Source organism: Neoarius graeffei, chromosome 6, assembly GCF_027579695.1.
Source record: "Neoarius graeffei isolate fNeoGra1 chromosome 6, fNeoGra1.pri, whole genome shotgun sequence".
NCBI lineage: Eukaryota > Metazoa > Chordata > Actinopteri > Siluriformes > Ariidae > Neoarius > Neoarius graeffei.
Genome location: NC_083574.1, coordinates 88,543,731 through 88,615,819, shown reverse-complemented (window position 1 = coordinate 88,615,819; position 72,089 = coordinate 88,543,731). Strand labels below are relative to the sequence as shown.

General features: G+C 41.8%; 1 protein-coding gene across 1 annotated transcript; it reads right to left on the bottom strand.

The window, feature by feature from the left end:
- Positions 1 to 53,705: 53,705 nt before the first annotated feature.
- LOC132888340 (uncharacterized) lies at positions 53,706 to 54,824 on the bottom strand (the record flags this gene model as incomplete). The annotated part of the gene is made up of 1 exon (XM_060924396.1): positions 53,706 to 54,824. A coding segment is annotated over one exon (1,119 nt), but the record flags the coding sequence as incomplete, so codon positions are not given.
- Between the last annotated feature and the right edge of the window lie 17,265 nt (positions 54,825 to 72,089).

The following is a 72,089-nucleotide window of genomic DNA, read 5'->3' as shown; positions in this document are numbered from 1 at the left end:
CTATACAGCTAGGGTTATAGTGGGGGGCTAGTCCTCTGGTAACTGCAAGAGTTTGACTTCCCCACTCACATCTGTATTACAGCATGCCTTGCCAGATGGTCGTAGGTACCATTTTTATGATGGTCTTTGGTATGACCCAACCACGAGTAGAACTCGCAATCTCCTGATCAAGAGGCAGACACACTAACCACTAGGCCAACTCATGGTCATCGCTGAGTACAGTGTGTTTATTAAACCTGTCAATGTTTCAGCAGATGTCCTCCAAGGATTATTTCACATGCAGGACATTTTTTTTTGGGGGGGGGGGGGGGATATGTTACATTTATCAGCATAAAACTCACCAGCAGTAAATTTTGATATTTTACCGAGAAACTGAAAAGTCCTGTGTTGAAAAACTTCATGTTACAGCTTTAACTCTGATGTTACAAAGGACTGATACTGGAGACTCCTTCCATAAATCACAGAAGAGACAAAAGTGGTCCAAGGAAGGACAACCGGTGAAGTGGCGACAGAGTCATGGGTGTTGAAGGCTCATTGATTCGCATGGAGCGTGAAAGCTAGCTCATATGAGCCAATCCCACAGAAAAGATGTCAGCATTAACTTTTTCAGCAGTTTGTGCTACACGAATGCACGAAGGTTTATCTACCTTAGGATGTGTGGATCACTGTTTACTGCAGTAAGATTCATCGGGTGCTAGAGTACGCATCGCTGGTCTGGAGCGGCATCAAGCGCAGGATTGCTGTATGGCCATAATTGGCATCCTGAAGACAAGTCTAGCAAGTCTGGAGGAACAAAGAGATAAGGCAACAATAAATGAGCTTGAAAGAATTATAAAGGACCCTAACCATCCAAATGACGTGTTCCTTCCAAGAATGGTGGCCCACAAGTACACAACTAGGAACAAAAGTTGTCTTGCAATACCATTATCAGGAACTGAAAGACATAAGAAGTCTTTTATCTCAAGAGCATGTCGCTTCCTAAACAACCAGACATAGTCAAACTCTGTTATCTATTTTTTGGATATGTATTTCGACGACTTTGTTGATTTTTGTTGTAAATTCATCACATTTTTTTCAATATGAATGAATAAAGTTATTATTATTATTATTATTATTATTATTATTATTATTATTATTACAGTAGCTCTTCTGTGGGATTGGACCATATGGGCTAGCCTTTGTGCCCCATGTGAATCAATGAGGCTTCAACACTCATGACCCTGTTGTCGGTTCACCAGTTTTCCTTTGGATCCTTGGACCACTTTTGGTAGGTACTAACCACTGCATACCGGGAACACCCCACAAGATGTGTCATTTTGGAGATGCTCAGACCCAGTCATCTTGCCATCACAATTTGGCCCTTGTCAAATTTGCTCAGATCCTTACGGTTGCCCATTTTTCCTGCTTTCAACACAACAGCTTCAAGAACTGACTGTTCTCTTGCTGCCTAATATATCCCACCCCTTGACAGGTGCCACTGTAATGAGATAATCCATGTTAGTCACTTCTTCACCTGTCAGTGTTTTAACGTTATGACTGATGTTTGGTATTGGTGTAAATATTTAACAATTATTCCATGAAATCGAGTCGTACATGAGCTGATAGCTGATGAGTCGCATAGCAGCACCATGTACAATGAGACTGAGTGGAATAACTATTTTATTCTATCCACATTCACCGGATTTTCAGAAACACAGCATTTCTATTTTAATTTTTTGCAAATTCGATAAAAACTTCATATGTCAGACAAAATCATTTCCGCTTAGAATGTAAACAAACTGGTGAAATGACAGGAGCAATTTGTGAAAAATGTGATAATAATAATTCTTGAAAAATAAAAAAAAATACTTTCTTATCATCAAATAATTTCATTCCATATTTTGTTGCTTTTTTTATATTTTGTGGGGTTTTCTTCTTCTACTTCTATAGACCCTTCCCACATGATGTCATGACAAACGCTGCCACCATTTTGGACATGTACTACCAGTAGTCTACCACAGCCAACAACGAGGAACGACGGCAAAGCATCGAAAGGAATATAGCCATCAAAGAAAGTTTTTACTTTCAGCAAGACTTCCATCATGCCATTATATTGTTGTGCACCTGGATGTAGTAACCATCAACACACAAGGCAAGATTTATCATTTTATCGGATCCCGACAGATGCTGACCGACGGAGAAGATGGATGGTCTCTAAAATATTGGCAAAATGATGTTTATTGACATAGCAATCGTGTGTAACGGGAAGCATTTGCATATCCGAAGTGTTGTGTTTACATCAAAGATAAAATAAACCGATATGGCAACGACTGCTGCTGCCAGGTTGGGGACACAAACTAGTAGAAAGGAAGTGTGCCAACAGTGCCAACACACTTCCTTTGTGGTCGATTCTGCTTTAAGGTAAGATGCATTTAATTATTCATCTGCTGTGGGTTTGGAATCGGTAGCCTGACCGATTCGTTCATGTTTGTGGTGCCATTTGTTTGTTGACGCGTGTTGAAATGGAAGATTGGTTGTTGACATGATTTCCAGTGATGCTTTGGTGCTGCTGTGGATCAGATGTGTCGAGTAGCCTGACTGTTTTTTTTCTTGCGTGTGGTATCATTGTTGACGCGAGGTTGTTTTTTGAACATGCCAATGCGAACACGATTTCCCCTGATGAGTTATGACTTCAGACGCGATGCGTGTGTGGAGGTGTGGAGTCCGCGTGATATGTGCGTAAGATAGGCTTCTCATGTGTTTGGAGAGCCGCGCTCTGAGACAAGCGCAAGCACACACACACACCCCCCAAGGGAAAAAAAGGGACCCCCCGAAAATATCGGCATAGTTCGAACACTGGGTTGGAGAAAGTAATGGCAAATAGTGAGTGCACAAACCATAGAAGGTAAACTGTACACAGCGCCAGGGCAGTGTGATGGTATGTCTACTTTTAGATTGTGTTAGCTTATCAATGAACACACTCGTCACTCGACGAGTTTCACGTCTTTACGACGGATACTTAAATGTGTGTTAGGTATTATTGTTGCAGTCTAAGCAGTCATTGTAGCAGCTAGATGAGCGAGAACCGAAAGGGTCTGTGCCATAAACCATTATTTCTTCATGTCCAAAATGGCGGTCGCGTTTACGAAGGTCACGTGAGTGGGAAGGGTCAATAGGATTTTTTGGTGGTTGGCAAACCATCTTAAAGGTGCATTACTGCCACCAACTGGGCTGGAGTGTGGAACAGGAAATACTGGGGCAGGGAAAAAAAACCCAACAAAAAACAAAAAACTATATTATATTAGCTATTTCTCATCTCATCTCATTATCTGTAGCCGCTTTATCCTGTTCTACAGGGTCGCAGGCAAGCTGGAGCCTATCCCAGCTGACTACGGGTGAAAGGCGGGGTACACCCTGGACAAGTCGCCAGGTCATCACAGGGCTGACACATAGACACAGACAACCATTCACACTCACATTCACACCTACGCTCAATTTAGAGTCACCAGTTAACCTAACCTGCATGTCTTTGGACTGTGGGGGAAACCGGAGCACCCGGAGGAAACCCACGCGGACACGGGGAGAACATGCAAACTCTGCACAGAAAAGCCCTCGCCGGCCCCGGGGCTCGAACCCGGACCTTCTTGCTCTGAGACGACAGCGCTAACCACTACACCACCGTGCCGCCCATTAGCTATTTCTGCTTCCTTTAAATACTTGATAACAGTTTTGGGGGGTTTTGTTTTCAAGTAGTTTTTATTTCGACCTCGGTTGGTTCAGCAACACGCTCCACCATTTGGTTTTTCTCTCCTCATGGTATATGAGCTGATATCCTAGTAGTAGAGTAGCCAACTAGAGCATGTGATTGCTCATATCCAGTGAATGTGGATAGAATAACAACAGATATCACAATGAAACCCAGTGCTAGCTGATTGCTGAGATTCTTTTTTTTGCATGATAAAAGCTAAAATCAAGTCTTTGGATGATACTGGAATTAAAATGTGTGTTTCATGGTGACAGCGAGCGCAATCTTCAGGGAAATACTTTTACACAACACAGCAGAACAATTCTGCTGGAAAATCCTGTTTTCAAATATTTTTATCAAGTAAGGGACTGTCAAAAAATGTCACTGAGCACAAAATTAAACAGAAATCCGACAGTTATCAACAGTTGAAGGAATTCTTGTGTTATTTGCTTGTAATTCTGGACAGGAATGAAGGTGTATGTGTGAAGCCTTTCCCACAGTACCTACAGTGCGGCGATGAAATTTTGACAAGTTGCTGTTTGTACACTTCCGTGGAAAGGCGTGATTATTAAGGATGCGACTGAGATTTCAAGCTTGTCACTAAATAAATTGAGGAACAAAGCTATCACGCCCATGCGAGCAGAGAAGCATGAGTCATATTCTCTCTCGCGCTCGTATGAGTCACCTGTCTGCCATTACACGCTATTATAAAGCAGACAGGTAGCGTTGCTGCTTCGGAGCACCATGGTTCAACCTTTTTTCTCCTCCTCTCTCTCTCTCTCTCTCTCTCTCTCTTTTCTTTCTCGCTCCCACATCCTCTTTGCATTCTTCGGCTCTGCCCACGCACCTCTTAGCACTCTCCTCCTGTCCGTCTCTCACTCTGATTTCTCCTTTCACGCCGGCATCACGGGGCCCCTTGTTGTCCTGTGGAGAGATGCAAGCAGTGCACAGTGTGTTTATGTGTGTGTGGAGTGTGTGTGGAGTGTGTGTCCCGACACTACGTTCAGCAGATGGACTCAGTGGGAGCGAGCGCAGCTTTCTGGCAGGAGTGATGACTAAATGAGGAAACACAGAGTGTATGACTGAGACATTCCCTTAGACGTGCGAGATTGCAGTGTCTCTAGTGCACATTGGTGTAGGTTGACTTCCCAGTCCAAGAACACGAACGTCTGATTCGTTTTCGTCCTTATCTACGAGACTTGTATACCACTAAGTATAAATATACACCAGAATATTGAAGGATTAATCCTCTGGGAATGACTTTATTTTATAATCTTTCAATGGCGTCCTATACGGTGCTCTCAATACCAGCAGCTTTCCTACATCACCTACAATACCGTTCTTCCTGCTGATTGCGGGACCAGTCAGATTTAGCCTTTGCTTCATTGCTATCGAAAGAGAATGATGCAGTGGGGCTTTAGTCTGTCCAGCTCACTCATGTCCTCACATGTGTGCTTAGCTCAAAGACATCAGCTTCCAGAGAGTCATACTAACCATCAAGCGCCATCAAAGCCAATCACATCACATCTCCACTCAACCTGCATTGGATTTTTCATGAATATGATTGAAAAAAAAGAAGCTTGCTCCTTTCTTCACACAAGTTAACAGCTAACCGCTTAATGCGATTAACAAGGAAATTTTGAAATTACGGAGTTATGAAATGCCATCATTATAGAGTGGTGCTTGAAAGTTTGTGAACCGTTTAGAATTTTCTATATTTCTGCATAAATATGATCTAAAACATCATCAGATTTTCACACAAGTCCTAAAAGTAGATAAAGAGAACCCAGTTAAACAAATGAGACAAAAATATTATACTTGGTCATTTATTTATTGAGGAAAATGATCCAATATTACATATCTGTGAGTGGCGAAAGTATGTGAACCTTTGCTTTCAGTATCTGGTGTGACCCCCTTGTGCAGCAATAACTGCAACTAAACATTTCCGGTAACTGTTGATCAGTCCTGCACACCGGCTTGGAGGAATTTTAGCCCGTTCCTCCGTACAGAACAGCTTCAACTCTGGGATGTTGGTGGGTTTCCTCACATGAACAGCTCGCTTCAGGTCCTTCCACAACATTTCGATTGGATTAAGGTCAGGACTTTGACTTGGCCATTCCAAAACATTAACTTTATTCTTCTTTAACCATTCTTTGATAGAACGACTTGTGTGCTTAGGGTCGTTGTCTTGCTGCATGACCCACCTTCTCTTGAGATTCAGTTCATGGACAGATGTCCTGACATTTTCCTTTAGAATTCGCTGGTATAATTCAGAATTCATTGTTCCATCAATGATGGCAAGCCGTCCTGGCCCAGATGCAGCAAAACAAGCCCAAACCATGATACTACCAGCACCATGTTTCACAGATGGGATAAGGTTCTTATGCTGGAATGCAGTGTTTTCCTTTCTCGCTTCTCATTTAAACCAAAAAATTCTATTTTGGTCTCATCCGTTCACAAAACTGTTTTTCCAATAGCCTTCTGGCTTGTCCATGTGATCTTTAGCAAACTGCAGACGAGCAGCAATGTTCTTTTTGGAGAGCAGTGGCTTTCTCCTTGCAACCCTGCCATGCACACCATTGTTGTTCAGTGTTCTCCTGATGGTGGACTCATGAACATTAACATTAGCCAATGTGAGAGAGGCCTTCAGTTGCTTAGAAGTTACCCTGGGGTCCTTTGTGACCTCGCCGACTATTACACGCCTTGCTCTTGGAGTGATCTTTGTTGGTCGACCACTCCTGGGGAGGGTAACAATGGTCTTGAATTTCCTCCATTTGTACACAATCTGTCTGACTGTGGATTGGTGGAGTCCAAACTCTTTAGAGATGGTTTTGTAACTTTTTCCAGCCTGATGAGCATCAACAACGCTTTTTCTGAGGTCCTCAGAAATCTCCTTTGTTCGTGCCATGATACACTTCCACAAACATGTGCTGTGAAGATCAGACTTTGATAGATCCCTGTTCTTTAAATAAAACAGGGTGCCCACTCACACCTGATTGTCATCCCATTGATTGAAAACACCTGACTCTAATTTCACTTTCAAATTAACTGCTACTCCTAGAGGCTCACATACTCAATAAATAAATGACCAAGTATAATATTTTTGTTTCATTTGTTTAACTGGGTTCTCTTTATCTACTTTTAAGACTTGTGTGAAAATCGGATAATGTTTGTCATATTTATGCAGAAATATAGAAAATTCTAAATATTCACAAACTTTCAAGCACCTCTGTACAAAATGTTCTAGATGAAAAATATTAAGCAGACTTTTGCTTAAAAAACTTTTTGGGCCATTTCCCTGGGCATGACCATACTGGATTACCCAGATACATGGACGAAAACGAGGGTGGCGCTGCATGACGTAGGATTCCACACGACAGCATACCATGTCATGCATCAAATGGACGGAAGATAAGAAAAAAAATATATTTTTAAATAAACAGGCAATAAACTAGCCACTACTTTATTTTGATTCCTTTTCTAATACTGCATTGCCATAATTTTTGTGGGAAAATGCAAACAAATTGACAGAGAAGTCATGCCAGGCTTGTCATACTTGAGTCCAACTCATGCCCTAATTTTAAGGACTCGTGACTTGACTTGGACTCAGATTCATGCATTAACTGCATTCGGACTCGTAAATTGGGGACTCGGACTCAGATTTTTTTCTTTATATTTTGTAACATGCCATAATAATTTGCCATAAGATATTTATCCATCCATCTATGATCTGTAGCTGCTTATCCTGTACAGGATCGCAGGCAAGCTGGAGCCTATCCCAACTGACTATGGGTGAGAGGCGGGGTACACCCTGGACAAGTCGCCAGGTTAAGATATTTATATCTACATTGATTTTTATACTAATTTTGTGCAAGAGAATGCACATTCACCTATTCATACATCATGTTCAGGAACAAACTAACGTTAATGGCGCTAAAATGCCTGGAAAGAACGCCCCTAGGACTGTCTGCTACAGACTTCTCGTGCAGTGGGAAAAAATGCACTGCTGTGTGTTCCATATGTAGAAGAACTATCGAGGAGATGACGGGGACAATCTCGAACTTCAATAGTCATTTGGCAAGACTCCACCCAGAGAAGGAAGTGACACACTATATTCATTGCTTGTTGATAGCGGGGCTTGCTTGCTGACCATTGAACTGGCTAGTGTTATTTGCCCTGTTGATAGTGGGCAGGGCTTGTTGAGTGAAGAACAAGCTTTTTATCTGTAGTCTATTAACTAAAATGGGGCGGTCAAGCAGTAACGTTAGTCCAACACAGTAGCAGAGATGCTTAATTAATATAGGCAGCAACAGCCATCGTCAAATGGTGCAGGTGGAGTCTTGTTTTCGGACTCGACTCGAAATTTTCTTTAATGACTTGACTCTGACTTGAACACTGGGGACTCGAGACTGGACTCGGATTTGAGTTTTAGTGACTCGACTACAACACTGAGTCATGCTAGACCATAATATTATACTATCATCTAGTTGTCACAACAGAAGGACTCTCAGGACAGCGCATGCTCCGAACTGACTCATCTGCACACCATGGGTGACACACACCTGCATGGGATTAAGGCGCAATCAGCGCGCCTAAATAAGGACTCAGAATGCATACTTGCTTTGGAAAGTATTGCATTGTTGTGACACATTCCCAAGCCATGTTTCCTGACTGATTTCCTGGTTTCTGTTTCCTGTTTCCTTGTTTTTGACCCTGTTTCTGTCTACGATATTCTGTTTGTGCCTTTTGCCTGCTTTACCGTTCACGTGCCGATTTGGAATGTTTGCCTGTTTGCACTTTTCTTTATAATAAAGATCTTCTGCACTTACATCCATCTCTAACCGTCCCTGACAGAATACTTCGCCCCGCTGACACTAGTACAGCATAGAATCATACAGTACACCTCCGCTGTGCTCGCGGAAAATGACATCATGCACAATGGAGTTATGGCGGCCTCCCTGACAAAAAATAGTCCCGTCTACTGTATTTTCATCACTTTAGTGGTTATATCATTAAGAACAAATTCAACATGTAGCTTTTTTTTAAAATAAAGGACAGACATAAAGACCAACTTGTAGTTCAATTTGTTTATTTGCGAGATATTTTCTTTAACCTTCATCCTACCAAGTGGGGTCCATCTGGACCCCGCACCTATATGTTTGTTTGCCATTTTAAAAATATGTAACATACTGCCTCACCGTTTTATGAATTTGTCGGAATTTATGTCTTAATTAAAACACTAAAGCACCGGAAGATCAGCTTTTTGCATTGTGAAGGTATAATTAATTTGTTACTGGGGTCCAACCGGACCCCAGAGTAAAGTTTATCTGTCTTTCATTTTATAATTGAATAGCACACTGAAAGTTAACTTCTTTTATTTCTTTTATGTTCCATGATGAAACTACCAAGGCATTCCTTCTTGGGGTCCATGTGGACCCCACTGCTGCAATAAGCACAGGCTGCAAAACGAAAGCCCTAAATTATTTTACAATTACTTTTTTGTTTTAAATTCTGTAAGAAAAGACCTAAGTTGTAATCCAGAATGTTTTACAGCTGCATGAGCTGCAAAAATCATGTATATAATGCCAATTTTTTTTGTGGCGCTATAATTTGCTACGTGTATGCTAGTTATTGCAATATTATTGCAATGTTATTGCATTTATAATACATCATTGATATTCAGCCATAGTGGATTTTGTTCTTCAATAAAGTTATGTCTGTTTGCTGCATTGAATTGGTTCTTACTGCATTGATTTCAAGGTATTCCCTCCTGGGGTCCATACGGACCCCGCCTGGTAGTTTGTGTATGTAAAATTGTCTGGTAGGATGAAGGTTAATTGTGTTCTTTATGCCTTGGGCCCTTTAGTGTATTGCTGTTATTAATACAAGATGTTCTGAACAAAACTTATCTGGTGATTTTGTCTTTATAAGCTTTAATTTTAAAGAAAAGTATTGGGGTCCAAACGGACCCCACATGGTAAGATTAAGGTGTAAAATAGCATGGTAGGATGAGGGTTAAGTTTGAGATCGCTGACTTTCCTTAGACGTCATTGTGAGTGTGCTGGCAGTTACATAGCAGTGATGTTGACTGTGACATCAGAGCAATACACAACCTTGAAAAACACAAATAGTACAGTGTCATGCGACAAAGTAGCACCAGAATCACTAAACACATCAAAAATATTTCATAACATAATGCTAGAGACAGCCCTGCGATGATCTGGCGACTTATCCAGGGTGTACCCCGCCTCTCGCCCGTAAACTTGGTTTAACATACACATACAGACAGACAGCTACCTCTATAGGCTTCAGCCAAAGGCTGAGCCAATAACATTTTTAATATGCTGTTGTTTTTTTAACATGTCGTGTTGTTCTCAAGGTCTCTTTTCAAAAGAACCAGGGACACTATAGTGTTGTGATTGAAGCAAGTGAAGGATTTTCGACAGCATCTCTTTCACAAGGTGGATGCATTCTCACACCTTACTGTTAATTGTTTAATAAGCTATAGCTTAGCTATGGCTGAACGCTAATCATGTCTGGGTCTGCTTTGTAGTCTCAAAAGCTACTTTTCGACCAACAGGGAATGGGTTCTGGAACCTGTTCCATTCAGGATTCTTTGAACCTTGGTGCCGGCTAGTGAACCAGTTCACATTTTCACCACTTTAGATCAAAACTGTTGTAATTAAGGATGTATCACGATTGGAGGCCGTTGCACAAAAGCGCAATGGAAGTAAACAGTCGTAGCAAGATGGCGGTGTGCACTGATTATCTGAGAGCTTTTATTTTGTTTTTGCAGATATTAGCTTTCATTGTATTTTTTCTGAAGTTGTGTCCTTTTCCATTGCGTTCCCCATTTCCAAACTAATGACACACCCACTGATGATGTCAAGGTTCATGCTGGAAAGACCAGCTACAGTATGTTTTGGTTCCAGCTGGGAAGCAACTTTCAAAATGCTGGTTGAAAAGGGATAAAAGTGGATTTCTTACCTTAGGTACATTCTAGAGAGGCAGTCTGATAACGATAAGGATATCAATACCGATACCGATCTTACTGATACTGATACACTAATACTAATAATAAAAAAGTCCCGCTCACGTCAGAATCTGGTCTTCCCAGGCAGTATCCTGTCCCAGTACTAACCAAGTCTTTAAGGAGTACGGATGCAGCACTGATCTCCGTTTCGATAGCTAACTCGAGGTCACTAATACTAATAGGCAGCTCTAATCTATTATTTGAGAGTAACATTACACAATCAGCTACTCAGTGAAGTGATGAATGGTCAACATGGCAGCAACCCCACACACATAAGTGGGACAAGCTGGATGAAGTGAGTGCTCCGAATGGTCAAAATTTGGTGCGTGAATCAAAACAGAACCCGTTCCCTTTCGGTTGTAAATGGATAAAAGTGGATTTCTTACCAGCCCAGCGGCCGGCGAGGGCCTTTCTGTGCGGAGTTTGCATGTTCTCCCAGTGTCCGCGTGGGTTTCCTCCGGGTGCTCCAGTTTCCCCCACAGTCCAAAGACATGCAGGTTAGGGCTCTAAATCGACCGTAGGTGTGAATGTGAGTGTGAATGATTGTTTGTCTCTACAGTATGTGTCAGCCCTGTGATGACCTGGCGACTTGTCCAGGGTGTACCCCGCCTCTCACCCATAGTCAGCTGGGATAGGCTCCAGCTTGCCCGTGACCCTGTAGAACAGGATAAGCGTCTATAGATAATGGATGGATGGGTGAATTTCTTACCTTAGGTACATTCTAGAGAGGCAGTCCAATAACGATAATGATAAGGATACCAATACCAATTCTACTGATACTGATACTAGGCAGCTTGAATCTATTACTTCAGAGTGACACTACACAATCAGCTTCTCAGGGAAGCAATGCATTTCTCTATAAACACACACTCACACACACACTGCACCACAGTGCAAACACCACCAGGGGGTGCACTTATGTCTGTGTACTGTTACTAATGTAGGTTGGCCTGCTGATCAGGAACTCTGACTGTATAGGTCACTCTGCAGGTGTACAGTTACTGAATTTAGTCCAGCTGTTGCGCAGTGTCAGTGCTGCGTTGACACTGATGAAGGAAGGTCAAGAAAGATTAATACACACACACAGCATGGAAAAATGAGGTAGTGTCATACTGTACGCTTACAAGAGACGTGTGTGTGCTCCAACATTTTTGAATTCTCAAATCTGATCGGTCAGAATGCGTTGATTAATTTTCTCCAACAGCAGCTCTGACAGAAGCCCAGCTGCACATCATACACAGGTTTATATTCATACGCTCATTAAGTGTAATTATTAGCTCATCCGGCCGACAGGTGATGAGTTTTATCCCATCATGGGTTGTCTGTCGTCCGTCCAGCATTGTCCACATTTCATGAAACTCACTTCTTCTCTCTCGATTCTTCACCGATTTTTATTCTCTTTGGCTGGAAGGTAGGTCTACCTGGGGTGCATATAGCTTCTACCCAAATTTGCATAATTGCAATTAATAATGAAGATATGGAGTAATTAATTAAGCCCTAACGAGCAGTTTCCACACAAATCGCTTCTTCTCCTTCAATTCTTCACCGATTTTGATTCTTTCTGGCATGAAGGTAGGGGTACCTAGGGTGCATAGAACTTCTACCTAGATTTGCTTCATTGCAGTTATTAATGAAGTTATGGACTAATTAAGCCTTAATGCCTTAAGCAGTTCAACAAAAATCGCTTCTTCTCGGTCAATTCTTCGCCATTTTGGATTCTTTCTGGTAAATAGGTTGGTATTCCTACAGTGGATATCACTTCTATATATAGCTTGTATATAGTGTATATAGCTTGCAACATTTATTGCGGAAGGTGGCCTACTTTAGATCGTTCCTTCTGGATTAGACGGGGCCGGAGTGAGCTACGCCGTCATTGATGGTTTCGTTAATACAGTGACATTTTCCGTCATGATACATTTACGTAAGGAGTCTCCAGTATCAGCATTTTGTACCAGTCGGAGAGAAAACTATTACAACACGGGAAAGGACAGAGACAGATGAGGTGATGCTTTGTGATTTCTTGGTAACATGATGACCTGTGTTTTTTTTTTTTTTGTATTATTATTAACTTCAAGAAGGAGAAAAAAGAGAATCCAGACAGGCACTTATTGTTGATCTAACTTGTTTCATTGACATTCCACAACATTAAATGTAACTTTAAACAGATAAATAGCATGACATTCTTTAAATCCTTGGAATTGCTGTGGTGTAAGAACCATGTAAACATGGTTCAAGTGCCGTTATTTGAAAATAATGAAATAAAATCGTGCGGGTCAACAACAGCCGTGTCCCTCAGCGAGGAACCAGTCTGGGGTCGAAAAATCTGCTACTGGAACAAACTCTTCCATCAACAATGAGACACCTGGTCACTGAAACCAGATAAACGCCAACCTTGGCCCAAGTGACGCTCCATCAAACCGACTGATCAAAAGAAAACGGGTTAAATGGACTCGTGAAGACTATAAGCAAGTCATGACATCTTTTTACTCTGCACTTGAAAATCCTCAATAAAGACTCATCTCATCTCATTATCTCTAGCCGCTTTATCCTTCTACAGGGTCGCAGGCAAGCTGGAGCCTATCCCAGCTGACTACGGGCGAAAGGCGGGGTACACCCTGGACAAGTCGCCAGGTCATCACAGGGCTGACACATAGACACAGACAACCATTCACACTCACATTCAAACCTACGGTCAATTTAGAGTCACCAGTTAACCCTCATCCTACCATGCTATTTTACACCTTAATCTTACCATGTGGGTCCGTTTGGACCCCAATACTTTTCTTTAAAATTAAAGCTTATAAAGACAAAATCACCAGATAAGTTTTGTTCAGAACATCTTGTATTAATAACAGCAATACACTAAAGGGCCCAAGGCATAAAGAACACACTTAACCTTCATCCTACCAGCCAATTTTACATACACAAACTACCAGGCGGGGTCCGTATGGACCCCAGGAGGGAATACCTTGAAATCAATGCAGTAAGAACCAATTCAATGCAGCAAACAGACATAACTTTATTGAAGAACAAAATCCACTATGGCTGAATATCAATGATGTATTATAAATGCAATAACATTGCAATAACTAGCATACATGTAGCAAATTATCGCGCCACAAAAAAAATTGGCATTATATACATGATTTTTGCAGCTCATGCAGCTGTAAAACATTCTGGATTACAACTTAGGTCTTTTCTTACAGAATTTAAAACAAAAAAGTAATTGTAAAATAATTTAGGGCTTTTGTTTTGCAGCCTGTGCTTATTGCAGCAGTGGGGTCCACACGGACCCCAAGAAGGAATGCCTTGGTAGTTTCATCATGGAACATAAAAGAAATAAAAGAAGTTAACTTTCAGTGTGCTATTCAATTATAAAATGAAAGACAGATAAACTTTACTCTGGGGTCCGGTTGGACCCCAGTAACAAATTAATTATACCTTCACAATGCAAAAAGCTGATCTTCCGGTGCTTTAGTGTTTTAATTAAGACATAAATTCCGACAAATTCATAAAACGGTGAGGCAGTATGTCACATATTTTTAAAATGGCAAACAAACATATAGGTGCGGGGTCCAGATGGACCCCACTTGGTAGGATGAAGGTTAACCTAACCTGCATGTCTTTGGACTGTGGGGGGAAACCGGAGCACCCGGAGGAAACCCACACGGACACGGGGAGAACATGCAAACTCCGCACAGAAAGGCCCTCGCCAGCCACGGGGCTCGAACCCGGACCTTCTTGCTGTGAGGCGACAGCGCTAACCACTACACCACCGTGCCGCCATTCATAATAATAATAATAATAATAATAATATATTTATTTGTATAGTGCGGTGTATATCATATAAAGTTTATGCAGATTAATAGTTCATGATTAAAAAACAGCATTTGAATGGAATAAGATTGACTTTTGACCCCTTTATGTGTGCAGAAATCCTGTGTGTGTGTGTGTGTGTCAGAGTTCATTACTGTCAAAGGCTCACAAAGGTCAAGTGCTAAACTACAGTAAAGAGGCTTTTCACCATTCTCACACAACTCTCTCTCTCTCTCTCTCTCTCTCTCTCTCTCTCACACACACACACACACACACACACACACACACACACACACACACACACGACTACTGTGTGTGTAGGACTTGTAGAAATACCACAACTATGTTTGCTCATGTCAGTGCAATAAGAACAGATACAGGCTGAGAGAAACTGTGTGTGTGTGTGTATGATTACCTTTTCACTTTTCCAGTTGCTCAGTAATCTGAGACCAGAGAATGTGTTTAGATGGTACCGAGAGGGAGGTGTGTGTGTGTGTGTGTGTGTGTGTGAGAGGGGAAGAGACATGTAGAAACCTACAGGGGAAATAACACTCGACTTCTCTGTTGCATTCAGCCCAGAACATTAAATGCTAATTCCCTGTATTTCAGCTCGCAGCACTATGTATTACAGCTCTGTTTTAAACCACGTGATCAACACTCACACACACTCACACACCAACACGCCGAGTCACACCAAACACAATGGCATGGGATTTATATACACGTCCGTCCCTCATGAGCAGTTGTAGTGATTATGTCCTACAGACACAAAATAACTAAGTATTATTTACCCCCTGCCTTAATTACCCCCTAAAACTGCCTCCTGCCCAGTGATCTACCACCCCTCCACACGCCGAACCCAAGCCTGGGCGGTGAGCTGAAGTTTTTCATCTTCCACATCATTCTGTAGTGTGTAGTGGTAGTAAGTCTGCATGGCTTTGACACAAAATAATAACTTGTTCAACAAACTCATAATCTTTGTGTCAGGAAGTGACAAGCATGATCGGGTTACAGATCAAATCACACAAACGCCTTACTCAGCTTTCGTTCTGTTTTTTTTTTGTGGAGAACTATTTGTAATGCATGCCTTTACTTGCCAAATAATGTCTGCAAACTTTCTTTCTCATCACAGAGCTCTCACTCATTCAATCATGCGATGGAAGAAAAGTAGAAAGACAATACGTCACTGTCTCTTCTATGTTATTACATTTAATAATATATCTTAGATTATTATATAATTACCACAATTAATTTGAAAACAAACACCAAGCATTTGTGAACTGATCTCTCATGACAGTCAAAATATAACATTCTTGATAACATCTAAATAAAAAGGTTAGAAAGATTCCTTCATCTTGAGTAACTGCTTTATCCTGGTCAGTGTGGTATGAGATCCGGAGCATATCCTGGGAATACCAAGCGTAAGGTGGGAATACACCCTGGATGGGATGCCATCCATCCATCCATTTTCTTCCACTTATCTGAATTTGGGTCGCAGTGGCAGCAGGCTTAGCAGGGTATTCCAGGTGTCCTTCTCCCCAGCAACGCTTTCCAGTTCCTCCTGGGGGATCCCAAGGCACTCCCAGGCCAAATGAGATATATAATCTCTCCAGAGTGTTCTGGGTCTACCTCGAGGTCTCCTCCCAGTTGGACGTTACCGGAAAACCTCCAAAGGAAGGCACCCAGAAGGCATCCTAATCAGATGCCTGAACCACCTCAGCTGACTCCTTTCAACATGAAGGAGCAGTGGCTCAACTCCGAGATCCCTTCAGATATCTGAGCTCCTCACCTTATCTCTAAGGGTGAGCTCAGCCACCCTATGGAGAAAGCTCATATCACCTGTTTGTATCTACGATTTCATCCTTTCAGTCACTAACCAAAGCTCATGACCATAGGTGAGGGCTGGAACATTGATTGACTGGTAAATCGAAAACTTTGCCTTCTGGCTCAGCTCCCTCTTCACCATGATGGATCAGTACAATGCCCGCATTACTGCTGATGCTGCTCCAATCCGCCTGTCCATCTCACACTCCATTTTACCATCACTTGTGAACAAGACCCTGAGATACTTGAACTCCTTCACTTGGGGCAGTAACACTCCCAACCTGAAAGGAGCACTCCACCATTTTCTGGCAGAGAACCATGGCCTCACACTTGGAGGTGCTGACTCTCATCCCAGCTGCTTCACTCTTGGCTGCAAGCTGTCCCAGTGCTTGCTAAAGGCCATGATCTGAAGAAGCCAACAGAACCACATCATCTGCAAAAAGCAGAGATGCAATCCTGAGGTTCTCAAACCAGACACGCACACCCCAACACGTTTCCAGTGGGATGGGATGCCACTGATGCACAAATGTGCTCCTACTGATTATCTTACATGTTTATGCCTTAATTTAGTCTAGTCTAGTTTGCGCTGCTGAGGATCAGCATGCCCAGCCTCCCGCCTTTGCCTGCCACCTGGCTCACATTGCACCTGACCCTGGTACCTGTCCTTGCAGGTGGTAGGCCCACATGGCAGTGGCTCCATGTAATTTCTTTGGGCTGTGCCCAGCTGTGCCATATGGGCCAAGGCCTGGCCACCAGACTCTTGCTAGCAAGCTCCCCTCCCAGGTCTGGCTCCAGAAGGAGGCCCCAGTTTCCCACTCCTGGGCAAGGTGCTACAGCTCCTTTTTGGCCGTTTCATCGGGGTCTTCAATCACTCTTTGTCTGGCCCCTCCCCTGGAACCAATTTGCCTTGGGAGACCCTACCAGGGGCTAATGCCCCCGACAACACAGCTCCCAGGATCACTGGGACACCCAAACCCCTCCACAACATTAAGGTGGTGATTCTTCGGAGGGGCCTTTAATTTAATTGAGTCATTTTTGTTTTTTGGTTTAATGGTGAAAAAGGATGTTGTGGTGATCAGAGATATTCATTTTTACAGTATATCAAGACTACCTTTACTGTATAGACTGATATTTTATGTTATGTTAATGATAACACTTTAAATAGTTTTCAGCAATTCATAGGTAACTGTAAGCTACGTTTTCACGGCCACATTTTCCACATCCAGAATTAATCCATTCCGATTGCTGATTCCGAATGTACCATTTTACATGAAAGTGATGGGATAGATATGCATGTTGATGTGTCCCGTGTGTACAATCAGAATAGAATTTCTGGCATGAGTACAATCCCACATGGCTAGCATGTTTCCCGCCATGTTTGTCCTATCCGTCATCACTGACATCGTGCAGTCCTATGGTACATGGCTAACATTTTCTTTCCTATCAAATGGATTATCAGATGACTACACCACCTCTCTGAATCCAATTAAATTCTCAAGTGGAATGGGGTATTTCATTCTGATTGAGCTTGAGTCTGATTATTAACAGATTATTAGGGTCCATGTAAATGGGGTGGCATGGTAGTGGAGCAAGAAGGTTCTGGGTTTGTGCCCAGTGGCCGACAGAGACCTTTCTGTGTGGAGTTTGCATGTTCTTCCCATGTCTGTGTGGGTTTCCTCTGGGTGCTCCGGTTTCCCACACAGTCCAAAGACATGCAGGTTAACTGGCCACTCTAAATTGTCCATAGGTGGGAATGTGGGTTCAGAAATGGGAAGGTTGTGACACAAAGGGCATCTGGTATAAAACTATGCTCCATTTAACATGACATGTGGATCAATAGGGTCCACATGGCAGCGACCCCACACACATAAGTAAGACAAACTGGAACAAGTCAGTGAGTGAGGGTCCATGTAAATGTAGCTACTAAGAAGGAATGAATGAGTAGTTCTTCATTTAACACCTATCTTATTAAAATACTAAGGCTACATCCACATTAACACACTTGAGTATTAAATGCATCACTTTTGCTATGTGGGCGGCACGGTGGTGTAGTGGTTAGCGCTGTCGCCTCACAGCAAGAAGGTCCTGGGTTCGAGCCCTGGGGCCGGCGAGGGCCTTTCTGTGCGGAGTTTGCATGTTCTCCCCGTGTCCGCATGGGTTTCCTCCGGGTGCTCCGGTTTTCCCCACAGTCCAAAGACATGCAGGTTAGGTTAACTGGTGACTCTAAATTGACCGTAGGTGTGAATGTGAGTGTGAATGGTTGTCTGTGTCTATGTGTCAGCCCTGTGATGACCTGGCGACTTGTCCAGGGTGTATCCCGCCTTTCGCCCGTAGTCAGCTGGGATAGGCTCCAGCTTGCCTGCGACCCTGTAGAAGGATAAAGCGGCTAGAGATAATGAGATGAGATGAGACTTTTGCTATGTTTACACCTGGTGTCCACATGACTCCAGAGGTTTCAAAACCATAAAATGGAGACTTTTGGAAAGAATGATGCAGACACCCATGTTCTTCCTGATTGGGTCTTATCAATCATGACATATCCTTCCCTGATTCCTCATGCTTTATATTCAAACTTAGGAGGAAGCACAATTAAGGAGTCAGGATTGATGTTCAATGTTACAACAGCAAGTTAAATAAAAAAAAAAAAACAAGAATCAGACAATATACAAGAGCATAAGAGCACAATCTAAAGGAACATGAATATCGATATAAATTATATACAACCCCAATTCCAAAAAAAGTTAGCACACTGTGTAAAACATAAATAAAAACAGAATATGAAGATTTGTACATCATGCAAACCCTATATTTAATTGAAAATCATACAAAGACAACATGTCAAATGTTAAAACTAAGAAATTTTATTGTTTTTTTTTAAAATATATGCTCATTTTGAATTTGATGTCAGCAACACGTTTCAGAAAAGTTGGGACAAGGGCAACAAAAGACTGAAAATGTTGTGTAATGCTAAAAAAAATACTAATTAGTTTAATTGTGGCGGCACGGTGGTGTAGTGGTTAGCGCTGTCGCCTCACAGCAAGAAGGTCTGGGTTCGAGCCCCGTGGCCAGCGAGGGCCTTTCTGTGTGGAGTTTGCATGTTCTCCCCGTGTCCGCATAGGTTTCCTCTGGGTGCTCTGGTTTCCCCCACAGTCCGAAGACATGCAGGTTAGGCTAACTGGTGACCCTAAATTGACCGTAGGTGTGAATGTGAGTGTGAATGGTTGTCTGTGTCTATGTGTCAGCCCTGTGATGACCTGGCGACTTGTCCAAGGTGTACCCCGCCTTTCGCCCGTAGTCAGCTGGGATAGGCTCCAGCTTGCCTGCAATCCTGTAGAACAGGATAAAGCGGCTAGAGATAATGAGATGAGTTTAATTGTCAACAGGTCAGTAACATGATTGGGTATAAAAAGAGCATTCCAGAGAGGCAGAGTCTCTCAGAAGTAAAGATGGGGAGGGATTCACCGCTCTGTGAAAGACAAACAGTGCAACAATTTAAGAATAACATTTCTCAATGTAAAACTGCAAAGAATTTGGGGATCACATCATCTATGGTACATATCATCATTAAAAGATCCAGAGAATCTGGAGAAATCTTTGTATGCAAGAGACAAGGCTGAAAACTGACATTGGATGCCTGTGATCTTCAGGCCCTCAGGAGACACTGCATTAAAAGCAGACACGTATCTGTAGTGGAAATCACTATATGGGCTCAGGAACACTTCAGAAACCATCGTCTGTGAAAACACTTCATTACTGCATCCACAAATGTAAGTTAAAACCAGATATAAACAATATCCAGAAGCACCGCCACCTTCTCTGGGCCTGTGCTCTTTTATGATGGAATGAGGTGAAGTGGGAAACTGTCCTGTGGTCTGACAAATCAAAAGTAGAAATTCTTTTTAGAAACCATGGACACCACGTCCTCCAGGCTAAAGAGGAGAGGGACCATCCAGCTTGTTATCAGCACACAGTTCAAAAGTCAGCATCTGTGATGGTATGAGGGTGCATTAGTGCACATGACATGGGTGGCTTGTACTGTACATCTGGGAAGGTATCATTAATGCTGAATAAATATACATGCTTCAGAGCAACCTGTTGCCATCCAGACAAAATCTTTTTCAGGGAAGTCCTTCCTTCTTTCAGCAAAACAATGCCAAACTGCTTTCTGCACATATTAAAACTGCATGGCTCCTTAGTAAAAGAGTCCGGGTGTTAAACTGGCCTGCCTGCGGTCCAGACCTGTCTCTGATTTAAAACATTTGACCCAGTATGAAGCGCAAAATATGACAAAGGAAACCCCGAACTGTTGAGTAACTGAAATTGTATTTCAGGCAAGAATGGGACATTTCTCTTTCAAAACTACAGCAATTGGTCTCTTCAGTTCCCAAATGTTTACAGAGCGTTGTTAAAAGCAGAAGTGATGCAACACAGTGGTAAACATGTCCCTGTCCCAACTTTTTTGAAACATGTTGCTGATATCAAATTCAAAATGAGCATCTCATCATCTCTAGCCGCTTCATCCTGTTCTACAGGGTCGCAGGCAAGCTGGAGCCTATCCCAGCTGACTATGGGCGAAAGGCGGGGTACACCCTGGACAAGTCGCCAGGTCATCACAGGGCTGACACATAGACACAGACAACCATTCACACTCACACCTACGGTCAATTTAGAGTCACCAGTTAACCTACCCTGCATGTCTTTGGACTGTGGGGGAAACTGGAGCACCTGGAGGAAACCCACACAGACACGGGGAGAACATGCAAACTCCACACAGAAAGGCTCTCGCCGGCCACGGGGCTCGAACCCGGACCTTCTCGCTGTGAGGCGACAGCGCTAACCACTACACCACCGTGCCGCCCCAAAATGAGCATATATCTTTTTACAAAATTCTCAGTTTCAACATTTGATATGTTGTCTTTGTACTATTTTCAATGAAATATAGGGTTTCCATGATTTGCAAATTATCACATTCTGTTTTTATTTACAGTTTATACAGCATCCCAATTTTTTTGGAATTGGGGTTGTACTATGTGCAGAACAAACAAACAAACAAACAAACAAACAAACAAACAAACAAACAAACAAAAAGACCAAAAGTGTAAGAGCAAAAGATGGAATTCTTCCAAAGTGTTAATACAGAACCATAGAAAACACAACCCCAGCAGGAAAAGAGCACTGTCTGTAGTGACATTTTTACTAAAACAAGAAAAAAAAAATCAGGTCATGGTTGAGCAGGAGGTCAGACTTCTGATCTACTTTCAGTCATCTTTTCAGGGCTACGTCCGCATACTCTTTGTGGATTACAGTTCTGCTTTCAACACAATAATCCCGGACATCCTTATCAGTAAACTGGACACTCTCGCCCCCCCCCCCATGTGCCTGGATAAAGGACTTTCTAACTAACCGGCCCCAGACTGTGAGACTTGGCCCCCACTTTCTCCTCCACCCGCACGTTGAGCACCGGCTCTCCACAGGGCTGTGTGCTGAGCCCCCTCCTGTACTGCCTCTACGCCCACGACTGTAGTCCAACCCACAACAACAACAACAACCTTATCGTCAAGTTTGCTGGTGACACCACAGTGGTCGGACTCATCTCAAAGGGAGACGAGGCAGCCTACAGAGAGGAGGTCCTGAAGTTGACAGCCTGGTGTTCAGAAAATAACCTCACTCTGAACACCAAGAAAACCAAAGAGCTCATTGTTGACTTCAGGAAGCACAGCACCGACCTAGCCCCCCTCTACATCAACAACGTGTATGTGGAGAGGGTCCACACCTTCCGGTTTCTCGGCGTCCTCATCTCCGCCAACATCTCCGGGTCAGCAAACATTACAGCAGTCATTAAGAAGGCTCAGCAGTGGCTACACTTCCTGAGAGTCCTCAGGAAGTACAACCTAAACTCCAACCTGCTGCTGACCTTCTACCGCTCATCTATCGAGAGCCTGCTGACGTACTGTATTACAGTATGGTACCGTACGGCAGCTGCACTGCTGTAGACAGGGAGAGGCTCCAGAGGGTAGTTAAGGCAGCACAGAAGATCATTGGCTGCCCTCTCCCCTCCCTGATGGACATTTACACCTCCCGCTGCCTTAGCAGAGCTAAGAATATTATCAAGGACAGCTCCCACCCTGGCTTTGATCTGTTCGACCTGTTGCCCTCAGGGAGGCGCTACAGGTGCATCAGGACAAAGACAAATCGATTAAAAAACAGCTTCTTTCCAAAAGCCATAACCGCCCTGAACTCGGATATGCTCTGACTTCATAGTCTATTTACTTTACTATTTACTAATTTATAATGTGCAGTACTTTATAAGGTGACTCTCTCTGTGCAATACTTTTAGAATGTGCAATACCTCACTCCATAATGTGAAACGCAACACATTCACCTCGGGACTGTGCACCTTACACACAACACATACACCTCGGGACTGTGCACCTTACACACAGCACATACACCTCAAGTCTGTGCACCTTACCTTACCTTGCAATACTTCATAATGTGTAATATTTTATCTTATGTGACTCTCTCGTGCAATAATTTATAATGTGACTGTCTCTGTGCAATACTTTATATGTGCAATACCTCACTCCATAATGTGTAACACAACACATACACCTCAGACTGTGCACCTTACACCCCCCTCCTTTTATTTTATTTTTTTTTTCTTTTCCCCCTTCCTCTCTCTCTCTCTCTCTCTCTACACGTTGTTTGCACTGTTATTGGAGATGCTTTAATCTCATTATACATGTGTATAGTGACAATAAAGGCATTCTATTCTATTCTATTCTATTCTATTCTATTCTATTCTATTCTATTCTATTCTATTCTAAATGCACCACTGTTCCACAGAAGAGAAATCTCTACCTTGGCACTTGATGATCCGACACCTTTCATCACTCAGCCGTCAGCTCCACGAATATTTTCACAAAACTAAACTCATTAATGACAAATCTGTCCAATCATGTCCAATCCAAGCTGTCATTCTAAATATTAGAATGTGAAGGCTTTTCTCTGATTGGTGGAACACCTGAGTGTCTGATGCAGATACAGTTTTTTTTCAGAAAGAAAGAAAAAAACCTACAGTTTTCACACCATTCAGTAAACTGTTTTAGCAGGCTGTACAATATATTACATTACAGGCATTTAGCAAACGCTCTTATCCAGAGTGACGTACAACATACCCAGAGCAGCCTGGGCAGCAGATAGGGGTTAGGTGCTTTGCTCAAGGGCATTTCAGCCATTCCTGCTGGTCCAGGGAATCGAACCAGCAACCTATTGGCAAGCCAAAGCTGCTTCTCTAACCTTCAGGCCATGGCTTCCCTTATAAGAAGTTGTGTAATCTCAGTATCTTCAGAGTCAAAGGTCATGACAGTAAAGATGTCATGAGTTTTACAAGCAGCAGCAGATGAAAGCCAGGATGAGCCGAGGAATTTTCCTTCAAAGCCGCTGTTGTTAACTAGCTGGAAAAGAGCGACATACAGCCAACAAGAGCAAGAAATGATTTAGAAAATTATCTTCTTGAGATACTGTACATCTTCTTGAGGAGGATTATTTGACGCACAGAGAAGAAACATACTTCTCTATCCAAGCATACTGAAATATTCTGTTTCATACAGTGGTGCTAGAAAGTTTGTGAACCCTTTAGAATTTTCTATATTTCTGCATAAATATGACCAAAAACATCAGATTTTCACACAAGTCCTAAAAGTAGATAAAGAGAATCCAGTTCAACAAATGAGACAAAAATATTATACTTGGTCATTTATTTATTGAGGAAAATTATCCAATATTACATATCTGTGAGTGGCAAAAGTATGTGAACCTTTGCTTTCAGTATCTGGTGTGACCCTCTTGTGCAGCAATAACTGCAACTAAACATTTCTGGTAACTGTTGATCAGTCCTGCACACCGGCTTGGAGGAATTTTAGCCCATTCCTCCGTACAGAACAGCATCAACTCTGGGATGTTGGTGGGTTTCCTCATATGAACTGCTCGCTTCAGGTCCTTCCACAACATTTCCATTGGATTAAGGTCAGGACTTTGACTTGGCCATTCCAAAACATTAACTTTATTCTTCTTTAACCATTCTTTGGTAGAACGACTTGTGTGCTTAGGGTCGTTGTCTTGCTGCATGACCCACCTTCTCTTGAGATTCAGTTCATGGATAGATGTCCTGATATTTTCCTTTAGAATTCGCTGGTATAATTCAGAATTCATTGTTCCATCAATGGTGGCAAGCCATCCTGGCCCAGATGCAGCAAAACAGGCCCAAACCATGATACTACCACCACCATGTTTCACAGATGGGATAAGCTTCTTATGCTGGAATGCAGTGTTTTCCTTTCTCCAAACATAACGCTTCTCATTTAAACCAAAAAGTTCTATTTTGGTCTCATCTGTCCACAAAACATTTTTCCAATAGCCTTCTGGCTTGTCCACATGATCTTTAGCAAACTGCAGATGAGCAGCAATGTTCTTTTTGGAGAGCAGTGGCTTTCTCCTTGCAACCCTGCCATGCACACCATTGTTGTTTAGTGTTCTCCTGATGGTGGACTCATGAACATTAGCCAATGTGAGAGAGGCCTTCAGTTGCTTAGAAGTTACCCTGGGGTCCTTTGTGACCTCGCTGACTATTACATGCCTTGCTCTTGGAGTGATCTTTGTTGGTTGACCACTCCTGGGGAGGGTAACAATGGTCTTGAATTTCCTCCATTCATATACAATCTGTCTGATTGTGGATTGGTGGAGTCCAAACTCTTTAGAGATGGTTTTGTAACCTTTTCCAGCCTGATGAGCATCAACAACGCTTTTTCTGAGGTCCTCAGAAATCTCCTTTGTTTGTGCCATGATACACTTCCACAAACATGTGTTGTGAAGATCAGACTTTGATAGATCCCTGTTCTTTAAATAAAACAGGGTGCCCACTCGCACCTGATTGTCATCCCATTGATTGAAAACACCTGATTCTAATTTCACCTTCAAATGAACTGCTAATCCTAGAGGTTCACATACTTTTGCCACTCACAGAAATGTAATATTGGATAATTTTCCTCAATAAATAAATGACCAAGTATAATATTTTTGTCTCATTTGTTTAACTGGGTTCTCTTTATCTACTTTTAGGACTTGTGTGGAAATCTGATGATGTTTTAGGTCATATTTATGCAGAAATATAGAAAATTCTAAAGGGTTCACAAACTTTCAAGCACCACTCTATATGAAAGTGTGTATATTTTCAAGTCTAGACCTCATGTCTCTGGATCAGTACCTAAATTAAATATTTTAGCCTTATTTTGAGCAATGTACTGTTATTTCTTGAGAGGACACATTGGGTTCAGACTGGATGTGTTTCTGTTCACCATACAGTACTTACTTCTTCATTCTAAGTGAGGAAGTGTCAAAGAAAGTTAAAAAAATACAAGAAGGAGTTGGTTGTGTGAAAACTGTGTGGGGTTTTCGGTTAAGTGGGTAAATGAGCTGCTTTCTACAATAAGAACAAATAAACAGCTCGTTCTTATCAGTTCCTTTCTTATCACCAGAGATGGATGAAGATTTCGACCAATCCCTGATCTGTTTTTAATTAGCCTGATAACAGTACTGCTGCAGGCCATGATCAGTCCTTTTACTGCCACATTAACCACTTGACGTCAAATCGCATTATTTATTTATTTTTTTAAAAATTCATCTTAATGCATTATTCATTTTCTTATTCAGTAACTCTACCTACAATAAGACTAATAAGAAGCCTCGATCTGCTGATGAGTCCGATGATGAGTTTAAAAGCAAAGAACATGTTCAAAAACGTGGATGTAATAGCAAACTCAGTGCTCGATAGTTATTCAGCACAACTCGGCACAACCTTTCTACCTTAATGTCCACAAAGAACAGATTGTATTGGATCAATTATTATTATTTTTTTTACTTGCAATGAGGAATTGGTGAAAAGAGTGTGTGAGAAGGTTTGATCTAGTAGCTGTTACTTGGAGTGATAGAGAAGGTCATGTTCGGATGAGATTGAGAGATTGGTGACATTGTCAAAGGGCTACAAGAGAGATCAGCATGGAACATTGAAGTAAAAAGCATTAGTGCTATCAGCAGGTGGATAGAGTCCAAAAGTGATAATAAGCTGTATTATCTGAACCAGGAACAGTACCAGGTGAGGTACAGCTCCAGCACATGAGAGAAATCAGAATGGTGTTACCTTAAGGTCAAACTAGCAAGTAACAAGTTGCTCATGTCGCTTTCTTATTTTTAAGTACCAATTTTTTTCAATGCTGATGAGAAACAGTAGAAGTAAATTGCACCAGTTGGTGTGAACATTTATCGGTTTGACTTGCAGTTTCATACTAGCTTAATTGACAGATAATTGAAGCAAGCTGACTCTATTAGCTATGTACACTCACAAGAAGAACAACAATCTCCCATACTTCCTTCCAAGCTTTATTACACATTTAATGAGAGATGGTGTGTGACAGGATGAGGTGAAACCATGGTTATAAGTTTTTTCTTCAGTGTCTGCAGATCAAACAGTAAATGAGAACTACAAACCCTGTTTCCAGAAAAGTTGGGGTATTTTCCAAAATGCAATAAAAATATGTTGCCATCAAGGCAACATCTCTTCCCGTGAAGTTCATGCTTATTTGAACAGGACAATGCCAGGCCACATTCTGCACGGGTTACAACAACATGGCTTCATTGACACAGAGTGCGTGGGCTTGACTGGCCTGCTGCCAGTCCAGATCTGTCTTCTACTGAGAATTTATGGTGTGTCATGAAGAGGAGAATGAGACGACGGTGACCACAGACTGTTGAACAGCTGAAGTCTTGTATCAAGCAAGAATGGACAAAAGTTCCAATTGCAAAACTGCAACAGTTAGTATCCTCAGATCCTATATGATTAAAAAGTGTTATTAAAAGGAAAGGTGATGTAATACCTTGTACCTTGATCAGGTCACTACCCATCCGGGTCTGCCTGCTCACGAGCTGACGCACGATTCTTAGCAGTGCGCAGGATGTGGCGCCAGTTGGAGCAATCTTGAGCTCTAAGGGAAGCTAGAGTGCTATCAAGACCAAGAGCTACAAGATCGTCCTGATAAACTTTAAGGAGGGAATTTCTCGGGCGGCCAACACTTCGAGAACCATAGTTCGGGATCCAGTCGAGCAAGAATTTAGGAAACCGGTGGTGGGGCATCCGGACCAGGTGTCCAAAGTACATGAGGCGAATATGCTGCATGATGATGCCGAGGCTGCAGCAACCAGCTCTTGTCCTGATCTCTCGATTAGTGATGCGATCTTCCCAACGAACCCGTAGGAGTCTCCGCAGACATGAGTGATGTAATGGAATGGTAATAATGGCTCTGTCACAACTTCTTTTGAGCGTATTGCAGGCATCAAATTCTAACTTTGTTTATATTTACAACCCCGATTCCAAAAAAGTTGGGACAAAGTACAAATTGTAAATAAAAACGGAATGTAATAATTTACAAATCTCAAAAACTGATATTGTATTCACAATAGAACATAGACAACATATCAAATGTCGGAAGTGAGACATTTTGAAATTTCATGCCAAATATTGGCTCATTTGAAATTTTATGACAGCAACACATCTCAAAAAAGTTGGGACAGGGGCAGTAAGAGGCTGGAAAAGTTAAAGGTACAAAAAAGGAACAGCTGGAGGACCAAATTGCAACTCATTAGGTCAATTGGCAATAGGTCATTAACATGACTGGGTATAAAAAGAGCATCTTGGAGTGGCAGCGGCTCTCAGAAGTAAAGATGGGAAGAGGATCACCAATCCCCCTAATTCTGCACCGACAAATAGTGGCACAATATCAGAAAGGAGTTCGACAGTGTAAAATTGCAAAGAGTTTGAACATATCATCATCTACAGTGCATAATATCATCAAAAGATTCAGAGAATCTGGAAGAATCTCTGTGCGTAAGGGTCAAGGCTGGAAAACCATACCGGGTGCCCGTGATCTTCGGGCCCTTAGACGGCACTGCATCACATACAGGCATGCTTCTGTATTGGAAATCACAAAATGGGCTCAGGAATATTTCCAGAGAACATTATCTGTGAACACAATTCACCATGCCATCTGCCATTGCCAGCTAAAACTCTATAGTTCAAAGAAGAAGCCGTATCTAAACACGATCCAGAAGCGCAGACGTCTTCTCTGGGCCAAGGCTCATTTAAAATGGACTGTGGCAATATGGAAAACTGTTCTGTGGTCAGACGAATCAAAATTTGAAGTTCTTTATGGAAATCAGGGATGCCGTGTCATTCGGACTAAAGAGGAGAAGGATGACCCAAGTTGTTATCAGCGCTCAGTTCAGAAGCCTGCATCTCTGATGGTATTGGGTTGCATTAGTGTGTGTGGCATGGGCAGCTTACACATCTGGAAAGACACCATCAATGCTGAAAGGTATATCCAGGTTCTAGAGCAACATATGCTCCCATCCAGATGACGTCTCTTTCAGGGAAGACCTTGCATTTTCCAACATGACAATGCCAAACCACATACTGCATCAATTACAGCATCATGGCCGCGTAGAAGAAGGGTCCGGGTACTGAACTGGCCAGCCTGCAGTCCAGCTCTTTCACCCATAGAAAACATTTGGCGCATCATAAAACGGAAGATACGACAAAAAAGACCTAAGACAGTTGAGCAACTAGAATCCTACATTAGACAAGAATGGGTTAACATTCCTATCCCTAAACTTGAGCAACTTGTCTCCTCAGTCCCCAGACATTTACAGACTGTTGTAAAGAGAAAAGGGGATGTCTCACAGTGGGAAACATGGCCTTGTCCCAACTTTTTTGAGATGTGTTGTTGTCATGAAATTTAAAATCACCTAATTTTTTCTCTTTAAATGATACATTTTCTCAGTTTAAACATTTGATATGTCATCTATGTTCTATTCTGAATAAAATATGGAATTTTGAAACTTCCACATCATTGCATTCCGTTTTTATTTACAATTTGTACTTTGTCCCAACTTTTTTGGAATCGAGGTTGTACAAAATGTAATTAAGTTGGTCAGTAAAATGATCACCAATCTTTTCTTTGCACTTTTGTCAGTTAAATAAAAGCTCACATGAATTAACAAATCACAGATTTTTGGTTTTATCGCATTTTGGAAAATATCCAAACTTTTCTAAAAATGGGGTTTGTACTTGCACATAGGAAGTAAAGTCATGAGTGCAGAGCTGAAGAAATGTCAGACCACACACATGCCATAGTAACACATGCAATCTTTTAGATGTTTAGATTTACTGCATCATTGTTTAATTTGTACAGAGTTAAGAAAATCTCAATTCAAATGTCACTTGCAACTAGCACTAAAATCACAGTTGTGTTTTACATATTCTGTACGTAGAAATTCAACATTTCATTGTCAGAAATAGGGGTACAGTAAGAGTCCATTTCTGTCTCCCAAGGTACAATCAACACTAATGTACCCCCTAGGCCTTGTTATTGGACCTCAAGGTAACTATGTGTAGCTTTTTAGGGCCAAAAATCAGTATATAAAGGGTTCAAATAAGTACCTTAGATGGTACTGCCCCAGTCACAACTCATACATGTCAACCTTTAGTTACCCATGCCCTTACAAAATCTGTACTTTTCCCTTACATACACCCATGAGTCCTTATACATGAGAAAAATTCCAATATATAATCCAAAGCACTGATTGTTTTATTCCACATTATACACTCCTATTGTAATCGGCATATTTATCACACTGCATCAAGTTAAAGGGATCAAATAAGCATGGACTGAATAAAAAGAAATTTTAGATCCCAGAGAAAACAACTGAATTAAAAAGGACTATATGTACCATCAAGTAAACAACTATCTACTTAAGAGAATGACTGAACTATAAACTTAATGATTTAATATACATTGTATCAGTAATACCCAGTGATGGGAATAACGGCGTTAGAAATAAACGGCGTTACTAACGGCGTTACTTTTTTTAGTAACGAGTAATCTAACTAATTACTTTTTACATCGTTATAACGCCGTTCCCGTTACTTACAATAAAATACTATGCGTTACTTTATTAAAGCTGTTCTCATCTGGCACGCTGCTCGCTCAGCCTTTCTTTACTCTGCTTTAGTGTGGGGCGGGGAGACACGAGACAACGGCACAGTGAGCCAATCAGAGTAGATTTGGACAACATACGTAGGTAGGCCACGCCTACTGCACTACTGCGCGCTCTTTCAATCGGAAGACCCAGCGATGGCGAGCGGTCAGCCCAGCACTGCGCTTTCACACTGGAAATACAGCCAGGACTTTTCATTACTTGAAATAAAAGGCAAGAGTGTTTACATGCAATGCACATTATGTCGAGGAACAAAGCGTTTGTCCTCGTCAGTGGCCAGTAATTAGTAACATAATTTTAATAACTACAAAAATATATTACATTTGATAGATGTCTTATCTCACATTGTCCCACAAAAATATTAATATAGTGTAGATAACATTACTAATTGGTTCTGTTAAGTGTCCATTTCAGTCATTAAACACATTTAACATTCACTTTTATTATGATTACACTAGTTGAATTTGATTTTTTTTGAGGGGGAACAAAATGTAATGGAATAATTACTTTCCCTGGTAATTAGTTACTTTCATGACAAAGTAACTCCGTTACTAACTCAGTTACTTTTTGGGAAAAGTAACTAGTAACTATAACTAATTACTTTTTGAAAGTAACGTGCCCAACACTGCTAATACCAGAATTATCGACGCAAATTTTGCAAATAAAATGCATTAATTTTAAATAGCTCATAAAAATTACACAAAGTTCTATTTGACAAGTGTTGACATCACCTACAATATTACATTCCACCAAAGAAAATTATTTGAAAAATAACAGCGGTACTAAGTAGGGATGTTAATTAAAATAGTAGGTTACATGTAATAAATTATATATAATCATGTCAAACAGTAAATGAAGGTTAGTAAACGTTCTATTTGAGAAAAAAGTGTTGACACCGCAAGCAGTGTTCGATCCAACTAAAGATGACTGAACCACATCAAGTCTATTATGTAAACAAGGATAAGTGAAAATATTAATAAATTATGAAGTTAAATTGAAAATCTTCCCAGTAATTTATAACAAGAATTTAAATCTTATTCCTTTTTGGAGTGTTCTTTGTTGTGCAAAAATGTTGCAGATTTGGCACTAGCTATACGGTATCACCACTGCTTGGGTCGCAGTTGTACGGTAGCTCCTCATCACAGTTCATTTTAATTTGCAGATATGCAGTTAATGTGTCTGCAGCCATATTTTTTCTGTACTCAGTATGAATTTTCCTAACCAATGAAAAAGCCCTCTCGCTATCTGCATTGCTATATGTGGGAGGCACAGCAAAACAGTAAAAAGTTGTTTCAGCATTGGAAACCTTGCAACACCCAGAGCAGTTTTTACATCCAAGACCTTTCCCCAATATACATCTATTATTTTCCTGGTCAATAAAAGAAAATCAGAGCACGGCAAACATGTAGATGGTGCCAAATTGCTTCCATCCCCTACTACACATTTTAGAGACAGGTTACCAACGGTCGTTACCACCATTACTCTTCATTCAATACTTTTCCAGTTTACTGACAACTGATGGTAGTAACGAGTGTTGGTCATCTGTGTCTACATATAATGTCAATCAGCAATTAAAATGTTTAGGGAAGCGAAACCAGAAATTGCCAGGTAACTACCGTTGCCGTTGTATAAACGGCGACTCCCAGTATTGCCTCCCTAAATTATCATGATAATGGAGGAAGCTTTCCTACATGCAAACAGTAAAAACTTAAAAACAAATAAATAAATTAATTAATTAATTAGGCGGCACGGTGGTGTAGTGGTTAGCGCTGTCACCTCACAGCAAGAAGGTCCGGGTTCGAGCCGCGTGGCCGGCGAGGGCCTTTCTGTGCGGAGTTTGCATGTTCTCCCCGTGTCCACGTGGGTTTCCTCCGGGTGCTCCGGTTTCCCCCACAGTCCAAAGACATGCAGGTTAGGTTAACTGATGACTCTAAATTGACCGTAGGTGTGAGTGTGAATGGTTGTCTGTGTCTATGTGTCAGCCCTGTGATGACCTGGCGACTTGTCCAGGGTGTACCCCGCCTTTCGCCCGTAGTCAGCTGGGATAGGCTCCAGCTTGCCTGCGACCCTGTAGAACAGGATAAAGCGGCTAGAGATAATGAGATGAGATGAGTTGCGAAAAATGGTCTGTTGTGTTCTACGAGAAATTGGCAGAACATAACTTCTGCAGCCATCACAGAAGTCTGGGCAGTCTGAGCTGATGGACTGAAATGACCGAGAAAACCACGTGCAACTATAAAACCACATAAATCGAAAATAGTTCCGTTTCATTGGGCATGCGTGTTTGAAAAAATAAATGATGGATGCTAAGAAAATTTTCTCAGAGTAACGGGACAAATCTCTGATACAAAACGTAATTTTCCTGTATGAAAATCAGTGTACGCCGTATTAGCCAAAAATTGCATTTTCCCATACAAAATACAGGGAAACGGTATAACTTGACATGTATGACAACTCACTATACCAATCTTCTTCTTCCAGCTGCTCCTGTTAGCTGTCACCACAGCAGATCTGGTCCACATAGGTTTTACACTAGATGCCCTTCCTGATGCAACCCTCCCCAATCTATCCGGGCTTGGAACCAACACTAAGTATGCACTGTCTTGTGCAACACCAGTAGCTGGGTATTTTACCTAATTTCCATGTCTTTAGACTGCGGGGGAAACCGGAGCACCTGGAGGAAACCCACACAGACACAGGGAGAACATGCAAACTCCACACAGAAAGACCCCTATCGGCAATTAGGTTCGAACTCAGAGCCTTCTTGCTGTGAGGCAACAGTGCTAACCACTACACCACCGTGCCACCCAACTCATTGTACCAATACAGGTTCAATAATGTGCTTCATTTTCTGCATGTTGCCTACACTCTTTTCCACTTACCCCAAGTGAAGTCAGTCACCCATGGCTTGCATTGTGTCTGACCTTTACTGCTTTAGTTTTGAATAGGAGCAAGAAGGATAAAGTAGATAATAAATCATAGAAGTCAAAAAGTCAAAGTCCCTCTCATGCCAGAATCTGGTCTTCCCAGGCAGTCTCCTGTCCCAGTACTAAACAACTCTTTGGGCATATAGGTGTGGCGCTGATCTCCATTTCAATAACCCTCGACCTCTCGCCTATTGAGGTATTTCACTCAAGTGACCAAGTCATGTGATGCTGCCATTTTGGACGGCACGGCTCGAATCAGTTTGAATGCGAGGAAGGCGACAAACGAAAAACATAAAAGAAAAAGGAGCGAGATGCAGAAAACACCTTCACTATCCAGCGACGTAGGGCATTTACAGGGTGAGCAGAGGGAGAGGCATTTGCAAAAATTGAGGTTAGCAGGCTTAGAGAATGACGTTTACCTGCTTCCACCAGGATTGTTCACTGACAGCTAAGATTTGTTCACATTTTCATTTACTTTCGGTCCTCAGGATAAACAAAATGTTATTAAATGTCATTGAAATAACTTCTTAGTCTGTTGAGACATGGCCTGTTATAAGTTTTTCCTTTACTGTATTTACTAGTTTACTGAGCGCGCTCCGGGGCTCGCTGGCCGGCTAGCTAGCGCTCCGGGGCTCGCTGGCCGGCTAGCTAGCGCTCCGGGGCTCGCTGGCCGGCTAGCTAGCGCTCCGGGGCTGGCTGGCCGGCTAGCTAGCGCTCCGGGGCTGGCTGGCCGGCTAGCTAGCGCTCCGGGGCTGGCTGGCTCAGTAAACTAGTAAATCCAGTAAAGGAAAAACTTGAGACTGAAAGGTTTTAACAGTCATCCAAATGACTGAACGTAAACATTGCTACAGTAACATACTAGCTACTGTTGTTGACATTAGCTAGTTTGTCGTCCAAAATGGTGGACACCGGGGTGTCACGTGACCCTGTGACGTCAGGTGAAATACCTCAATACAGCTAGGGTTACAGTGGGGGGCTAGTCCTCTGGTAACCACAAGAGTTTGACTTCCTAACTTGCATCTGTATTGCAGCCTGCCTTGCCAGATGGCAGTAGGTACCATTTTTATGATGGTCTTTGGTATGACCCAACCATGAGTAGAACTTGCTACCTCACAGTCAAGAGGTGGACACGCTAACCACTTGGCCAATTCACGGTCAATAAATTGTAGAAGTCTTCTCCAAATCATCTTCAAATGTTCGTATGTGAATTGTAAAATATTTTCAGCTGCAATGATGGGTTTATACAACGGCACTGACTTTTATTTTAGCTCAGGAAAATAATGTTGTTTTTAGTTATCACTTGTTCACTTGGATGAATCAGAAATCATTTTTCTTGCTCCGGAGGTGTTGGGATTGCAGTAAGGATGTGCAATTCATGCCTCTGAGGTTGCCAGATTTTTTCCTGAGAAGAAGCATCTGAGACAGGGTTTAAACGCAAGCACTTACCATTAAGTTTGAAAAAAAAATTGGGATAGAAAATATGGACTGAAGAAGCAGAACACAGTTCTTTCTTTGCTGTCAAATGTAATATGTACATGTATTATGATGAAAAATAAAAGCAAGTGACACTTTAAGAATTAAAAATCTCATCTGGTACATTTGGGCTTAGTAAAGGATTCGTAGATTAATACTAGATTAATATTAACCATGCAAAATAAACTCATTGTATGAATGAATGAATGAATGAATTTATTTTATTTCGAACATGTATAAAAAATGTATGTAACTATTTGTACATACAAAAGAAAGAAAACGAGAAATTAAAAAAATAAATAAAATAACATAAAGAGCTAAGACATTACAAAACACCGCACATTGTTCGAAGAAGGAGTGGGAAGAAGTACAATACTTTTTTAATTTCCCACCCCTTTTTAACTACCCCGAAATCCAAACTATATTAATACACCTATAAAAATATATACCATATATACACTTCATAAATATCTATATAAATATTTAATGACAAAAATAAATATATACTACATTCCATATATACACTTAAAGTGCCATTCCACCATTGGATGTATTCTTTGGCATAAAATACAATATATTTTATGACAACATGACTAGACAGAGAAATCTTTTAGCTTCAAAATGATATATCAAACAATTTTTTGACAACGACAAGTATATTAATTTTGCGACCAAAGTCACCTACCCTTTTAATTTCCGCACGGTACTGAAACGTGATGTCATCGGCAGGTTCCCCTTCTTGTGTACCACGTCACGTGTGACGGGGCACAGATTATCAGCAATGGCGGATAGAATGCGATTTCCACTTGTCGATTGCTGTGCCGATATTCACCATCGACTGTCTCCTTTGGGCATCACTTGCTATTTTCCTTCGCTTCTTTTCCGAAGCTGACAATCGCGTTCTATCCGCCATTGCTGATAATCTGTGCCACAGCACACGTGACGTGGTACACAAGAAGGGGAACCTGCCGATGACATCACGTTTCACTACCGCGCGGAAATTAAAAGGGTAGGTGACTTTGGTCGCAAAATTAATATACTTGTCGTTGTCAAAAAATGATGTTTGATATATCATTTTGAAGCTAAAAGATTTCTCTGTCTAGTCATGTTGTCATAAAATATATTGTATTTTATGCCAAAAAAATACATCCAATGGTGGAATGGCACTTTAATAAATATCTATATAAATATATAACTACAAAAAAAATATATATACACTATATACCATATATACACTTCATAAATATCTATATAAATATATAATTACAAAAATAAATATCTACTACATACCTATCCCTGTAAATATAAATATATAAACTATCCCATACAATCACATATCATTGTAAAGTTATGTGTGCTATTCTCTCTCTCGATAATAAATCTTTACTTGAGTTTATAATCAGATCAGTGACACTTAAATTAAATGATGTAGCATCATCAGAATTTAAACGAGATTAAGACTGTTTCCCGCGAACCTCCGAGCTCATGTCATCTCGCCACTCAGCTCACGATTCTCATTGCGGACAAAACTGTCTAGGCTCCTGATAAACGACACCGAGACAAAAATGCAGGCGAAAGCTTATAAAAGCCAGCCACGCCAAAGAAACACTGGCCCACACACATGCTTACTCGAGTAAACATCGACTCTTTCACAAACGTGTACACAAACATCTTAAATCAGTCCACATGGACAGGAAGTCGTGATAACATCACTTCCTCTGAGAGAGCTACAGATATGAGGTGCGAGACTGTGAGAACCTCAGAGAGTGAAGCTTTTTAATTCAGTTATTAGAAGCGTTCTGTATGTTTATGTCTGCATATTGTGGCAACGTTGCATATTGTGTCAGAAATAGGGGTACAGTAGGAGTCCATTTCTGTCCCCCAGGGTACAATCGACACTAATGTACCCCCTAGGGCTCATTATTGGACCTCAAGGTAACTATGTGCACCCTTTTAGGTCCAAAAAGGTACATATATGTTCCCAAGTAGTGTATAAAGCGTACAAATAAGTACCTTAGAAGCAGTGGCAGCTGATGGTTTTTAAAACAGGGGAAGCCCATTTTACAGAGTCATATTTTGCTAATGTTTCAGTAAATTCTCTGTAATTCCCCTTGTTGTCTGATTCATGACTCTCATTGTGCCCCCTGAATGACAGTTCCTGACGGCCAAGCAATGAGGTAACATCTATCAAACGTTTCAGGAAGGCCCTGTTTTGAGTGACTATTTCATTATGCCTTGCACACTGTATACGAGCACCTTCATCGATGGCATGTTCCACCCTGACCCTCCCCAGACAGCTAAGGCCCTGTCCACACGGCAACGGATTCAGGCGACTCCGATACAATTGCTTATCGTTTAGGCCTGGAGTCCACACGGCACCGGCATTTTGGGTGCCCAAAACGCAATCTTTTTGAGAACGGGTTCCAGAGTGGAAAGATCTGGCAACGTTGCCGTTGCTAAGTCGTCTGGATGAGTAGAACGGATTTGTTTACGATGACGTCACAACCACATGACTGTGAGTGCTTCACGCCGGGTAGAAGTGTAACGAATATCACCAGGATATCACCAGGAAAAAGCCTTACAGAGCACTAGTGAGAGTGAAACACAAGCTTGGATATTATTATTATTATTATTATTATTATTATTATTATTATTATTATGTTCAGTGTTAGTTCACAGTAGTAATGCAAGAAGCAGAATAGTGACAGTAATAGTGAAGCAAAAACATGCAATTGTACAAACACTGCAGCTCTACAGCAAAATATTAATTTATGAAATGGTCTGATTCTTAACACCAGTAGTGCCAATGATCTTCTCATTGCGATGCGATGCGAGTTGTCAACAAATCCTATAACTTGGTTCATGAAACGCGCTTACAAAATATTTTCACTGTGAATATTTATTGTGTAATGGTGCAAAGAGAGAGAGAGAGAGAGAGAGAGAGAGAGAGAGACTCTGCCCTTAGGGCAGAGTCAATCCCGCCAGCAAAAATAGGGAAAAAAAGGAGCGATCTCACCTCTTCAGATGTTGGTTTTAGTCCTACAATACATTCCTCAAAAAGGGCGTAAAGGAGCAAATTAATCCATCAACGTGTAGCATTCAATTTATTCCGGACCATTAAAGATGCCGCCTTCCGCGTAGAATCATACGTCATCCTCACCGCCATATTGGATAGGTCAAAGCGGAGAATAAAGATTCATGCGCTGCCTTTAACTGTACCAACAGGTTTACCGTCCAAACAAGATCACATGGGATTACCTTTCACAGGTGAGAAACAACAAATTAATCCATCAACGTGTAGCATTCAATTTATTCCGGACCATTAAAGACGCCGCCTTCCGCGTAGAATCATACGTCATCCTCGCCGCCATATTGGATAGGTCAAAGCGGAAAATAAAGATTAGCTGCGTTTAACTGTACCAACAGGTTTGCCGTCCAAACGAGATCACATGGGATTACCTTTCACAGGTGAGACTGGAAAAATACTTTTCATTGTATTTGGTCATTATAATGTAATTTTACGAACAGATTTTCCTGACTTTGTGGCTAATATGAAGTCTCGCGCATAATAGTTTATGCGCATGCGTCCTTACTTCTTCTATTGTTCTGGTGTCTCCGAAGGGACCGTCTTACAGCACCCCTAGAGGTGTGGCATGTGTATTGCATCATTTTCAGCAAGCGTTGCGTTGCCATATGGACCTGATATTTTACTGATCGTTGCCCATTTGGACGCGATATATTTTTAAATAACATCTCGTTGCCGTTGTCGTGTGGATGTAGCCTAAGTCTTGCACATGAAGTGACATGCTCATTGCTCGTTTCATGCCTTTTGCAAGCCCTTTTGAAATTCACCAGGTCCCCAAACCCATCTTTTGACCAAACTAAATTTCCCTGAGAGGGCTTCATCAAAAGACATGGCCAACAGTACATTTTATTAGTCACAGGAGACCCAGTCAACCAGTTCACATTTTCATACCAAGACACCTGAAATGACCTGCTGATTTTTGAATGAGATTAAGCTTGGGCTTTGGTCTGCCTTGCTCTTTAATTCTCACTTTCTCCTCATATGGCAGAGTGTCAAAACGTTTTGACAAAAGCATGTCCACGACGTTTGCCATTATAGCAGATAGATACCAGCTGTTAGCAGCTAGCACTGCAGATCCCAATAAGGCTCAAGCTAGCCTACAACCACGTTGATTGAACTACAAATGAAATAAACGAGTGAATTCACGAATGATCAAACTGATAGAATGGATGAAAGTTAACGGAGCACAATGAGTAATATTTACATTTATTTACAGAGTAATGCACAGAGACATCAATGAGAAGAAACGTTTATATGAAAAGAAATTCGGACAGCACTTTGGCACACGACTACACTTTCTCGACATCCGCTAGGGACTGACTGATCATGCTTCCGTGTTCCTCGCCGAAGTACAGCAACCGCCCTCCTCATGTCTTTCAAACACCACCTCCAATAATCCTTTATCAGCCCGGCTTCTTGGCCCGCCCAATGTCCCATTTACCCCCAGAGATACCCGGCTTCCCTGGAAGTGACGATTTTGTCGATTTTAACCAATAACAACTAGCCGAAATTGGCTGTTCAGAGTCGTCTCGTAGACTGCAACGGATACCCGGCTGCCAGTCCATAGAGCCCATTGAAATAAGAAAGGTTACAGCCTGGCAGCAAAGGTGATTCTCGTAGCGAACTGCAAGTTCGTCAGACATCACTCAAATAAGTTACAGGATGACATAGGGATAGTTATGAACGTAAATACAATCTTGGGCATATATTATGTTATGCAAGTTATTGTTTTAATGAGAATTCAACGTCGTAGACGCCGCAGTTTGGGGAGAGAATTTTAGGGGAAGTTCGGCTTCCCTTGTTGTCTCTGAGAAATCGCCCCTGCTTAGAAGGTACTGATCCAGTAACAAGCCATTGTACCCTGAAAGGTACAATAATGTACTTTATTTTCTGAGAGTGCACATTGCTGCTGTGTTTGTTGGCTTGCAAACACAAATTCCATTGTAAAGCTTTATGGTGGCTTTAAAGCACAATGGCATTCCCAGGATTTCCCATAGTGCAGCTCTTTAAGCTGTGTCTTGTAAGTGCACCTTTAAACCTTTCCCCCAGTTTAAGCCTCTGCTAATACGCTTAAATCCGCAGCGGTTATAGATAATGAGTGTGCTTTCATACTTGGGTATACACTGCAATAAAACGGCCACTTTTTTAGGAACATCCATACATCAACCTGCTGTTTGATGCAGTTCTTTAATCAGCCAATCTCTTGAGAGCAGCATGATGCATCAAATCATGCAGATCCAAATCAAATCAAGAGCTTCAGTGAAATGTTCACAATGTTCAAACATCAGAATGGGGAAAAATTGTGATCTCACAATGAAGCGTGACTATTTTTCACTGTGGCATGGGTGTTGGTTTGAATATTTTTGGTTTGAGTACCGGTATTTCAGAAACTGCTGATCTCCTGGGGTTTACACAGACAGAGTGGTGCGAAAAACAAAAAAACATCGAGTTGCATGAGGGACGGTTCTGTGGGTGGAAACAAACGCTTTGTTGATTAGAGCGGTCAGAGGAAAATAGACAGATTGGTTCAATTTTTTTTTTTTTTGCCAGGAAGGAAGGATATAGTAGTTCATAGCAACTCTTTACAACCGTGGTGAGCAGAAAAGCATCTCAGCATGCAACAGAAAACAGAAGAGCACACTAGGTTCCAGTCCTGCAGCTCTGTAGCTGTTGGCCTTGAATTGAGGACTTGACAAGCGCAGATGATCCTTGCTTGAATGCAGCATTCGTCTTGGTTGGTGGAGCCTCAAAAGATTACTTAAATACTTTGGTGCAGAGCCACTGACAGTCTTGTAAGTCACCAGAAGATAATACGCTTGTGAATAGGGAGCCAGTGAAGATCATGGAGAACAGGAGTAATGTGGTCAGATTTCCTCGTCATGGTTAGAATACATGCAGCACAGTTCTGGATGCATTGGAATTTGTCGATTTGTTTATCGGGAATGCCATAGAGAAGACTGTTACAGTAATCAAGTCTAGAATTTGCAAATGCATGGATAAGTTTTTCAGCATTGCGCTGGTCCAAAAACTTTCCAATAGTGCCAATGCGTCTAAGGGCAAATGAAGCAGACTTGCATATACTGTTTATTTGAGATACCATAGTGAAGTTGTTGTCAAACATTACACCAAGATCACGCACTTTAGAAGTCATCTTGATCTTTGTTCTACTCATCACAATTGACTCGGTTGGATGATTTTGTAGGCGACGAGAAGAGAAGTGCACAACTTCAGTCTTAAAATTATTACAAACTAGTTTATTATTAAACATCCAGTTCTTGACATCCTGAATGCAACATTCCAGTTTGCCAATGCAAGGTAGATGGTTGGACCTTTTCACTACAAGATAAATTTGGGTGTCATCAGCATACAACATTGGCTGTAGACCATGCGCACAAATGATATCCTCAATGGGTACAATGTCTCATCTCATCTCATTATCTGTAGCCGCTTTATCCTGTTCTACAGGGTTGCAGGCAAGCTGGAGCCTATCCCAGCTGACTACGGGCGAAAGGCGGGGTACACCTTGGACAAGTCGCCAGGTCATCACAGGGCTGACACATAGACACAGACAACCATTCACACTCACATTCACACCTACGGTCAATTTAGAGTCACCAGTTAACCTAACCTGCATGTCTTTGGACTGTGGGGGAAACCGGAGCACCCGGAGGAAACCCATGCGGACACGGGGAGAACATGCAAACTCCGCACAGAAAGGCCCTCGCCGGCCACAGGGCTCGAACCTGGACCTTCTTGCTGTGAGGCGACAGCGCTAACCACTACACCACCGTGCCGCCTGGGTACAACGTACAAGGAAAATAGCAAAGGACCAAGAATGGAACCTTGAAGGACACCATACTCTAAAGCAAATGGCTCAGATTTGGAGTTATTGATCACTGTTAATTGAGAGCGCATAGTCAGATAGGATATAATCCAGTCCAGTCCAGTCCAGTGCAGTGCCAGTGATTTCCATATCTGCTTTGTAGTCTGGCAATCAAAATGTTGTGGTCGATGGTGTCAAATGCTGAGGACAAATCAAGCATGACGTCATCATGGTTATCAAGAGCCAGGTTGATGTCATTTGACACATGAAGTAGAGCAGTCTCGGTGCTATGGTTCACTTTATAGGCTGACTAGAAAATAGAGTGCAAGTTGTTGGTGGCAAGATGTTGGTTAAGCTGCACAGACACTATCCGTTCCAATAATTTTCCTTCAGGGAGAGAAATTGTCCCGTGTCAGTAAGTGCTATAACCTTTTGACCAAAGAAAGTAATCTCTTCGGGGAATTATACTTCACCGGCTGTACGCTTTCCTTCTTCTGTTATCTTTCTTTTTCTCTCTCAAGTCCAGTGTTTTTCATTCATTACATGCAATCAGCACACCGACATGGAAGGACTATGTACCTACACACACACATATGCAAACAACAACATGTGCAGCTGCTCAGCCAGGAACGTACAGAAGCAACCGATCATTAAAAGTTGCCTGGGGTGAATTTCCAACACGCCACCATGATACAGGAAAATAATCCAGCAAAGAAAGGCTCTTCCTTAGTAAAGACTATGCACAAGGTTACACATCAACCTTGAACACACAACCTAATTTAAGGCGAATGAACCACATGGGAACTTGGCTATTAATGTACCAAAAACCCTTTCTTTCTCTTTCTGTCTGGTGAGTGAAAGCAACATTTTAGTAGCAGAACTGAAATCTCTTCTCCAAGTACAGTTTAAAAATCAAATCAAATCAAGTTTATTTGTATAGCGCTTTTAACAATAAACATTGTCGCAAAGCAGCTTTAGAGAATTTGAACGTCTTAAAACATGAGCTAATTTTATCCCTAACCTATCCCCAATGAGCAAGCCTGTGGCGACGGTGGCAAGGAAAAACTCCCTCAGACGACATGAGGAAGAAACCTCGAGAGGAACCAGACTCAAAAGGGAACCCATCCTCATTTGGGCAACAACAGACAGCCTGACTATAATATTAACAGTTTTAACAGGTATAACCCTCAACTGTCCTCATAGGGCCGTCCTTCACAGGAGCGGTGTGATAAAACTCCGACCAGACACAGGGCACCAGGATGGATCAAGCAGGTCCGAGGGGCAGAAGAGGCCAGCATCTCAATCCCAGGATCAACATAAAAAAAAAAAGTCCTGTATTCTTTTCAAAGCGGTATAACGTTACTGGATTAAAACTAGCTCACATTCACGCTTACATCATTTAAGTCAGAGGATCCATAAATCCATAGTTACGTATGCGTATTTCTGCTCCACCAGATACGGTAAGTTTCATGTTCTAACACAGCATGAAAAGTTTATTGCTATAAGATGCTTTTTCACATCATAACAAAAGCCTTCTCTTCTTATAATCATATGCTAACGTGATAAATTAGCATTATAACACAAAACGTTTCACGTTATAACACGACAATTTATACTGGTAGACTATAATGAGGAAATAGCTTGTGGAGAACGGATAAACTGAGGAACACGGATCGTTTACGCATTGTGATTAAGTTCTACTTCACGCTGGATGATACTGTCATACGTATGCATAAGATAAACAGTATATTGTTATGACAAGAAAAGTTTTTTGTTACAACATGACAAGTTTGTATGTCGTAATGACGTGAAAATATATTCTTAAAATGTTAAAACACTTCTTATCACGCATGTTATAACATGATACTGATTATTTATGAATATAGAGGGAGGATATTACACGGTTGCGCAAAGATATGAAGGTTATCTTCGAGTAGTGAACATATTCACGAGTGAACGCAGACAACGAGCGAAAATATTTTCCACACGAGAAGATAAACTTCATATCTTTGTGCTACCATGGAATGGTCTTTATATTATATGGACACATCCACAAAAAAAAAACACGCAAGTTTATCAAAAGAATTTTAATTTTGAACTAGTTCGCCATTTTGACAACACGCGTCAATTCAGTGGGAAAACACTGGGCGTGACGTCATCGGCATGAAATATTGAGAATTATTATACATACTGGACACTTTTTCAATGGAATAAAAACGTGTTCTATTCCCTTCGAGCGGGTTTCATTCATTTGGTTTGATAGCATGCAATATTGTTAGCATATCGCTTATCCTACGTGTATTACGCCACTCTACCCAATGGAGAATGAGCGTTGAATATCTCATCTCATCTCATCTCATCTCATCTCATCTCATCTCATCTCATCTCATCTCATTATCTCTAGCCGCTTTATCCTGTTCTACAGGGTCGCAGGCAAGCTGGAGCCTATCCCAGCTGACTACGGGCGAAAGGCGGGGTACACCATGGACAAGTCGCCAGGTCATCACAGGGCTGACACATAGACACAGACAACCATTCACACTCACATTCACACCTACGGTCAATTTAGAGTCACTAGTTAACCTAACCTGCATGTCTTTGGACTGTGGGGGAAACCGGAGCACCCGGAGGAAACCCACGCGGACACAGGGAGAACATGCAAACTCCGCACAGAAAGGCCCTCGCCGGCCACGGGGCTCAAACCCAGACCTTCTTGCTGTGAGGCGACAGCGCTAACCACTACACCACCGTGCCACCCCCAGCGTTGAATGTGGCTTATGATATTGCATGGTTGTCAAGACAACACGACATCACACGTCAGAGATGTAAAACTTCTGCGCTAGCGAGCGACTGGGACAATTTGTAAACAAACATGGCCACCAGGTTTTCTTCATTAAATACTGAAGATTTTGAGAGAATTTTGGCTGCCAGGTCGCGCCGTTGTGTGTAGCTGTTGATGTTGGTTTTAAAAGTAGCAAAGGAAATTACACAGGAAAATAATAATAATAATAATGACAACACACACACACACACATACATATACATCTCATCGTTCATTAACACACTGAACTCAGGGACCGCACATCTCACTTTAGCTCGTTCATTTGCACTATTCCGCACTACCTCATCTTAACATCTGCTAGTTTGTTTATTCTGCTTATTTCATGTTTACCTGCTATACCTCAAGTGCCTTTGACTGTCTGGTTATTTGAACCAATTTATGTGTGTGTGTGTGTGTGTGTGTGTGTGTGTGTGTGTGTGTGTGTGTATATATATATGAGTGTTTAGTCTACGTCTAGTTCATATCTAGAGTGTTTATACTGTTTATATTGTCTGAGTGTTTAGTCTGTGTGTAGTTCTTATCTACTGTTTACACTGTTTATATTGTCTGAGTGTTTAGTCTATGTCTTGTTCTTATCTAGTTTTTATACTGTTTATTTATACTGTTTATATTGTTTGAGTGTTTAGTCTATGTCTAGTTCCTATCTAGAGTGTTTATACTGTTTATATTGTTTGTTTGTTTTTTTCAATTATTCTATTTTTATTTATTGCATTGCCTGTTTGCACCGTGGGTCAGAGAGGACTGATATTTCATCTGTGCTGTATGTCGAGCATGTATAGCATATTTGACAATAAAGTTGACTTGACTTAATAATTTCATCTCATCTCATCTCATTATCTCTAGCCACTTTATCCTGTTCTACAGGGTCGCAGGCAAGCTAGAGCCTATCCCAGCTGACTACGGGCGAAAGGCGGGGTACACCCTGGACAAGTCGCCAGGTCATCACAGGGCTGACACATAGACACAGACAACCATTCACACTCACATTCACACCTACGGTCAATTTAGAGTCACCAGTTAACCTAACCTGCATGTCTTTGGACTGTGGGGGAAACCGGAGCACCCGGAGGAAACCCACGCGGACACGGGGAGAACATGCAAACTCCACACAGAAAGGCCCTCGCCGGCCACGGGGCTCGAACCCAGACCTTCTTGCTGTGAAGCGACAGCGCTAACCACTACACCACCGTGCCGCCCTGACTTAATAATAATAATAATAATAATAATAATAATAATCGGCTTGGCTGTGCTAGTGTTGGCCTTCGTGAACACTACACCGGCTGGAAGGTAACTGGACTGCCGTGCTAACAGCACTGAGTTGCAGGTAAGCTAGTGTTGGCCTTCAAGAATGCTGATATGAAGAGTGTGTGTATGTATAATAATAATAATAATAATAATAATAATGGCTTTTTTTCGTGGTCTATCAGATATATTCCATTCAGCGACTCATCTTCGACTTGTTCAGTATCATGCTAGCTGAATGGAATATATCTGATATACCACTCAACGCCAGACAATATTATTTAATCATTATGCATACAAGACACTTTTTTGATGGAATAAAAACGTGTTCTATTCCCTTCTAGCAGGTTTCATTCATTTGGTTTGATAGCATGCAATATTGTTAGCGTATCGCTTATCCTACGTGTATTATGTCACTCTACCCAATGGAGAACAAGTGTTGAATATGGTCTACGACATTGCATGGTTGTCAAGACAACATGACGTCACACGTCGGAGATGTAAAATTTCCGTGCTAACGAGCGACTGTGACAATTTGTAAGCAAACATGGCTGCCAGGAAGATTTTGAGAGAATTTTGAAAGAGAAAGACACGTTTAACACCTGAAAGGAATGTGTATATAATAATAATAATAATAATAATAATAATAATAATATTGGCTGGCATTGAGTGGTATATTACATATATTCCATTCGCCTACTTGTCTTCAACTCGTTCAGTATCATGATAGCTGAATGGAATATATCTGATACACCACTCAACGCCAGCCAATATTATTTAAACCTGTCACTCATATCCGTGATGCATTTCATATGAAAAATGCGAGCTTTTCAACCCGAGAAGATAAACTTCATATCTGTGATGTTCTTTTTTATTATATCGACACATTCACAAACAAAAAGGACCCGATTTTATCAAAATATTTCATCAATATACGGTATGTCACTCAGGAGGAAAGAGATTTATGTCACGGTTTTGGTTCTCCATGCCCCGGATGGAGCTCGTGTGAAAAATCCGAGTGATGTATTTCCCAGTAAAACACTTGTGTCTATATAATATATACATATACGTGTTACTACATCTACAACTAAATTAATAGTTGGAATACAAAATGCTTGGCACATCATGTACTACTCTGCAAGTATACATACAAATTATAGCATCTAATATGTACTCTAGTGCACTTTTCTCCAATTTTTGTGCCAAAAATGCATGAGAGTACTTCTCATCAAATATACTTAAACATAAGTAAACTGTATAAATCTACAGGAGTATGTTTGGTAGTATATATGAATGACCTTGGTGTCTTATGGTGTATCTATAGTTGAAGAAAAAAAAAAACCCTGACCAGGCAGTTACTAAAGATGAATGAATGAATGAATGAACACTGCAAATCCATGTTAATGAATTGTGAACATGGTCTTTGTTCGTTTCATTTGTATAAATAATAACATCACCTTTTAGATTTTTTTATATACAGTGGGGCAAAAAAGTATTTAGTCAGCCACCAATTGTGCAAGTTCTCCCACTTAAAAAGATGAGAGAGGCCTGTAATTTTCATCATAGGTACACTTCAACTATGAGAGACAGAATGGGGGGAAAGAATCCAGGAAATCACATTGTAGGATTTTTAATGAATTAATTGGTAAATTCCTCGGTAAAATAAGTATTTGGTCACCTACAAACAAGCAAGATTTCTGGCTCTCACAGACCTGTAACTTCTTCTTTAAGAGGTTCCTCTGTCCTCCACTCGTTACCTGTATTAATGGCACCTGTTTGAACTCGTTATCAGTATAAAAGACACCTGTCCACAACCTCAAACAGTCACACTCCAAACTCCACTATGGCCAAGACTAAAGAGCTGTCAAAGGACACCAGAAACAAAATTGTAGACCTGCACCAGGCTGGGAAGACTGAATCTGCAATAGGTAAGCAGTTTGGTGTGAAGAAATCAACTGTGGGAGCAATTATTAGAAAATGGAAGACATGCAAGACCACTGATAATCTCCCTCGATCTGGGGCTCCACGCAAGATCTCACCCGGTGGGGTCAAAATGATCACAAGAACGGTGAGCAAAAATCCCAGAACCACACGGGGGGACCTAGTGAATGACCTGCAGAGAGCTGGGACCAAAGTAACAAAGGCTACCATCAGTAACACACTACGCCACCAGGGACTCAAATCCTGCAGTGCCAGACGTGTCCCCCTGCTTAAGCCAGTATATGTCCAGGCCTGTCTGAAGTTTGCTAGAGAGCATTTGGTTGATCCAGAAGAGGATTGGGAGAATGTCATATGGTCAGATGAAACTAAAATAGAACTTTTTGGTAAAAACTCAACTTGTCGTGTTTGGAGGAGAAAGAATGCCGAGTTGCATCCAAAGAACACCATACCTACTGTGAAGCATGGGGGTGGAAACATCATGCTTTGGGGCTGTTTTTCTGCAAAGGGACCAGGACGACTGATCCGTGTAAAGGAAAGAATGAATGGGGCCATGTATCATGAGATTTTGAGTGAAAACCTCCTTCCATCAGCAAGGGCATTGAAGATGAAACATGGCTGGGTCTTTCAGCATGACAATGATCCCAAACACACCGCCCGGGCAACGAAGGAGTGGCTTCGTAAGAAGCATTTCAAGGTCCTGGAGTGGCCTAGCCAGTCTCCAGATCTCAACCCCATAGAAAATCTTTGGAGGGAGTTGAAAGTCCGTGTTGCCCAGCGACAGCCCCAAAACATCACTGCTCTAGAGGAGATCTGCATGGAGGAATGGGCCAAAATACCAGCAACAGTGTGTGAAAACCTTGTGAAGACTTACAGAAAACATTTGACCTTTGTCATTGCCAACAAAGGGTATATAACAACGTATTGAGATGAACTTTTGTTATTGACCAAATACTTATTTTCCACCATAATTTGCAAATAAATTATTTAAAAATCAGACAATGTGATTTTCTGGATTTTTTTTCTCATTCTGTCTCTCATAGTTGAAGTGTACCTATGATGAAAATTACAGGCCTCTCTCATCTTTTTAAGTGGGAGAACTTGCACAATTGGTGACTGACTAAATACTTTTTTGCCTCACTGTAGGTATGACTTAATGTACAGATACTTATACTGTTTTTTTATATATACATGACTCATGAGAGTCATGGATGAAGGAAACGAAGATGAGGATCTGATTTACTGAAGCATAGAGCCGAATCCCTGTTTGTTAATTAGTACCACACTTAGGTCATTAACGCTCATTATAGCTGTTCCGAGACTAATCTTTTTTTTTTTTTTTTAGTGATACAAGAGATACAAGAGTCAACTCTGTGCACAGGGAGTAAGAAGTGTTGAATAATGTGGGAATGGAAACACAAACTTGAAAAGAGCAGTACAGAATATAACGCATTTAGCTTTTTAAACACACCCAAGAGGGAAAAAGATATTGCAAGGTTTGCAGCATTGCACATAACCTACTCCCACACTTTGACCAAATCACTTGTGTCTATGTCTGTGTGTGTGTGTGCGATAAAAACAAAGTGGCTGTATAGTTGCTGGTGACTCAGCCAGTGAACAGCCAGCAGCTGCATGAGCTGAGCACACTGCAGGGGGAATTAGTCACCATGAGTCTCATTCTTTCTCCTTCGCTTTATATTTCTCTCCATCTCTTGCTCTCTCTAAGTAGATTAAAGACAAAAGAGCACATCAGGCTGGAAGCAGAGAAGGCAGAATTGGGTAAAATAGCTTAAAAACCATCGCTTATTATTTCATAACAACCTCCGCTCACAGAGGAGTCAGGGTAAGAGTGTAGGAGACAGAGTTGAAGGAGGAGGAATAGGGGTTAAGGGTGAAAGAGTCTGCTCAGAAGAAGGAGTCAATGTTGAGGGTAGAGGAGTCAGGAGTTGTGGATATAAGACTCCTTGGTCTTAAAAGGTCATGAGTTCAAATCTCAGCACAACCAAGCTGTCACAATTGGGTCCTTGAGCCAAACCCCTTAAAGGGCATATTCTGGACCAATTTCGTGTTTTTTTGTTTTTTAATATAAAAGTATGTCCCTTTACACACTCATCCAGAAGGGTAATTTTGCACAAGGCCATCTATCTACAGCAGAAAAAAATAAAATAACAAAACACGTCTGGAAAAATCCCAAGGGAGTCTGGAGCCAGATTCGTGACGTCACCTGCGGAAGCGCCAGCAGGCTGCGCGAGCTTTGCACGGTTTCAGTGCACAGCCTGTGTACACCAAGCGCTCCCATTTCTCTCATTGTCCGGTCTTTTGGGAAACGATGAGTACTAATCCCATCAAGATTGGTGTTGCTACACCCTCCTACGATACAGCTGTTAACCATTTTAATAATTACGCGATAACGTTGAAGAAATTTGCAGAAAACCACCAGGTCGTTTTCTCATAAACAAACTAGAGCTGACGTAGGATTCAGAAGGAGGCGTCCCGCAAATGACGTCACAAAAATCAATGTTTCCCAGGAAATTCAAATAGCAAGTTTTTTTCAGAGGTGGACCAATTCGCTTCAAATGGCTTGATTTCAACTGAATTTTTCTGGTATTGCGCAAGGTAAAAAAATTGCAGAGAATGCAGAACATTACAGATATTTGACCAAATTTAATATAAAATAAGAGAATTACATTGATCTTGCTCCTGAATTTACCCGTGATATGCACTTTAACCCTCAATTGTATGATGTCACAGTTGTACGTTGCTTTGGATGAGCATGTGAAATGTAACGTGCCCATGAAAAAGAGTTGGAGTCAGTGTTGTAGTTGAGTTACTAAACCTCGAGTCCGAATCCAGTCTCGAATCCACAGTGTTCAACTCCAAGTCCAAGTCATTAAAAAAATTTCAAGTCAAGTCCGAGTCGAATCCACTATCGATCCGAGTCGAGTCCGAGAACAAGACTCCAACCGCACCATTTGACGGTGGCCATTTTTGCACCATTAACATTAGTTTGTTCCTGAACATGATGTATGAACAGGTGAATGTGCTTCTCTTTATCAGGGAGCGTGAAGTATTCTGTCAGAGATGGTTGGGAGACGGATGTAAGTGCAGAAGGTGTGTTTATTAATACAAGTGAAGACGGTAAACAATCAAGAATGGCAGGCAAAATCATAAAACTGTGAAACAGGCGATAGGTCGAGTGAGGCACAAACAGGCTATCGTAGACTCGGCAGAATCAAAAACGAGAAACAGGAAATCAGGAAACCAAACAAGGAAATAAGGCTCGGTAATGTGTCAGCAATGCAACTCAATACGTCGCAAAGTAAGTGTGTTTTCACAGTTTTTATATCGGCGCACTGATTGCACCTTAATCCTGCGCAGGTGCGAGTCGTTTACGGCGTCTATCTGATGAACACGCCAAGGCGCGTAGGTGTGACACTCTTGCACGAAATCAGTACAAAATTAATGGAGATATAAATATCTTATGCCAAATTATTATGGCATGTTACAAAAAATAAAGAAAAAATCGGAGTCCTCGTCTCCAATTTACAAGTCTGAATACAGTTACTGCACGAGTCCGAGTCCAAGTCCAAGTCATCAGTGCTCAAGTCTAAGTCGAGTCACAAGTCCTTAAAATTAGGGCACAAGTCGGACTCGAGTCCAAGTGCTGGACTCGAGCACTACAAGCCTGGTTGGAGTCAAAGTAGAAGTCAAAATGAGGTGATAAGAGTCTGATTTAGGTTGTAGGTATTAGGGCTGAGTGTGTAGGACTCTTCTTTACTTCAAAGTTTGGGTTGTCTTCAAGCAAAATGGCCTGGCAGAGTTGCTACACCACCCAATAACTTGTACTTACATATATTTGCTTGAACTGATTATCCTGGAATCTGGAGTTGTTTAGAAATGGCTCCAAGACATTCCTGAGTGTGTTAATTTATTATCCTCTTTCTCAGATCTGCACTGAGCTCCTGGGATGTTCCCATTGTACTGTGTGTTGGTCAATCTAACAAGTGATGTCAAACAAACCCTTTTATGTTGTGCACAAAGAAGCTGCCAGCTGTAGTCAATCATGATCACTATAAGATATTAAGAGACCTTGGCCTTGGCAAGTTAAAAGATGTCTTGGAACTTTCAGCACCACTGAATTAATAATCTAAGTGGGTGTATGTAAAGTTTTGACCCTGTATGTACCGTGTCTTGCAAAAGTATTCATCCCCCTTGGTGTTTGTCCTGTTTTGTTACATTACAAGTTGGAATTGAAATGGATTTTTGGAGTGTTAGCACCATTTGAGTTACACAACATGCCTACGACTTAAAATTGTTTTATTGTGACACAAACAATAATTAAGATGAAAAAACAGAAATCTGGAGTGTGCATAGGTATTCACCCCCCCAAAGTCAATACTTTGTAGAGCCACCTTTTTCTGCAATTACAGCTGCAAGTCTCTTGGGGTATGTTTCTATTAGCTTAGCACATCTAGCCACTGGGATTTTTACCAATTCCTCAAAGCAAAACTGCTCCAACTCCTTCAAGTTTGTGGATTGCATTGGTGTACAGCAATCTTCAAGTTATGCCACAGATTCTCAATTGGACTGAGGTCTGGGCTTTGATTGGGCCATTACATGATATTTAAATGTTTCCCTTTAAACCACTCCAGTGTAGCTTTAGAAGTATGTTTAGGGTCATTGTCCTGCTGGAACGTGAACCTTCATCCCAGTCTCAAACCTCTGGCTGACTCAAACAGGTTTTCCTCCAGAATCACCCTGGATTTAGTGCCATCCATCTTTCCTTCAGTCCTGACCAGCTTTTGTGTCCCTGCAGATGAAAAATATCCCCACAGCATGATGCTGCCACCACCATGCTTCATTGTAGGGATGGTGTTCTCAGGATGATTGGAAGTGTTGGGTTTGCGCCACACATGGCATTTCCCATGATGGTCTCATCTGACTAAAGAATCTTCTTCCATGTGTTTGGGGAGTCTGCCACATGCTGTTGGGCAAACTCCAAATGTATTTTCTTAAGCAATGACTTTTTTTTTCTGGCCACTCTTCCATAAAGCCCCACCCACTCTGTGGAGTGTACGGTTTAAAGTGGTCCTATGGGCAGATACTCCCATCTCTGCTGTAGATTTTTGCAGCTCCTTCAGTGTCATCTTTGGTGTCTTTGTTGCATCTCTGATTAATGCCGTCCTTGTCCGGTCTGTGTTTTGGTGGGCGGGGCCTTCTCTTGTCAGGTTTGAAGTGGTGACATCTTCTTTCCATTTTGCTATAATGGATTTAATGGTGCTCTGTGGGATATTCAAAGTTTGGGATATTTTTTATAACCCAACCCTGATCTATAATTCTCTGCAACTTTATCTCTGACCCGTTTGGAGGCTCCTTGGTTCTCATGTTGCTTGCTTATTAGTGTCGCAGAGTCAGGGTCCTTCCAGAACAGGTTGATTTATACAGACATCATGTGACAGATCATGTGACACTTTGATTGCACACAGGTGGATCTTAGTCAACTAATTATGTCACTTATGAAGTGAATTGGTTGGAGCAGCTCTTATTTAGGGGTTTCATATGAAAGGGGGTGAATACTTATGCACACTCCAGATTTCTGGTTTTTTTTTTCATCTTAATTATTGTTTGTGTCACAATAAAACAACAATTTTCACCTTTAAAGTGGTAGGCATGTTGTGGAAATCAAATGGTGCTAACCCTCCAAGAATCCATTTTAATTCCAGCTTGTAATGTCACAAAACAGGACAAACACCAAGGGGGATAAATACTTTTCAAAATACATTAAACCCTTTGCATCATCTTGTTGTTGTTGTTTTTTTGTTCTATTAAAGATGTATGTAGTACAATCATTCTGCCACAGAATAAGAACAACTCAAAGAAATAACTGAAATCCCAATATTGGCATCACATTCAGATTTGAGGAGGATGGAGTCATATTTGAAGGTGACGGAGTGAGATTTGAGGGTGATGGAGTCAGAGTTGAGGATGATGGAGTCAGATTTGAGGATGATGGAGTCCGAGTTGAGGATGATGGAGTCCGAGTTGAGGATGATGGAGTCCGAGTTGAGGAGGATGGAGTCCAAGTTGAGGAGGATGGAGTCCGAGTTGAGGAGGATGGAGTCAGAGTTGAAGAGGATGGAGTCCTATTTGAAGGTGACAGAGTGAGATTTGAGGGTGATGGAGTCAGAGTTGAGGATGATGGAGGCAGATTTGAGGACAATGGAGTCTGACTTGAGGAGGATGGAGTCCGAGTTGAAGAGGATGGAGTCCGAGTTGAGGAGGATGGAGTCCGAGTTGAAGAGGATGGAGTCCTATTTGAAGGTGACAGAGTGAGATTTGAGGGTGATGGAGTCAGAGTTGAGGATGATTGAGTCAGAGTTGAGGATGATTGAGTCAGAGTTGAGGATGATGGAGGCAGATTTGAGGACGATGGAGTCTGACTTGAGGAGGATGGAGTCCAAGTTGAAGAGGATGGAGTCCGAGTTGAAGAGGATGGAGTCCGAGTTGAGGAGGATGGAGTCAGAGTTGAAGAGGATGGAGTCCTATTTGAAGGTGACAGAGTGAGATTTGAGGGTGATGGAGTCAGAGTTGAGGATGATTGAGTCAGAGTTGAGGATGATTGAGTCAGAGTTGAGGATGATGGAGGCAGAATTGAGGACGATGGAGTCCGACTTGAGGAGGATGGAGTCCGAGTTGAAGAGGATGGAGTCCGAGTTGAGGAGGATGGAGTCCGAGTTGAGGAGGATGGAGTCAGAGTTGAAGAGGATGGAGTCCTATTTGAAGGTGACAGAGTGAGATTTGAGGGTGATGGAGCCAGAGTTGAGGAGGATGGAGTCATATTTGAAGGTGAAGGAGTGAGATTTGAGGGTGACAGAGTCAGAGTTGAGGATGATGGAGGCAGATTTGAGGACGATGGAGTCCGAGTTGAGGAGGATGGAGTCAGAGTAAGGGGTGAAGAAGAAGAAGAGGAGCAGTAAGAGTTCGAGTTAAGGTTTTATTAATGTTAGGGTTGAAGCAGTAGATCCAAGTCAGAATCCGAGCTTAAGGTATACGAGTGACAGGGTGTAACCATCAGCCTTTTACTGGAATGAGACGTGATGTTATAGGAGTCAGAGCTTGGGGTAATATGAATCATTTCGTGATGGTTTACGAACTCATACTCATTACTACACCGAAAACTCCACCTTAACGCTCTCTGATTGGCTGATGCATGGTCATGGCAGTCAAAAGGTCAACTTTGGCAACTTATTGAACCCATGTGTAAAACTAGAGTGTCACTGTAGTTTGATGCATATTGTCGTAGCTGCACACACACAGAGGTTTCTGTAAAGCTGACAGGTACAGGAGAGAGAAGATAATCAGCAGCAGCTCATTCCTAAAGGACCTGTTTAGTCAGCAGAAACTCAGTGATATGCACACACACACACACACACACACACACACACACACACACACACACACACACACACACACACACAATTGCACAGTGTTGCTTTACGGATTTATAACAATGGGGCTTTGTTAGTGCCTGAGGAAAGTCGTTCTTTCACAGTGAGACAGTGAGATTAGCACGAAAGCACGACACATCCTCATCAGACCACAGCGGAGAGGAAGGATGGCATGTTCATATCCCCTCCCCACGTTAATTGCGTTTACAGCCTTCCTTCCACTTTAGAACTCTGACTTTACACAGTGATAGGAATGAGGACCAATCAGAAGATAAGGAGAGTTAATTACAGGATGTTAGCTTGTGTAGGTTTCACAGAAGTTGCCTTTTTATTTCTTCGCCAGTAGTGTAGCGGTGATATCACTGTAATCTCTGAGTGCAATAACAACACACACACGCACACAGATGCTGGTCAGGGAACACGCCCCGCATTCCAAAGCGACTCACATGCGCGCAACACACACACACACACACACAGAGTACTGTGTGTGGTTGAAAATGTATAGAATATCTTGCGAGCACACACTCATCATTCACAAGGTCAAAAGGTCAAACGCTTCATATTCTGTCATTTTTTTGTAGAGAACACACACACACACACACACACACACACACACACACACACACTGATTTAGAAACCCTGTAGAGGAAATGAAGGCAGTGTTAGATCAGCATCATCCTTGAGGCAGTTTCTGTGAATGGAGCGTTTTATTAGTTAATCACTGAAGAGTATAAGAATTCTCTCTTTCTCTCTCTTTCTCTCTCTCTCTCTCTCTCTCTCTCCCCTCTTCACTCCTGTGTGTCAGAATGCTGTTCCATGTAATTAGCATCTTAGTCACACTGCAATGCTCTATTTTTGTCTCCATCCCCCGTCTCTCTCTCTCTCTCTCCCCGTGTCCTTCACTCCTATTAAATAATGTCTCTCTCTGTGGATTCTATTCCTCTTCTTCTCACTTCCTCTCCTCCTACAGTCCAATCATCTCCTTCAGCCTTTTCATGACCTCTTCCTGATTTCCTTTCCTATTTTTTCTTCCTCCTGTCCCCTCCTTTCCCCCCTCGTTATTTCCCTTCTTGCTCTTCATCATTTCCTTTTCTTTTAATTTCCTCATCTTTCTTCTTTTCCGTGTCTTTTCCTTCCTGACCGAGCTGTTCTCCTGCTTTCCTTTATTTATTTTTATTTTCGTCTTATATTCTCTGCCTTTCCAGGGCGTCATCCTTTCATTTCTTGCTCTTCTCTTTTTTTACTTTTACATCCCTTTTATATACAAGTCATTTCCTTTCCTTTCTAATTTTATTTCCTTCCCTACTTCCTTTCCTTTCTGATTTCCATTTCTATCCGCTTATCCTGTGCAGGGTCCTATCCCAGCTGACTACGGGCGAAAGGCGGGGTACACCCTGGACGAGTCGCCAGGTCATCGCAGGGCTGACAGTCAATTTAGAGTCACCAGTTAACCTAACCTGCATGTCTTTGGACTGTGGGGGAAACCGGAGCACCCGGAGGAAACCCACGCGGACACGGGGAGAACATGCAAACTCCGCACAGAAAGGCCCTCGTCGGCCACGGGGCTCGAACCCGGAACCTTCTTGCTGTGAGGCGACAGTGCTAACCGCTACACCACCGTGCCGCCCTAATTTCCTTTCCTTTCGCTCCACTCCGTGTTGTGTAATCCCACTCCTTTTCTCTCCTACTGGTGTTTTTCCTCACACATTAGCGCGTAGGTGAGAAGTTTTCGGACGTTTCTGACAGAATTCCCGTCGCTCTGGTGAGCGATAAGTACCAATTACACCCGTGAGCAGAGAGGCATGAGAAGAGCTCTGTACAAATCTCCTCCCTGCTCCTATGTGGCAGTGCTGCTGGAATAGCTACACTGCAGTGTGTGTGTGTGTGTGTGTGTGTGTTCACGCATCTGAAGTCCACATGTGAAGTCTGGAACGCAACAGCTCCTTTGATAACATTTGGTTTTCATAATCCCTCAGATATGAGAGGGAATGCACGTTTTCACAGGCCCTGAAGTTTTATTACATGGGAATACCCATAATGCATCACTTCTCAGAGCTTTAACCTTTTGGTGAAGGTGGAGAAAAGTTGCTCCGGCTGCGACGCAGACTCTATTTAGGGAATATTTCAGAAGGTGTTACGGTGTGCGGAAAGGTTAAATGTCATCATTGTAACGGTGTGTGTGTGTGTGTGTGTGTGTGTGAGAGAGAGAGAGAGAGAGAGAGAGAGAGAGACTCACAGCAGCTCAATTGGAACAGTAAATCAAAGGGCAAAACATCTGCTCCTTAATGAGGCAAATGAGGACATAGTGTGTGTGTGTGTGTGTGTGTGTGTGTGTGTGTGTGTGTGTAAGAATGTAGATAAGTCATTGCTCCCAGACTGGTATAAAAAAAAACACTGCTAATGAAGCACACAATTTGGGACTTGAATGTTGAATTCTTGATTCGTTTTCTCAAAACAGCAGCTCAGACACGATCATTTCTCTAGTAACAAATGATACACGGGTTCGTGCGGTAGGTCCTGGATTCAAACACAGTGGGAAATTAATGATCGATGAGACGTGAAGGAAAGATTGTTTACAGCTACAGCGATGTAAATGATAACAGGAAGTGACCAGGTTCATGGCAATTCCATTAACAATTCTTCATTTGCAACCACGTGACCAAAACTGCTTTTGTCATTGACCGCCGCCATGTTGGAGGATATACAATCAAACAATATCGCATCTATAAACAGCGTTCCAAGCCATAACATAACTTACTCGACTTATTTTAACTCACTGGATGGCCCTTCCAAGAGAGTTGCATTGAGAAGCTCGGAGTAATTTCTTAAATCTATTTTAAAAAAATAATAATAATTTTGACTGCTTCAAAAGATAGGGCTCTAACACACGATATAGAGATCTTGCATGTGACGTCACAGCCGATCCAGATTGTAACAGACGCCATCTTGTCGGTCAAACGCCATATTTCCGCCTTCTACTTCTACTTCTGCTTCTACTTCTACCTTTTCTTCTGGAAAACCCTACTATATACAATTCTACTACAATGGCTGCGGCTACAAGCTCTCCCTACCTGTGCACGCTTTTTATGTTTTTTGTGTGTATTTTTGCATGTTGTTCATCTGTACCGGACTTCAATATCCACTACAACCGTATAGACTTACTGGACATTGGTTTCCAGCAGAAAATGACGGTTTGTAGCGATTTCCATCGCATGCACAACATTCCGGATGAGATAGCGAGACCAGCGGGGTCTCCGTGGATTGTTATCGGGTCTGGCAGGCGAAGGAGGCAGCGTCGGGAGAGGAAGCAAAAGCGAGGCTGCAGGCAGAGCCGGCCTGTTGACTAAGCTCAGAAAACAGCCACTCAAACCTCCACTGCCAAGCCTCTATCTCTCCAATGCCAGATCCATGGTAAACAAGACGGACGATTTGGAATTACCTTATTCTATTCTATAATCGGCTGGTCAGTGCTATACTAGATACTACTGGTATATCTAGTATCAGTACTAGTAATACTTAAGTGACTTACCCGTCCAATGAGGATTGTTATTTTCTTGTTTACAAGATGCCACATCTGAGTTGCTGACAAATCCTGAATTTCTGTAAAGATAACTGTCCAGAGATTTATAAGCACGCAGTGCTTCACCACTGAACAGCGAGGGAAAGTTAATGAGGTAATTATACACGTCTGGGTATTCCACCTCTGGCAGTTCAATATCCACCGACACGGTCGTGAAAACTACGTCCGGTAAGCGATAAGGGTCACTAATCTGTAGGTCGTTTATTTTAGACATATATCTACCCAGACAGCAGAGGGACGTTGAAACGGTGCCGATTCTTGGTCAGAATGGTCGGTTTCCGTCGTAAGTCAGAAAATCAACGCTGAAAAGGCGCCGTGAAACGTCGATTTCTCCGCCGTCGGAGAAGGTCGATTTATCACTGTCGAATCACCGTGGGTAAAGGTTGATCTGTCGACCGTCAGAGAAGGTCGAATATACGATGTTGAACCATCGTCACTTTTGCCGGCCAGTTTTCAACATCCCACGCTGTCCCATAATGCAGTGCGATTACCACTGCTGTTTACTGGATGACGTCATTTTCGTTATATACCTGGGTGCACGTGAAACTCCCACACCACTCGGTTGGATCGCGACTCTCTTGTGGATCGGCCTGCTGTTACACTTGGACCATTGAAACAACATTGAGAAAAACACTGGACCACGCTACATTTTCATTCATCCCTGGACATCTGGTACGTACCATTATTCAGTCACTATTAATAAAGGGAATTTCGAATACAATTTCAAGCAGTTTAAGAAGGTATGATGAACTTCAGTCATATCACACGTTGGAGAAATTTCCCTCAACTAGTATCCATTTGAAACAACAACAATGCAGATGCATTATTCAATCGAAAAACGAGTCGAAGTACTTGTCTTGTTGGAGTGAAAACTTAGCGTTGGAGTGAAAACTTAGCGTTTAAATCGAGCATGTAGGCCTAGGTCGCATGTCGTTTTGAGCTGACCTGTTCTTTTGTGTAGCCATGGGTCGCGCCTCGCGGCCATGAACTTTAAAGATTATCCAGGCTACCAGAAACCCATAGCCTACTGCTGACTTTCTTTATCAATGCTGCATCAAATTAATTTTGGTTATGTTTTTCTGTTTCCATGTACAGGTGTCTGCGCCGCAGGAGGAATAGGCCACAATTATAAATTATAAATAAATCATAAAATGTTTCTAAGAACTTGTTCAAGTGTGTTCTGTTCCTTATAAATGTTAAAAGTGATGCCTCATTAGATAGCTTGACAAACATTAGGAGAGGTGCATTGTTGCATGCATTTTTATATCCTGTTGTACATAAAACAGGACGTAGCCTACGCACATTGATATAAATTAAGTTTCACTTTCATGGTTGAAGTATGCATGTGTGTGTTCATCCTAGGCAAGAGCCCCGATGCTTTATTGTTAGCTAGTTTAATTTAGCCTGTTTTGCTTAATTTGTAGCCTTCCTGTTGTACATAAAACAGGAAGTAAAGTTGGATGAATCATCGCCGAAAATTAAACTATAAATCGACCGAAATCCGTAGTTGAATAAAGGGTGAAAAGGGGTTTATTCTCTGTCGGCCACCATCCACTTTTCAACGTCGTTTCAACGCAAACTCGTATGAGCAAAGCGGTGTTGAATCAACGCCGGTGATCCACGATGATTCGACGGCGTATGGTCGAAGAACATGCCGATGATTCCCCGTCGAATCAACGCCCTTTTGCTATCTGGGTAGTTATCTGTTCATTAGAAAAATGAGACGTGTAGTTCGTCGGTTGAAATGTATCCATTTTGTATACGAGTGCAGCAGTATTCAGCGGTGTTTTTTACCGACAAGATGGCGGCTGTGTACTTTCCGGTCACGTGACTGCAAGATCTCTATAACATACTGAGTCCTAAAAGAGGAGGAGTGAGGAGGCTCAAGTATTTGAGGTAGTGGATTGACATGAATCTTGTTCAATTGACACTGTGATTGTTTGGGAAGATTCTTCAATAATTTTGCGTTTCTTTCTGCGCTCTATAAGCCTCGCATTTCGAGCTACTGCTTTAGTACCATCTTTGAGTTTGTTGTGGCCAGTGGTTAAATTGGCTTTTGTAAGGAGGGGGAGCCCTTCTTCACTCACAGTGGGCAATATCTCTCAAAACATTTTTATTTATCGCACCATCGGTTTAATACATATTTTATCAACTTATGGCCTACTTATTTATATCTCACATCAATGCACATATTGGTAACTTATTAAACCTACGTTTCACCATCAAGCTACACTGTAATTTGTAAAAAACTTATTCACAATATACACCACCAATTCACATATTAACAATAGTTCTTTACATCTCACACGATAAATCTACATCAATCAAATCAACTGTTTGCTAAACTTACGTACATGTCACAACATCAAACCACATATCAGCAATAGCCAGTAGTGTTGCCACCTGTCCCGGTTTTTCCTGATTGTCCCGGATTTTCATGGTCTGTCCCGGAAAAAAAAAAAATCCGGGACACTGAATGTCCCGGTTTTTTGTACATGATGGGCAAAATGTGTATTTCAGTTTAATCAATACTAAATTGAAGCGTGCCTACGTCCATAAACTTATGCACAGCCTTATTGGCTCTAGAAAAATGACGTAGCATACTCATGTGTGGTGGGGCTGGCGGCTCATTCGGAATGGTGAGGTGGAGAGTGTGTTGGGACAAGGACAACGAAAGGATCCAGTGACTAAAATCAGAGAAGTTTTAACGTGAAAATGGGTGGAGAGACCGAAGACGAGGGTGCTACAGGAGGCGATGACAGTGACAGGCCAGTAAAGAAAAAATGTAAAAGGTCGACATGCTTTAACAATGAGTGGTTAAAACAGGAGAAATATGCTATGTGGCTAAGACCATGTCCAGGCGATCCATTTTATGCTAGCTGCTCCCTGTACCCAGCGAAAATTCTCGTGAAACATGAAGGTAAAACGGCTTTAGATGACCACGCCAAGTCGAAAAAACATCTAAAATAAATAAACCAAAATAATGAAGACCTGCTATATTATGTAAAGCAATTAACTAAACAAATAACTAGCAAAAGGGGGCGGCACGGTGGTGTAGTGGTTAGCGCTGTCGCCTCACAGCAAGAAGGTCCTGGGTTCGAGCCCCGGGGCCGGCGAGGGCCTTTCTGTGTGGAGTTTGCATGTTCTCCCCGTGTCCGCGTGGGTTTCCTCCGGGTGCTCCGGTTTCCCCCACAGTCCAAAGACATGCAGGTTAGGTTAACTGGTGACTCTAAATTGACCGTAGGTGTGAATGTGAGTGTGAATGGTTGTCTGTGTCTATGTGTCAGCCCTGTGATGACCTGGCGACTTGTCCAGGGTGTACCCCGCCTTTCGCCCGTAGTCAGCTGGGATAGGCTCCAGCTTGCCTGCGACCCTGTAGAAGGATAAAGCGGCTAGAGATAATGAGATGAGATGAGATGAATAACTAGCAAAAGCGTCATTTTTACTAATTAGAGCAATACAATTTCAGCGTAGAAGGGCGATTTTTGTCTTGGGTTAGATGTGCGAAGGGCGCCGTTGCTTACAAGCAAAAATGTCGATTGGATGGTTGAAATGTCCAGGATTTTTGTCAGACACAGGTGGCAACCCTAATAGCCAGTCATTACAATTTAATTTACAACTTTCCAAATAGGACTTAGATCAGGTTTCTCCTGCCTTTCCTGTCTCTGCCTACATGCTATATGGTCTGCCGACAGGTCATAACCCACTTCTTAACATGTTTGGCTGGATTCCACATGTCTGGACTGATGCTCACACTCTCCCCCCCCGTCTCACCGTCACTCGCTCGCGCTGCCTCTGCCACTGGTTCTGGCGGCTCCTCCCACTCGCAAGTGAAATGTGCGAGTGGGAGCCGGTGAGACGGGGGGAACGAGGGAGAGAAAGAGTGTGATCAGTCCCATTCTCATCTCATTATCTCTAGTCGCTTTATCCTGTTCTACAGGGTCGCAGGCAAGCTGGAGCCTATCCCAGCTGACTACGGGCGAAAGGCGGGGTACACCCTGGGTTAGGTGATCAGTCCCGTGTAGTATTTTTGCAGACATATACCTTAACAGACGACCTCCATCTCTCTCATCATCAAATCATTTCGTCTTTAAAATGATAGCTTCTTTAGCGCGAATGAAAAAAAAACGACTTATGGGAAATGTTATATCACTCGCAGGCGTGCAAGGGCCACTCTCTAAATACAGGAGACTCCCAGAGCGTCCAGGAGACTAGGGATGTCTGAATCGCTTAATTTTGTTATTTAGTCTAGTCTTAGTGCCCCACAGCAACCTCATAACTTTGGCCGACCAAAGCAACATTGGATTGGGAGTGGAGCGCGCGAACCAATGGAAAAGTCCAGGCTGCCAGTTCTCACTATCACGAGGGCGGTTTGCTAACGTTCCATGCGCAAAGATAGGTTAGCGGCATCCATTAAATTACCTAACTCAATTTTCTATTTACCTAAAAGCTAAAAACACAGAAAACAGCTACAACTTAGTAAATGAAGATAAAATATGACAGAACTACAGACAAAAAGATCTGAACTTCAGCAAACGGAGGCGTGAATTTTTCGACTAGCATCCTGCCTGTCAGTGTTAGCTAACGGTACTGATGTCATCTGCTGCACGAGGATATTTTGCCTGAGAAAGTTTCTCAACTAAAGACAAAATAAACAAAAGAACCATGACTTGCCTCTGTCTGCTTTGCTAAGGCATTGTGTTTAGCAGATAGTTACAACTTCGTACGACATAAATCCTCATAAAATATAAAGTATGACGGACTGATAGAAAACAGTGGCGCCAGTTTCTCGAAGTCCATTAACGTTAACATTAAACGTATGATGTCACGCATTCTCGCAGCGCGTGTGCATTCAATGATAATTCCAATTAAATATTTTTTTTTTTAATTGATGGGTGTAATTCACTTTAGCTTATTTTTTTTGTTGTCTAAATCATTATTGACAAACTCTCATATTGATGGCGTTTTTAGAATAGATGAAAATGAATAAAAGTATTATATTATTATAAACACTGAAGCAGAGGGAGCTCAGCTCCTGCTGGCTGTACTGCCGAGGCGAAGAGGCGGAGCTGAGCTCCGGAGGGCTCTGGCCCAATTTAATCTCTGGTTGTGGCCCGTATTTGTGTCAGAGCCCAGTCTGGATCCATAAAATTGTACAGATCAGCTGGTTTCCTGAATGGAAAGAAAAAGCAAAATAAAAGCAGCGTCATCAAAAATTATATACAGCTCTTTTTCAAATGAAATAATCATAGAAGCCTTTGCTTGTCGGCTCATGCAATCGATGATCATGATGAGTTTCTGCATGACCGGGCAATTAAACGATCCCATATTTCTTATATAGAGCGGCGGCTACAATTATCGACACCTTAATGATCTTTTGGACGTTGCAAAAGCAGAGAAAACTTTCAATATGTAAACTGTGCATGAATAATTACTCAAACTTCCACTGGAAAAAAAAAAAAAGAGTTGATTCCTGATTGCAGCACGGTGGTGTAGTGGTTAACACTGTCGCCTCACAGCAAGAAGGTCCTGGGTTCGAGCCCAGTGGCCGGCGAGGGCCTTTCTGTGTGGGTTTCCTCCGGGTGCTCCAGTTTCCCCCACAGTCCAAAGACATGCAGGTTAGGTTAACTGGTGACTCTAAATTGACCGTAGGTGTGAATGTGAGTGTGAATGGTTGTCTGTGTCTATGTGTCAGCCCTGTGATGACCTGGCAACTTGTCCAGGGTGTACCCCGCCTTTCGCCCGTAGTCAGCTGGGATAGGCTCCAGCTCGCCTGCGACCCTGTAGAACAGGATAAAGCGGCTAGAGATAATGAGATGGATGAATGATTCCTGATTACTTAGCGTATCAGATCACATGACACCGTTCCACAATTATCGACACCTTCGTCCACAATTATCAACATCCAGATGATTATTAATTAAACTAAATAATCAGTATGTGGTATTAAGTTATAAAAGCATAGTTTTTATTTAAAATCTGTTTTACATAGACTTATATGTAGTACAAAATATCTTTTATATAAATATATGGATGTCTGTGTTTACGTAAATGAGGAAGTAATTTTAACATTTGTAAGCAAATGAACTGATAATGTTTAACCTGCATCAGAAAATCTTTTTGTTCCACTTTCTAAGTATTTTTGTAGATCACATTTTGTTAATCATTCGTTGTTGTTTGTATTAATTTCTAGTTTTGTAGTTTACCAGTCAAAATCAACAGGCAATCGATATTGAAACCACATGAAAGTCCAGGTCAAAGGTCGCAGGTCATTCCTCGAACCAAAATATAAAAATGTCTACTGATATTGTAATATGTGGTAGATATTTACAACAAACTACAAAAAAAGTATTTTCTGAATGGAATAGAAAAATCTGAATATTTCAAGAATGTAATTTTTTTTATATGCTAGGAATTTAATTCTGCTCTAATTCTATTTATTGCAATCGGATTCTAAATACTCTCTACGCATTCCATTCTGTTACGAGCCAGAAAAAAAATTATTATAAAATCACAGCACTTTTATTTTTTTGTTTAAGTACTTCATCTACTTCAACAATGTTACACAAAGATCGATCCATAACAGTTGTAAATGTCACTTAATTCCACAGGGTGTCGATAATAGTGGACACCAGTGAAAGCGATCACTATTATCGACACCTCACGTGACTCTCAAACGTGTGTTTAGATACAAAATGGCGGCTGTCAAATGAAAGAATAAGAAACAAAGTAGGCTTCGACGAGGAGATAATGAAATATCAGTGAATTTGATCAGTAAAAACATGCCCATGATCTTTCCACCATGCTTATCTGCGATGAAAATGTCCAGGTTTTCCTCAATTCACTGATCATGCTAAAAAATTTCCATCTCGGGTAACGAGCTGCGTCATCGGACGACAATATCAAAGGGTGAAGGGGTCTTCCGGTTGATTAATTAACCAATAATAACTGTTGTGCCTGAAACTCACCTTTGTAAAATTGTTTTTACTGGTAAATCTGAAAAGGGTGTCGATAATTATGGACTGTCGATAATTGTAGCTGCGATCTTTCATGAATAACTAGCTCGTAGCACTTACCGTTGATAAAATGCTCACTGCAGGCTCATGTGGTTTTTGCTTTCTCATCGCTTAGATCAGCCTGGTTTATGTTGGACAGCCATTGACGTCTACGCTCCATGGACAACTGTCTTGCATTTTCTCCTTGATTATTTATAATTGTTGGAATTCTAAAGAACTTGTAAGTCCCCTTGTCTCGAATAGAGTTGTGCCTGCATACAATTACATCACAACGAGTCAGCATAGTGAAGAAACAAAAGGAATTCTTGAGCATAACAACCTCTCAAGGATATCTTCTATAGTAGATGTGTGCCGTGTGAGGTTGTGTATATCCTCCAACATGGCCCACTTCCAGTTCAAAGCCTCATGCACAATAAGCTATGTCGTCATGTGCAAACGAAGAATACGTAGAAGCAAGTTCACTGGAGTTAATTAAGATCAAGATTCTGAAGCTTGTGGCCAGAAAAGTATCATAAGGCTGAGCCTGGCACCGAGGACCTTCCATTGACATAATGATTAATGTACTGTAAATAATAAATGCTATACCTTCACCTGAACCTAACCCTAACCTCAGGAACCAGGAGGAAATATTTTGGTTCTTTTGTCAAAACTATGTATTGTTTGTGAGGACCAGGTGACTACAAGGACATCTGACGCTGTCCTGTCAGTGTGAGACCTGTGTTACACCTATTGTAGACTATTGTTGGGGTGGATATGGTATGTTTTTTGAGACCTGGCAACCCTGCCTGTGCTACTGTGTGGAGCCATGAATCAAATGATCGTGTGTCGCTTACCAGGACATGAAGGGTTAACACAATGAATATACTTTAGCTAATATTATTGAACTCAGCACCAAAAAAAAAAAGAACTAATAATTACTGTATATTGAATCTCCATCCATAACTGTCAGCTCTTTTCCTAATCTCCTTTTGCTAATGGGGTATGTCCAAGTTGATTAAAGAAGCTGCTCAACAAACAATTAGCAGCTAATATCCTCCTTGAGTCGTTTGTTTTATTTCAACAGTTATAAAACAGCTCCATAACCTGACGGATTCAAATATTTTGGAGCACGGTGCTGTTGAATTCATGAATCTGATTGCTCAGAACATCATTATTCATTTTCTAAAACAGAAGCAAAGTAATTAGCTCGGTTGTAAGACGAATTAGAATTCACATGATATCTAAACTTAACAAAAAAACAATATTTTATGCAAAACAAACAAACCAAGACATATCACCATATCTTTGGTACGATGAATGTTTCTGGACAAACATATTTATTTACAACCCCAAATCAGAAAAAGTTGGGACAGTATGGAAAATGCAAATAAAAACAAAAAGCAGTGATTTCTAAATCGACTTTGACTTACAGTGGTATGCAAAAGTTTGGGCACCCCTTTGGCAAGCATCACAGCTTTCAGTTCTTACCTGGGGGATTTTCACGCATTCATCCTTGCAAAAGGCTTCCAGTTCGACAAGTTTCTTGGGCTGTCTTGTATGCACTGCTCTTTTGAGATCTATCCACAGATTTTCAATGATGTTTAGGTCAGGAGACTGTGAGGACCAGGGCAAAACCTTCAGCTTGCGCCTCTTGAGGTATTCCATTGTAGATTTTGAGGTGTGTTTTGGATCATCGTCTTATTGTAGGACCCGTCCTCTTTTTAACTTCAACTTTTTTACAGATGGTGTGATGTTTGCTTCCAGAATTTGCTGGTATTTATTCGAATCCATGCTTCCCTCGACCAATGAAATGTGCCCTGTGCCACTGGCTGCAACACAACCCCAAAGCATGATCGATCCACACCCATGCTTCAGAGTTGGAGAGGTGTTCTTTTCCTGGAATTTGGCACCCTTTTTTCTCCAAACATACCTTTGCACATTGTGGCCAAAAAGTTCTATTTTGATTTCATCAGTCCACAGGACTTGTTTCCAAAATGCATCAGGCTTATTTAGATGTTCATTTGCAATCTTCAGACACTGAATTTTGTGGCTAGGACGCAGGAACGGTTTTCTTCTGATGACTCTCCCATGAAGGTCATATTTGTTCAGGTGTTGCTGCATAGTAGAACAGTGCACCACCACTCCAGGGTCTGCTAAATCTTTCTGAAGGTCTTTTGCAGTCAAACAGGGGTTTTTATTTGCCTTTCTAGCAATCCAACGAGCAGTTCTTTCAGAAAGTTTTCTTCATCTTCCAGACCTCACCTTGATCTCCACTGTTTCTGTTAACTGCCATTTCTTAATAACATTACAATCTGAGGAAACGGCTACCTGAAAACACTTTGCTATGTTCTTGTAGCCTTCTCCTGCTTTGTGAGCATCAATTATTTTATTATTCAGAATGCGAAGGGGGCGGCACGGTGGTGTAGTGGTTAGCGCTGTCGCCTCACAGCAAGAAGGTCCTGGGTTCGAGCCCCGTGGCCGGCGAGGGCCTTTCTGTGTGGAGTTTGCATGTTCTCCCCGTGTCCGCGTGGGTTTCCTCCGGGTGCTCCGGTTTCCCCCACAGTCCAAAGACATGCAGGTTAGGTTAACTGGTGACTCTAAATTGAGCGTAGGTGTGAATGTGAGTGTGAATGGTTGTCTGTGTCTATGTGTCGGCCCTGTGATGACCTGGCGACTTGTCCAGGGTGTACCCCGCCTTTCGCCCGTAGTCAGCTGGGATAGGCTCCAGCTTGCCTGCGACCCTGTAGAAGGATAAAGCGGCTAGAGATAATGAGATGAGATGAGAATGCGAAGGAGTTGCTTAGAGGAGCCCATGGCTGTTGATTTTAGGGACAAGTTTGAGGAGTCAGAGAATTTATACAGCTTTGAAATCTGCATCATCTGACCTTTCCTAACGAAGAATTTGAACAAGCCACAGCTCAATAAGCTAATTAAGGTCTGGAAGCTTGGTAAAAGTTACCTGAGAACTCAAATGTATTGGGGTGCCCAAACTTTCGTATGGTGTTCCTTTTCTTTTTTCACTCTCCAATTGTACAAAACAAAAATAATACACAAATCCTGCAGAAAATGCTGAAAAGAAATGTGTCGTCTTTACCTTTATGCCTTTTGGTGATCAGTTCATCTTCAGCTCACTTAACTATTCACAGAAAGAAAAAGAAGAAAGAAAGCACAACTTTATTCATCACACACTTGTGAAATTTCCTCTCTGCATTTAACCCATCTGAAGCAGCGAACACACACACACACAAGTGAGCAATGAGCACACACATACCCAGAGCAATGGGCAGCCATGCCAACAGCGCCCGGGGAGCAGTTGGGAGTTAGGTGCCTCGCTCAAGGGCATCTCAGCCCAAGGCCGTCCCATATTAACCTAACCTGCATGTCTTTGGACTGTGGGGGAAACCGGAGCACCCAGAGGAAACCCACACAGACACAGGGAGAACATGCAAACTCCACACAGAAAGGCCCTTGCCGGCCGCTGGGTTCAAACCCAGAACCTTCTTGCTGTGAGGCGACAGCGCTAACCACTACACCACCGTGCCGCTCAGTAACAGACATTTTCAGTAAACCTTTGCATGCCAATGTACATTTCATTGCAGACAGAATAAACCCAAGAAATTTCATGTTTTTTCTGGTCAACTTCATTTAATTTTTAAATTACATCCTTTCCTGTGTTTCAGTCCTGCAATACATTCCAAAAAAATTTGGGACGGGGCAATTTAGGGTTAGAAATGAGGTCAAACAAGTAAAGTATGATGTGATTTGAAACAGGTGATGTCAACAGGTGACTGTAATCATGATCTGGTACAAAATCAGTATCTGGTATCCGGGAAAGGCCGAGTCTTTGAGGAGCAAAGATGGGCCAAGGATCTCTAGATTGTCAACAAATCCTTGAGAAAATTATTAAAATGTTTGAAAACAATGTTCCTCAAAGAAAAGAAGTGATTTAGATATTTCACCCTGTACAGTGCATAATATCATTCAACGATTCAAGGAACCCGGAGGAATTTTGGTGCATAAAGGGCAAGGGCTCAAGCCTAATCTGAACACCCGTGATCTCCGATCCCTCAGACAGCACTGCATCATACGAAAAAGTGTCCTGTATGTATAATAATGTCCTATAATTACATATTTCCAAGCATTTATTCCTTACATATTGTGTACAAGAAAGAAAATTATATATAGTACTCAGTTGATACAGTATTTTAGCTAATTACAAGCTACTAATTTAAAATAGTGGTGGTGGTACCATATTTCTACTGGAAAATATACTCAATTAAGCTTTTTAATCTGTAATTCAATGAAGCACATGCCTACCAGTGTCTATTTTTACCTTTAGGTGCTTTCAGTTTGAAGGTCTTACTGACAGGAACCTCATTCATTCTCATCTCATTATCTCTAGCCGCTTTATCCTGTTCTACAGGGTCGCAGGCAAGCTGGAGCCTATCCCAGCTGACTACGGGCAAAAGGCGGGGTACACCCTGGACAAGTCGCCAGGTCATCACAGGGCTGACACATAGACACAGACAACCATTCACACTCACATTCACACCTACGGTCAATTTAGAGTCACCAGTTAACCTAACCTGCATGTCTTTGGACTGTGGGGGAAACCGGAGCACCCGGAGGAAACCCACGCGGACACGGGGAGAACATGCAAACTCCGCACAGAAAGGCCCTCGCCGGACACGGGGCTCGAACCCGGACCTTCTTGCTGTGAGGCGACAGCGCTAACCACTACACCACCGTGCCGCCTGAGAGGAACCTTCAAGGGTTTTTTCTGTTTGCTTTCGCACCACCAATAGGAATGCTGAAATGATATCAGCTGCTTTGCTAGCATGACGTTAGCAGGAAATGCTAGTGAAATTTTTTATTTATTTCGCCTAGACGTGTCAAAATTGTGCTGCATTTCCTCCGTCACATATTCGCTCAATAAAGCCTGGACTTCACTGTCGGTTCATTTGTTCGTGTGTTTTGTTCCACTTTTTTAATGCTAACTTTAAGAGCTGTTGTTTACACAGCTAACGTTTTAAACAGTTTTTTTTTTTTTTTTTTTTAATGGCAGGTACTGGTGCTGCATTGGCTCATGTTCAACCAATCAACAAACACTGATGTCTGGACCAATCACCATACGTTTTCATCACTCATGGTTCCTCTTGTCCTAGGAGAGAACCTACTCTGAAGTAGAAGCTAAAAAAGTCTTTCAAAATAGTGTTCTAAGAACCATCCTGACCATCCTCAGTTCCTGCAGTGAGGACACACAAAAGAGGATGAACTTCCTCCAACAGTTCAAAGAACTCCAAAAAAGTTCCTCTGGTCTCTTGACAGCGAGAAGCTGATCCTCATGTCACTGTTCTGCCAACATCAGCTATTCTGCTTACACTGGAAACTTAGCATACCATTCTACCTCTAGCAGAGCATGACAAACAAACAAAGAAGAACTTAATATAGAGAAGGGAATTCATGCTTCCTTGAAACTCTGCTCTCTGCAGTTGTGTGTTGTGCTGCATGATGTGGATTGATGGCTGAATTGCTTTGGTGTCTGATTACAAACCAGCAGATCAGGAAAAGCAGGACATGCTGGCATGACTCGAATGCCATCACCCCCACAGATACAAATGCACTAATACACAAATTATGGCCTGTGGGGGGCAACCAAAGCCGAGGAGTCATTTAGATAAACACAGACATGTACATTAATAAAGAGCCATGTGCAGAAGTGACAAAGAGCACTCATGCAGCGATCCAAAGAAAAGAAAAATCAATAAATATACAAATCAAAGCTTAAATGGAACGCCCCTGTACTTAGGGTTGCCAGGTTTACAGTTTTTACATTGATGTGGGATACTCTGGAACTTTGGTTGACAAGAGAAAATGCTTTTTTTAAAAAAAAAAAGCAAAAATAGTCCACAGAAGTGAAGACCAAATAATCAAATTAAATCTAAGTAGTTTCTACAAATATGGATAGTCATGGTACATCTTTTTCCCTCCTCTATGTGGGGTCAGTGTGGATAGGATTGGGCAGGGGGGATTAAGGCCCTTGCCTAAGATCCCAATTGAGGTATTTCACCTGACGTCACAGGGTCACGTGACGCCCCGGTGTCCACCATTTTGAACGTCAAGCTACATACTAACGCTGCAGACAGAGAGGGAGAACCAGCTTGGAAAAAAAAACGTGTTACAGACACCTAGAATAGATTAATTTGTCAGTAAGCACTCTATAAATAACCATG